This window comes from Cannabis sativa, chromosome X, assembly GCF_029168945.1.
Source record: "Cannabis sativa cultivar Pink pepper isolate KNU-18-1 chromosome X, ASM2916894v1, whole genome shotgun sequence".
NCBI classification, from domain to species: domain Eukaryota; kingdom Viridiplantae; phylum Streptophyta; class Magnoliopsida; order Rosales; family Cannabaceae; genus Cannabis; species Cannabis sativa.
This window is the reverse complement of record NC_083610.1, coordinates 17,466,844-17,520,437: the sequence shown is the minus strand read 5'-3', so window position 1 is coordinate 17,520,437 and position 53,594 is coordinate 17,466,844. Positions and strand designations below refer to the sequence as shown.

The 53,594-nt window shown below is 32.6% G+C and overlaps 8 protein-coding genes and 2 non-coding genes across 11 annotated transcripts; 3 read left to right on the top strand and 7 right to left on the bottom strand.

Annotated features, from left to right (window-relative positions):
* Positions 1-345: 345 nt before the first annotated feature.
* LOC115701431 (acetylserotonin O-methyltransferase) lies at positions 346-2,059 on the bottom strand. Its single transcript, XM_030629268.2, has 2 exons — positions 1,030-2,059; positions 346-941 (listed from the first exon to the last, which is right to left on the bottom strand). Exons 1-2 carry the CDS (start codon positions 1,831-1,833, stop codon positions 618-620), a joined length of 1,128 nt encoding a protein of 375 aa, XP_030485128.2. The 5' UTR covers positions 1,834-2,059; the 3' UTR covers positions 346-617.
* A 3,951-nt stretch (positions 2,060-6,010) lies between these two features.
* On the bottom strand, positions 6,011-6,117 carry LOC133032860 (small nucleolar RNA R71). Its single transcript, XR_009685447.1, has one exon. It is a non-coding gene; the product is annotated as a small nucleolar RNA R71 (small nucleolar RNA).
* A 718-nt stretch (positions 6,118-6,835) lies between these two features.
* LOC115703350 (U4 spliceosomal RNA) lies at positions 6,836-6,987 on the bottom strand. Its single transcript, XR_004009122.2, has one exon. It is a non-coding gene; the product is annotated as a U4 spliceosomal RNA (small nuclear RNA).
* A 624-nt stretch (positions 6,988-7,611) lies between these two features.
* On the bottom strand, positions 7,612-15,177 carry LOC115700305 (transcriptional elongation regulator MINIYO). Of its 2 annotated transcripts, none has more exons than XM_061107238.1 (10): positions 14,810-15,177; positions 13,718-14,663; positions 13,160-13,254; positions 12,596-12,783; positions 12,198-12,318; positions 11,851-12,108; positions 11,460-11,648; positions 9,042-11,327; positions 8,362-8,571; positions 7,612-8,044 (listed from the first exon to the last, which is right to left on the bottom strand). In XM_061107238.1, exons 1-10 carry the CDS (start codon positions 15,035-15,037, stop codon positions 7,859-7,861), a joined length of 4,707 nt encoding a protein of 1,568 aa, XP_060963221.1. In that variant the 5' UTR covers positions 15,038-15,177; the 3' UTR covers positions 7,612-7,858. The 2 variants fall into 2 exon arrangements, with proteins under 2 accessions (XP_060963221.1, XP_030483763.2); XM_030627903.2 differs by having other exon boundaries at positions 12,198-12,303; positions 14,810-15,176.
* A 3,466-nt stretch (positions 15,178-18,643) lies between these two features.
* LOC115700545 (F-box protein SKIP23) lies at positions 18,644-21,111 on the top strand. The gene is made up of 2 exons (XM_030628147.2): positions 18,644-20,057; positions 20,629-21,111. The coding sequence occupies exons 1-2, from the start codon at positions 18,885-18,887 to the stop codon at positions 20,689-20,691; spliced, it is 1,236 nt and encodes a 411-aa protein (XP_030484007.2). The 5' UTR covers positions 18,644-18,884; the 3' UTR covers positions 20,692-21,111.
* A 1,523-nt stretch (positions 21,112-22,634) lies between these two features.
* Positions 22,635-24,910, top strand: LOC115700621 (uncharacterized). The gene is made up of 3 exons (XM_030628267.2): positions 22,635-23,401; positions 24,195-24,314; positions 24,581-24,910. Exons 1-3 carry the CDS (start codon positions 22,844-22,846, stop codon positions 24,590-24,592), a joined length of 690 nt encoding a protein of 229 aa, XP_030484127.2. The 5' UTR covers positions 22,635-22,843; the 3' UTR covers positions 24,593-24,910.
* A 1,277-nt stretch (positions 24,911-26,187) lies between these two features.
* LOC115703665 (probable serine/threonine-protein kinase PBL7) lies at positions 26,188-30,218 on the top strand. Its single transcript, XM_030630906.2, has 6 exons — positions 26,188-26,950; positions 27,029-27,138; positions 27,246-28,068; positions 29,134-29,367; positions 29,470-29,619; positions 29,849-30,218. Exons 1-6 carry the CDS (start codon positions 26,708-26,710, stop codon positions 29,990-29,992), a joined length of 1,704 nt encoding a protein of 567 aa, XP_030486766.2. The 5' UTR covers positions 26,188-26,707; the 3' UTR covers positions 29,993-30,218.
* A 114-nt stretch (positions 30,219-30,332) lies between these two features.
* On the bottom strand, positions 30,333-31,961 carry LOC115703672 (GDSL esterase/lipase At5g33370-like). Its single transcript, XM_030630913.2, has 5 exons — positions 31,710-31,961; positions 31,450-31,583; positions 31,053-31,337; positions 30,708-30,960; positions 30,333-30,620 (listed from the first exon to the last, which is right to left on the bottom strand). The coding sequence occupies exons 1-5, from the start codon at positions 31,945-31,947 to the stop codon at positions 30,412-30,414; spliced, it is 1,119 nt and encodes a 372-aa protein (XP_030486773.2). The 5' UTR covers positions 31,948-31,961; the 3' UTR covers positions 30,333-30,411.
* Positions 31,962-32,500: 539 nt separating this feature from the next.
* LOC115702421 (L-ascorbate oxidase homolog) lies at positions 32,501-36,427 on the bottom strand. Its single transcript, XM_030629887.2, has 8 exons — positions 35,708-36,427; positions 35,473-35,582; positions 34,467-34,737; positions 34,235-34,334; positions 33,793-34,138; positions 33,324-33,689; positions 33,158-33,236; positions 32,501-33,067 (listed from the first exon to the last, which is right to left on the bottom strand). The coding sequence occupies exons 1-8, from the start codon at positions 35,855-35,857 to the stop codon at positions 32,864-32,866; spliced, it is 1,626 nt and encodes a 541-aa protein (XP_030485747.2). The 5' UTR covers positions 35,858-36,427; the 3' UTR covers positions 32,501-32,863.
* Positions 36,428-43,800: 7,373 nt separating this feature from the next.
* On the bottom strand, positions 43,801-50,447 carry LOC115700713 (L-ascorbate oxidase homolog). The gene is made up of 8 exons (XM_030628379.2): positions 50,103-50,447; positions 49,911-50,020; positions 48,283-48,553; positions 47,690-47,789; positions 47,252-47,597; positions 44,462-44,827; positions 44,282-44,360; positions 43,801-44,188 (listed from the first exon to the last, which is right to left on the bottom strand). The coding sequence occupies exons 1-8, from the start codon at positions 50,247-50,249 to the stop codon at positions 43,979-43,981; spliced, it is 1,629 nt and encodes a 542-aa protein (XP_030484239.2). The 5' UTR covers positions 50,250-50,447; the 3' UTR covers positions 43,801-43,978.
* Positions 50,448-53,594: the final 3,147 nt, after the last annotated feature.

The window sequence follows — 53,594 nt, the reverse complement described above, 5'->3', positions numbered from 1 at the left end:
GCACCAAACCACCTCTTGCGACCTAACACCTACAGGAGCGAACATCCATTCTGTCATTTGGGGGACCACTAGAGAATTATTTTGTAAACACAAGCCAATGAAGCTCACCTATAAATACCTCATTTCAGAATGAATGGGAGGTTGGAAACTCTTTGTAGCAAAAAGAAAATTCTGAAACTATCAATAGAACAACATATTAGCACTATAATTACTCTGTGATCTTTTCTTAAGTTTTAAGTTTTATCCTCATCTCTATTTTTATTATACAACCCGATTACATTCTTATATCGAGTTCTCGGCCACTGATTAATGAGTTTTTACCGTCAACAACAGAAATACTAAAATTCAATAAAAGGTCTTTAGAATATTCAATTATTCTCAAAGTTATCAAAACACAATTTTTTTTTCTTGACAAAAAAATAATAAAAATTTATTATTATTATTTTTTGTCAAAAGAAAATAAATAAACTAAGAAATTGAACAGATAGATTGATCAAACCAACTTACCATAAATCATAGATCAGTATCGTATCTTAACAAATAACGATACACGATCACTCCGATTATTATACTGCAAATAATAGCACACACACATCAATATATCTATATAGGCAACATTACATCGGAAATGCCTCAATGACACAGTACATAGCGTTAATGGTTCTGATATTGTATCGATTGAAACCGGCCTGGCCGAGAACATAGGCCCACTCCTCCAAGGTCCTCTCTTTGCCTTTGTTAGTATGAGCAATCATGACCATGTCAAGGAACAAACCCACATCTTTAAGCTCCAGCTCTTCATGCTTTTCTTCTACATTATTATTATTTTCTTCAATAACACATTCTACCATTATCACCTTCCCCTTATCCCCAGGAATAGCTTCCCTGCACTTCTTCAGTATTTGGATACACTCATCGTCCTCCCAATCATGAAGAACCGACTGTAATATTATGTTCAAAAAAAAAAAAGAAAAAGTAAGACCAACTAATTAAAGACTTTATCATAGATATAATTATAGTAATTATTACCATGAGGAAAGCAGCATCAGCTTTAGGAACAAACTTAAACATGTCACCACCAACATGCTCAACACCCTCAGATTTTAGCGCAACAGACACAACATGAGGAAGATCAAAGTTGATGCCTCGAATCCAAGGACAAGCCCTAACCAACATCCGCAAAGCTGTCCCATTACCGCCGCCAACGTCGACAATGCTGCTGATCCCATCAAAAACATCCGAACAACCTTCTAATATTGCTTCCACTGTGACCCTAGCATTACATGCCATTGATTCGTTAAAGAGCTGGCTGTGGTGAGGATTAGCTTCACAGTAGCTCCACAAATCCTTGCCGTTTGCCACCTCAAATGGCGATGGCGCCAAAGAAGTAACTTCGGTCTTAACTCGGGCGCTTAGGCCGTGCCATGGAGCCAGCATGGGAGGGCTGCTCTCCATCAACACGAACGTCGCCATGCTTTTCTCGCCAGACCTTAGGAGAAGGCGAGAAAGAGCAGTTTGCGCGTATAAACTAGGCTGCTCGGAGTCTTGAACATTTTCCTTTCTGATCTCTTTGAATAGTTTTCGGTTTACTAAAAACCTCATGATTCGATGAAGGGCTGGAGCAGCACAGCCTAAGGCTGATGATAACTCCAGGAGAGACATGGGGCGTCCATGGCTTTCGATGGCGTCAGCTATTCCGAGCTCAATGGCACATTTCACTACAGCCATTTCTACAAACCCGAATATGTATTTATAGATATCAACTCTTGCTCGCTCTTCTTCAACCTCTTTTGGTACCCATATTAGCTCATCTTTGTGTGTTTCTGCAGCCATGGTATATCTCTGTGGTATTGTAATTTTCCTAGTCCTTACTCCTTATAATATATAAAATAGAAAACTATCATGTGTCGTATGTAAGGATCATTGCTATTAAGTATCTTATTAAGGTGCCAAATACCATATTTACGTACAACATAATTAGCGATTTTTATATTATTTATTAAATCAAAAATAATATAAGACTAAATATTAAATTATGGTAATTTGGCACTTATTATAATATTTGTCACTTTAAAATATCTCCAAATATTTGTTATCATCATGTAAATCGTTGATTTTATTAATAATATTTTTTAGGCAGCAAAATAATAATTGTAGTGTTTTAGAATCACGGGAAATTATTGCTTGTACAATATAATTTTATTATTTGGTAGATTTACTTTTTAATATTTACATAGTATAATATTGATTGAAAATCTATCAAAATAATATTTATACTGTAGAAAGAATACAAGCATTGTTTTTTTTAGTCCAAAATACTACAACTAGATCAAAAATAATCTGCTGTCCCTGTCCGTTGCGCTCGGGCCAGCCCTGAAAATATAATGGGATTTGAACCTATTACCTTAGACATTATGCCATCCACTTCAACCAACTAAACTATGAATATTTGTTATTTATAATACACTTAAATTTTACTTAAATAAAAGCCTAATAAATTTTTTTATATTTTTATTTTGGACCCCGGAAAGTGTGGGTCTTAGGCACGGGCCTAGCCCACCTATGCTTAGAGCCGACCCTAGTTGCACTCTACAAATAACTTATAATTTTAGTGAACCTTCGTCAAAAATGTAATTAGTATAGTCAATCTTCTCGATATACCAAATAATATCTTATGTAATGACCATAAAATTTAATTTATAGTACTAATCTAAAAATGTTTTTAATCAAAAAAAAAAAAACTTATAATCTTTTTTATATTTAATTATTAAATTAAATTTGTGAATGGTATTAATAGTGCCAGTGATTACTGCATCATTTTACGGTGAAATGTAGTGCGAGCAGTTCACACCTATCATAAAATATTTTAATAAATAATAATGTTATTATAAAATTTTCAAACAACCAATGATAATACAATCACTAATAATAGATTTCAACTTGTAAAAAAATGTACACGTACGTTCACTTAAATATTTACTAAATATAATATTATGTCCTTTTCAAAAAAATATATTATGTAGTTAATATATATATATATCACCTGCTACTGTTGTATTACTAAATTATATAACCAATACATTTTTCAAACGAAATTTTAAATGTCCAGCTGAAGCAAATGAAAAAAGAAAAAGTAATTATTAGCTGAAAAGAATCATGTAATATTGTAATATACAGAGTAATTATATCATTGTGCTGTTCATACTAGTAAATCAACTTATCTGACCTCAAACCAAAATCGTGAATATGCCAATTAGTTTTTTGTCGGCTAAGAGTGACAGGAAACAGAAGAATAATTAAGGATATTGTTCTAAAATTAGTGGGATGGTTTTTTTTTTTAATATGTGCTACTGAAATATGATAAAATAAAAATTATATTTTAAAATTTGTATTTTTATAATAGCACAGTAAACCGCACTGCACCAGGATATTTAGAAAAATTACAAACTGCATTGTACTGCATCACAAATAGTTTAAAATTATATATATATTTTTTTATGAGCAGTTTGATGTAAATCATTGACTCTAGATATTGAATTGTATAATAGATATATGTGCCTTAAAAAAAATAAGATATGTTATTTTATTGGAGCTAGTGACATTTATAGCAATTATGCAAAGTACACATGCACATAACATGGTAGAAAGAAGATACTAATTAGATCATGATATTCCACTTCTAGTTTTTTCTTTTGCTTTTTTAGCTGGATGATCAAGATAATCCACTAACTTGCTTTAAGGGTGTCCAATTATTTGACCAATAATACTTATGATTTGAAATTCTTAATCGAGGATTGGAGTACAGTATACATGTTGGGTCTATTATTTGGATTTGTGTTTGGTATTTGTTTTTATGTGTGTTTTAGGTGAAAGATTGGGAGTTCTCTGTTTTTGTTTATTTTGGTGTTTTTCGAGTCCTTTTATGATGAAAAGGGTCAATTATTGAAAAAGAGAAGTTCGGGATTCAAAGTCATATTCAGTTGCAGTTCTCAACACTAAAATATATTCAAAGTTCATAATTTTAAGCTCCAAGAGTTGTGGTTCAAAGTGAGACTTCCCAGAAGAATGAAGGAATGGTAGAAATTAGAAAACTACAGTGAAAGTTGCGGCATAGCAGAGAATGCAGCGGCACTCCCTCATTCACCAAAAAAAATAAAAATAAGGAAATTAAATCACGATTTTGGGAAACAAAAGAAATGTCGCGACATTACACCTTATGTTGTAGCATTTGCGGTTTTTGGGAAACTTTACCGTTTTTGGTTTATAAAAAGGAGAAATGCTAAAAGGTACTAATGGTGTCAAACACCCTCCTGCGTGTCAATATCGCTATTGGTGTAATTTAGTATCGGGTCCCATATAGTTTAATATAATAGCTTTTAAGGAGTATTGCTAGCCAATCGTAAAGCGATGCATCTTAAGGGTGTTAGGTACCACTGGTGCCCAATATAGCAATGCTCTATAAAAAGGTGTGGAGCTCGGTTTTCAATTAATTCAAACTTGGAGACGAAATTGGAGCAGAGGAGAACGACTGGAAGCAGAAGATACTTTTGGAGTTTTCCAATTAGTGTTCTTTCTCATCTGTATCTATCTTTTATGTCTTTTAATTTAATCTTTGTTGTTTTAGAATGATTTTTATGAGCTAATTTTCTTTTAGGATTTTTATGTGAACCACTTGAATTACTTTTATGGAGTAATGTAGTTATTTAATTTTTTTTTTTTTTCTTGTTCTCCATGCAATTTGATTTAATTATGAAATTATTGACTGATCACCTATAATTGTTATCTATGAATTCGAATCAAAATTATGAAAAGTGAGATTTGATTATGTTTTCATTGTTATGGATGCAAATTAATTTAAGGTGAAAGTGTCTAGATTATTTGTATGATTTTATGTGTTGTCATGTTTGCTGCTTTATTTGTGATTAAACTTTACAAAAAGGAATATAAGCAGTTTTCACATATATTGGGTTTGTAAGTGTTAACGAGCTTATGAACTACTTAATATAACTTGTCAATAGAATAGGAAGAAGAGATATTGGGTAATTACATTAAGAAATAAAAGAAAGGATAGTTGGAGATTATAATAATCCTTGTTTTTCTCATTCTTTATTTCTCAAATTTTTAATTATTTGCTTTGCTTTATTTATTTTTCTAAACCTTTTTAATTGATCAAATAGAAATAAATTAATTCATTGGTAATTGATAATCAGTCCTCGTGAGAAAGATACTCTACTTTATCATTATATTACTTGATTTAAATGTGTATACTTGCGTATCAATTTTAAACGAACAAGTTTTTGACGTCGTTTCTAGGGACTGAAAAATCATCAATATTAGTCTAATTAATTTTTTTCTAATTTGATTTTATTTTCTCTAGTTTCTAACCTATTTAGTTATTATTTTTGCTATCTCAAGTGAACTTGCTATATGCGCAACATAAGAGGAGCAGATAGTCGTGTTTCTTTGAATATTGAGATTGAAAAATATTGTAAGCAAAACTGAAAGAACAAGAGGGAAGCCAAGAAATCTGTGGAGATGGCGCAGATTGATGGGAATGAGAAATGATCGTTAGATTATGGGAATGAGACAGAAATGACAGAATTCTAGACTTCTGCAAGGAGGCCACGCTCAGAATAATGGTGAAAGGAGCCTGAGAGATTATGTACTCCTTACTCTCACGGGGTTACAAAACTATATCAGACCACCATTATTGGAAGCCAACAATTTTGAGATCAAGCTAGCAATTTCGCAAATGGTACAGTCCACTCTTCAATTTAGTGGTTTGCCTTCTGAAGATCCTCACACTCACTTGTCTAATTTTCTGGAATTGTGTGGTACTTTCAAATACAATGGGGCGAGTAATGATGCAATTAAACTGAGGCTTTTCCCATTATCTCTAAGGAAAAGAGAAAAACATTGGCTTAACTCTCCACAACCAAACTCTATTGCTACTTGGCAAGATTTAGCTTAGAAATTCTTGTTTAAAATTTTCCCTCTATCTAAAGTTGCTAAGTTGAGAGGAGAAATTAATAACATTTGTCAGAATGATGGACAATCTTTGTATGAAGCTTGGCAGCATTTTAAAGATTTATTGAGTGAGTGCCCCCACCATTGTATTGAGTAGTGGATGTTGGTTCACAATTTTTATAATAGTTTATGTCCTAGTACTAGAATCATTGATGATGTTGCATCCGGAGGCACATTCATGAGCATAAGATCATATGACTTTTTTAAAGATATGGCTATGAACAACCATCAGTGGTTTGACGAAAGAGCATTTGGGAAGAAGAAAACAAATAGTATTCATGAAGTTGATGTCAGTACTGTTTTAACAGCTCAGGTAGCTACACTCACTAAACAGTTAAAGCAGACAACTATAGTTGTCAATGCTATACAAGCTTCAGGTGGATGTGAAATTTGTGGAGACCCTCACACTTTTGAGAAAGACGAGAAAAACAAGATAAAGAAAATAAAAAATAATAATATTTTTAATTTTTAATGATAATTTTTTATTTTTAAATTAATTATAACTAAAATTATGATTTAGACCGATAATATATCAACGGACTTAACTAAACGTGACCCTTTTACCTCAATTATCCCTATTATATAGATTTAACTAATACTATTAATAATATAAAATTAAAAATCTAAAAATAGATATGTAATTATATTTAATTATTTTATACACATTAAAAAAAAACATTATACTATTAAAATACTTTTAAAAATAAAAATACAGAAATAATGTGAAAAAAATACAACATAATATTTTCACTTATATAAAAATTAAAATTACTCTGAAACAATCCAAGATTTTGAACTAAAATTGTAGAGCTTTACCCCAAAGGGAGCCCTTCCAGAAATTCTCGAAGGCCTAAAGCATAACTCAGGCCTAAGAGGGGGTTTGGAAATAGTTTTCAACCAGCAATAGACGCGCCTCGGTTAGAACCTCACTAGCTGCGTCATTGCCCCAAGCGCAAAGATGCTTTAAGACGTCCTCTGTTCATTTGCTTTATATTACAACCCAACTTAACATAATATTGTCTGATCCATGTGGGACAAAACTCTATTACTAATTGGATATTCAATTCAGCCCCACTTTTTATTGGCTGCTCAGTATTTACTATTCTCAGTGTAACTAACAAATCTCTTAGCCAATATTAACAAATTCCTTTACAGCTAAACGATAGTGCTTGTGCTCTTACTGTATTCGAGATGGTTGGCCTATACTGTGGTGTTGGTTTCTAGTGAGCATGGTGACTTTGTGGAAGCTTTCTCAACCAAAGTGCATGTGAATATAATACAAAGTCAATTTAGTAGACGCTGGAAGGAAGTCAAATTATTTTCTTTCAGTTATTAAGAAGTGGCTTTGTCCGAATTGGTTTATCATTCACTTCCACTTAGGGGATTTGGTTAAAAGTGTGTTTCAAATTCCTAGAACTTTTAATCCTGCTGATCATGGGTTGGCAGCTTGGCCCTTTGTGGCTACTACAAACTAAACTTTGTTCTTTGTCTTCTTTTTGGTATATATTTTACCGGAGGTTAAAAAAATAAAAAAACATAATAAAAACTAAACTAATTTTGCCATCTCAAAAAATAATTTGATAATCACATCAAGTAGCCATGTATGTTATTTGAACCATGAAATTTAAAGGTTAGTTTTACATATTAAATAAATAGGAGTAATAATTGGATCCCAAAGATATAATTAACATATATATTCAAATATTTATGTAAGGTGTTCCCAACAGTGAAATCCACTTGAGCTCCTCTTCTCTGATCAAATTTATATTTACAAGGCAAAACTTTTTGACGACAGTAAACTTAAAACTCAAGGGAAACAATTCTGATAAGCTTACAAGAGATCGTTCTGTACAAGTGACTTCAGCTTCTTCACTTCATTTAAAAGGGAAGAATTTCTTTCGCAAGCTTCAGTTAAGACCTCAAACCTTTTCTCCATGTCTAATGGTAAACTAACTTTAACATTAGAATTCTGCAGCATTTCTGGTTTGGTATATCGGATAAGATTCAACATAATTACCTGCAATTATAGAATAGAGCAAGAAGTCAGATACCCTTTTAAGATGAAAATAAAAGGCAATTTTTCGTACAAGCAAAATCTGTGAGAAAATTCCAAAAGACCAAGAACACAGCTGGTAAAAATCATGTGGCAACGACAATAAGTATTATTAATTATCATCCCATTGAAGATATGAACAGTTTTGACAACTGAGAGTGGACACCATTTCAGCATAAAAAAAAAGGATTGGTGGCAGGTAATAATGCTCTAGTTTCAGCAACTGTGGGTAATTTCAAAAAGGAATTTTAAAGAATTATATAAAAACGAAAATCGCAAACCTCGTGGTGTTGCTTCAGAGAGAAGTCTCGTAGAAGAGACCTCACAAGCTTGTTCCGCAGCAATAACTTATCACCAGCACAGAAATGAAAGATGAAAAATGAAAGATGGTGAAGAACCAGTGTGTATGCAACTGTTCCTCGACTTGCAGCCTTGTCGAGGGCGCCAGAAGTCCAGGATTTCACATAAGCTGCTAAAATTTCATCATTATCCTGCAGATTAAGAAATACATTATATTTCCATCAATTTCTGCATCAATACATCATCTGTACTAATTTGTGTTCTAATAATTGGATTAATGTATAAAACCTTAACAAATTAAAGAATTCCTAAATAATTTTCGAACTCTCATTCAAGCAAGAACATGAGATTCAATCCATGCAGAAGCTTCTCAAGATTATTCAACAAATACATCTAATCCATAAAAACATTGAACCTTCCAGAAAGGTTGAAAACTAATCAAAAAAAAAAACAAGATACTTGAGTTCTACTTCTTACTTGTCAAAAAACATTATACACTTTTGCCATAACTTTCCTTAATAAATGCTCAAAGTTCCAGCAAGGTATAAGATATTTGCTGGGAAAGCAATACAAGAATAGCTTAAAAGGCAACTGTAAACAAAGGCAGGAAAAGATCATCCAGCAATTTAATTAGTATAGACATGTAAACTAGTTTGCCTACCTCTTCTGGATGAAGGTAGCCTTCTGCCTCTCCAAAGCAAGACTCCAAGGGTGGAAGAAGCTCAAGGACTCGAGCATTAGTCAATGTATTCCAAGTAGCAAGCCGAACACGAGTTTCAACACATCTGTGCAGATAAATTGCAACTTGTCGACCATAAATTAGATCACCATAAGATATAGCAGAAAATTGATCCACAAGAGTTTCGATGAATGTTGAGTAACTATCATGAATCTCTGAATGGAACCTTAAAAAGTCCAAAAAGTCAGTATTTCTAGACTCTGACAACAGGTTTACATCCTTCTCCCGAATCATTTCAGCATCTTTAAGCCTCTCCTTATCAAGTATGGAACCATAGATATCTTGCAAAGCTTCATAACAATCTCTACTCTTTTTCTCCTCGATCACACCCATCCCGACAAGCAAGATCACAGACAAACAATGTAATTTCCAAACTAGCGGTACACTCTGAACAGGAGAAGGAGCATCACTTGGAAGGAAACTTGACATGACTTCCATACCTAAGAGGAGAAAAAGTCCAGCTTTAGCAACTTCAAGCAAATCGCCCGCGTCCTGTATAAGATTTTCTAAATTGGAAGATTTTTGTTGGCCACAATGCCTGCTTTCACAAAGAGTTGAGATTGGACTTAGAAACCAATTAGTGGGTAGTGGAAGCCTCTGGTGAGCCCACTCTACAACTAAGGATGTACAATCTTCAATGTTATTTGATGTGTCCGAGTCCTCATATATGGTGCTCAAAGAACCACTGTTTTTAACTAAGTTCTTATTTGTTGAGCAACTCAAGCTTTTAATTTTTTTGCTCTTCTTTAGTGACAGCCATCTATTGCCAAAATGTGAAGATAATATTTTACTAAAGAGTAGGTAATCTTCTTCTTTATGTTCCCAGCCAAACAGCTTACTTCTACTATTGAGATGAACAAAATGCCGAATACAGCGATCAAGACACTTCAGAACAGAGACATGAACCAAAATTTTAAAAGCCTTGTCCACAACAGTTCTATCACTTGGCCCAGCAATTAATGATGCTGCTAAAGAAGAATTAACAATTTGCACAGCATAAGATATTTCTTCAGCATTGAGCATATCATTTATAGGCATAATCTGGAAACTTGCAAGCAGATCAATGATAAATCCTGCATCTGCTTGTGCCAATAAAACAATTCCTGACCAATATCCTCCTCCAGAGGCACCCCAGCCAACTCCCACCCCAGGAGCAGGCCCACCTCTGCCAAATGTCTCAACGGACTGCACAAATTGCCACTCTGAAGTAACTAACTTCATAAAAATATTTTGCACGCTTCTGAATTCAACAAAAGATCGATTTAACAACCCATCTTTGAGTACGTCCTCTTCTCTAGAAAGACTGTACTCTTGTGAATGTTGTTCCCCTTTATCGACTAACTGGATCAATTTATCAATGGTAGTGATAGTCTTGAAGATTCCATTAAGGCAGCTTACAGAAGCTAATGATGTTTCATATTCATTTTGTTGTCTTAAATGGCATAGTCTTTCAACAAAAGAGATCTCTCCAGCAAGACCTGACCCAAATTTTGTATCAACAGCATCCGAAAAACTCAAAATTTTATTTTTGATGATTTCAAGTCCAACTCTAGGAACGAACTCTGGAAGCCATGGGACAAGCCAACCACTTCCTGTCTGATTGGCGATATCATCTGGGACAATTTTTCTGAGCACTTCTGCAAGCAAGCTCATTACAGCTGAATACACCCACAACAAAGAAGTCACAGATGAATTATGTAAATTATGACTACCATGGTGTAGATTACCCATCAAAACTATCCACTTCACTGCTAAATCAATCATTGGACCAACATGACTCCAACGCCAGATCTCCATGTCATCATCAGCATGTTCATGGATCTTATTGCTTTGATTCATTTGTGAAACAAAATTTGGAAGCCTAGTAGCCAAAGCCTTTAGAACAAGGTACGCATTTGCTGCCACAGAAGCAAATTCACTAAGAAGGTCTAAATCTATAAGCTTTTCAACTGTAGGTGGATTCAACCACAAGCACAAGGAAGGAAAAATATCCGAGAAGTATGATACACAATAGCCATGCTGAATGCAAATCTTCCAAAAACGTAATTGCTCAACCATCAAAGCTGAAAGAAGTTTACAGTTCTCCTGCCCAGTTTTCACCCATTGGTCAAGCGACGGCATATATTGATACAAATGCCATGTCATGGTCTGGAAAAACCCATTCTTTATAAATTCAAAACAAATTCTTCTATCAGATTGAGCCAACACCTTACAGAAACAGAAACAATAATGATCATGTCAGCATTCCCTATCCTTATTGTACTTGAATAAGTGGCTGTAAAATGTACAATACCTACAAATCCAAAATGTTCACCAAAATAATGCATAAGAAATATTTACCTTTAAAAGAGTCACAGATTTTGTCTTAGAATGATATATTTCCATGTTTTCTTTTGCAGTAAATCTGTGTACAACTGCTTCAATAAGTCTTTCACATTTCATAATTGTGTTTGCACTTGTTGGGGAATGCCTTGCAATAGCAATAAGTATAGAAATAACACACTCTTCCAAAGCTGCTGTCGGAGTTGACTGAAACAATAAAATTAATACATTTAGCAAACAATAAAACTAGATACAATAAGTGCAGACATTGAAATATATTATTGCATTCGCAACAAGCAGGATATTTCAGTTCCAGAAAATTTCCAAGTAATGACTGGCAACTTGCATAATATGTTAATTTATTAATAGAACATAAACTAAATATTCAATTCAATAGAATGCTGGAGACCTCAAGAAGATAGCGTAGCCTTGGAAGGACTCCCATCCTAACCAAACCTGCTGCAAAATCCTGTCCAGCAAACACAATATCATCCTGAATTGTATGTTTCCCTTCAGTTTCATCGTCAATAATTTCCTCATCTAGAGTAACAATATTAGAAGGCTTAGCATTATACTTCCAAAATCCACCACGAAGGAAACCAACATCAATCTGGGGTTTACTTCGAAACACAGGGGCAGTACAGATGTCCTTGAGAGTAGTCAATTTCTGAAACCAAAAAAGTTACTTGAAATAAGTACATTTTTGTAGACTAAATTAGGATGGATAATGCATAAAAATATATGAAAATAAAAAACCTCTGAAAAACTGAAGTAGTTCTCATTTGCATCACATGTCAATATGCGCAGAATGACTTTAGCACAAGCTACAACTACCGAAGTATGGTTATCATCAAGACATATCCTACAAATCAATAAACTATTGAGTTAAATAGTATAACCATGATGTTAAAAAAATAAAACTAGAGAAAAAATTTACAAATTAGCTCAACGATATGTGTGTGTGTGTGTGTGATTTTTAAGATGTACAAAATTCAATTCAAATACACGTGACCAACCACTCAAACAGAAATACTGGTAAAAGTCAGTCAAGCTCAGATGCACCACTCTAACAGAAATAAGTGAGAGACATTCCACCCAAAGCAAGTATCCAGGACTAAGACTATGAAGAAACAAAGAATTTTGATGTAACTCACCTCATTGATAGAACAAGCTCAGGCTCCGGGCCAAGTACATAAGCCCAAATAGCTTCCCAGTCAGAAACTCTTTCATCTTTATCCTCCTTTCTCACGGAACATCCAATGTGAACTCGGTTAATATTGTGTATTGCATTATCAAGAACAGCTAAAAGCAAATGCAATGCAAGAGCCCGTTGCCCAGGAATCTGAAACCACAAAGCAGAAATTAAACAAAATAAATAAGAGAATATTACTTAAATCAGTATCAAAAGTCAAGGCTTGGAGTTTTTGTGTTGTTATTGTCAGACTGGAGTGATTTTTTTTTTTTACAGCAGTCTGGCGTGATTGTTTACACTATCCTTGTATTATTTTCATCAATACAAGTTTTGACTCTTTTCAAAAAAAGAAAACGATTTAAAAATAAAAATAAAAACAGTAGCCAAAAAAAAATGAACCATATGATCTACAAACATCTCTAATTAGTTTATGTTTATTCTAGCTCCAAAAAATCTTGAAAAATCAAACCAATAAGTATGTTGTTAGTACAATAAACTAATAAAGGAATACAATAAATTAACTGACCACACTTCGAGTGAGTGCCACTGCTTCTTTAATTGTATAACCAGCTCCCCCAGGATCCCCCTCAGTCCGCAGGAAGTCACGCTCAGTAACACAATCTGTAAAATGAAATATCCAGAAAAGTATATAAATAAATAAATAATCAGAACTGCACATAAACAAATATCTTCTTTTGAATTTTAAAACATTACTTTGAAAACTGTTACAGATGGTTAACAGCAATCTTACTAATTTACCATTAAGAACAAGATAATTGAGAGTAATCAATTTAAGTTTCTTACTAAGCAACTCTTAATTACCAAACCTTGGGCCCTAACTAGGTGATCCCCCAAAATTTAAAACAAATATAATTGGCCTACATTTTTAAGCAGCATATAATTTGAGCATGAACGACGGTAGAATAACTAGGCAAGTCCAAAAATTCAATGCAATAAACAAAAATTTGAAAGAGGTCGCCTAATCTTACTTCATTATCACAAAACAGAGACAACTGATGATAGAATTATATTTGTGACACCATAACCAAACCAAAAAAAAAAAAAAGAAGACATTTAGACTAACCAGTTTCTGCTGTATGGAAATTATCATTTTCAACAACAGTCCCCTCCAAGGAAAATTTTATTTCTCTAACATTCTCAACTCGCTGGCTCCAAGCATTCCACAAACCGCCACTGGTTGGGTTTGGATTTTGTGCCTCCCCATTGTCCACCCCACTATGTATTTCATTTGATGTTGTTTTCGTCATTTCATGAACCATAGAATTCACAGGGGCAGAAGAAGCTTTCATGTCGTTTTCATCCTGATTCTTCTGTTCATTAACTGATTCAACTTTGATGGCACTATCCAGACCTGGAGACCTCTGCTTCTTCGATTTCGAATCACCCCTCTTTTTCAGTAGTTTCAGTAATGCAGGGTCCATCTTCTCCATTATCTCAGCTTGGGCCTGAGCAATCTCATCAGGTGACATTTCTTGCAGGCGCTGACGGTTTTCGGCATCAATTTGACTCTCAAGTGACATGGATTCTTGTTCACTGCCGAGATTATTCCCAGAAGAAGCTATAGTTGAAGTTGAACACTTTTGCTCTCTTCTCTTTGGCCTCTCTAACAATACTTTACTATTGTCAAGACCCTTTGTCTCTGCATCAATTTGGCTATTTACCCGTATGGGTTTTGGTTCACTTTCGAAGGTAACAGCTATGCAATCCTTATTATTATCTTGAATATGAAGCTTATCTTCACTACTACAAGAAGTATCAATTGCTTCTCTATCTTTTTTTCGATTTTCAGTTTTACCTGAACCTAACGTGTTTAGTTCGGATTCAGCCATGTCAGACTTTTCACCCGGTAGAATCTCTCTCCACCTGCTAAAATCCATGTCTTTCTTTGTCTTCCTCTTCACAGGATCAGCAAAAGGTGCAATCGAATCAACCTTCATGGTAGTTTTATCCTCTTCACCACCTAAACCACCATAACCAACATTTACTTTACCACTAACTGGAGCCCAATGCTGCGAATTCAACACCAAAAATTATACTGGGAGTAAATACTCAAAGACCCGAAAAGAAATTTTCAATTTTTAATAACACTTTCACGGCAACCAAACACGGTCTCGTAGAAACCAATCCCGTGCCAAAAGAAAAGAAAGGGGCTTACCGGGCCATGGGAGCGGTGACGAGCAACAGGAAAGGGAAGAACGGTAGGGTTTAGGGGTGGAAAGGGTTTGGACCGTGGTTCATCAGAAATACCCTTCTCGACGATCCTACCAATCAAATGAGCGGCATCGTCTTCGCTTACCTTAAGACCACTGGTTCCAGTTTCGAAGGTTTTCGTTGTCTTGGAAGAGATTTTAGGGTTTCTTTGAGTGCTTTGCTTCTTCTCCATGATGTGAGCCGAGCTATGGCGTGGGGGCAGACTACTGTACTGCACTGGAAGCAACTTCACTTCCTCCTTCGCGGTTTTAGTGTGTTGAGTCTTTAATTATGAAATACAAGAAAACGACTGCGGAAAATTAAAACGACAACAAATGCGAAGTGGAAAATGGAAATGCAAGTGCACTGATGAAAATTTACAAACGGCCCAACTTGAATAAATTGTTAAAATTAAATGGAATAAATCGATCAAAAATACAACTTTGTTAATTAGTCATACCAACTAATTTGTTAGTTATGTCCAAGTTTAGTTTAATCTTTTGTTATAGTCCGTTTAAGTTTTTGTAACTAATTTCTATTATTTTCTTATATCAAAGAGTTGTATAAATGAAAGTTTAAGCTGTCAGTTTTTGACAAGCTTTTCTTGGCATTTTCTCTCTCTCTTTTTTTTTTTTTTTGGTTATGCTCTTTCTCTCTAGTTTGTACTCTTACTGGTGTGTACCGCTACTGCCATTGCTACCGCTTTTACATGGTATCAGAAGTCATTGACTAAGCATCTTCGATAGCCTCCATTGTTGACACCTCTAGTGTCCAAACCGATCCTACTCCACTTACTTCGATCACCGCTACTCTGCCTGCTCCTTCATCGAATTGGTCTTCTTTCTCTAGTTTTCTTACTAGTTCTCTCACTCTCAAATTGGATCGCACGAATTTTTTTACATGGAAATCTCAAGTTGTGCCCATTGTGATTGGACATGATCTTGATGACGTCTTGTTTACAGGTGTTCCTGCTCCCCAATTCTTAGTTACTGGTGCTGTTAATTCTGAATACACTCAATGAAAGTGACGTGATTATTCACTAGGTCAGTTATTGTTCATGTTGCAAAAGTAGCCAATTAATTTATTATCTAATTAAAATATATAGGTAGCCAATTAGTATATTTATTCATATTAATTTTCTGATTTATTACTCTATGTAGATGAAGTATCTTATTACCTAAATTTAATATTTGCATCATGTATAAAATTGATGGTATCTCACTATATGATTCTTGCAGGTAGCGACGAGCATCCACAATTGCTTTTTCTTTAGCTCTTCATGGTTTTTGGTAAGGTAATGAGACATTGTAGTCGTCTGCCATATCATCCACAGTTTCAGTTGGTGTGTAACCTCTTTTTGGATTTACAAACTTGTTTTTATTACATTTCCAACTAGGTTGCTTGTAGCTTGAGGATAGTCTCCAGAAGTAATGTCCAATGAACATGTATGTGTATGTTTTATTTTTCTTATGATAAACATCTCAGTCTTACTTTGATGCTAAAAAAGTCCAGTTGCAGTTATTATCAAGGCAGACTAGTTTATAGTCAAGTTTTGATGATTTCTTTACTTTGAAAGGTTGATTGTATATTATTGAGTGTAGGTTGATTGCTTGTTTTAGAGTATCCTTGTTTGCAAACACCTAGTCAACGTGTATTTCAGCAACATGAAGATTTAAAATTATTTAATTTGGTTCGGAGCTTTCTTCCATTAATTTTTGAGTTTGTTCAATGACATATTTTGCCATCTTTGTTGCATATTCTGTTCTTGTTGGTAGCAGTTGCCTTGTTTGTAACTAGATTCCCCAATATAGATATAGTTGATTCTAGCATTGTGTTCATTGGCTGTTGGTGATGTGAGATGTTAACCAAAATAGGATATTTGGTTTTATCATCATTTTTCTTTTGTATTTGTTCATAAAACTTGCATCCACCATCATCTTTGATTTTTATTGGAGGTATGCCTTCTCTAACTTGAAATTGGAGATCAATCTCATACTTGGTTTTGTCCAACTTCAAAGCATCATATATTATGTGAGAAAGTTTATAGTATGAAAAATTTGATGAAATTAGTATACCTTCAGCTTCATAGTCAACGTATCTTGTTCTGACAACTCAAGTTCTATTGTAAAAAAGAATCACTATTCTAGCATCCATATTCCTACGTGATTTTTTTTTGTAAATTTTAGTTTACTCATGTTATGTTTAGTATACAGTAAAAAAATTATTTATGGTATACAATCTGGAAAAATAAAATAATAAACATGTGCGTAGCATGAATAAATTAAGATTTATGTTATACTATAAAGAGGGACGATTACAATTATAATGGATTATAGTTTATTGTTAATGTAAAAGTACTTAGTACTGTAGATGTTAATTAGTTAAGTTGTTCAGTCGAAAATAATAATGATTAACAAAGTTTACATGATTGCACATAGTGATTTCATTTTAATATGATGCATTTTAACTGTTTTTAGTAATCGAAATGTATAATGTGTTATAGTATAATGTGATTTCATTTTAATATGATGTATTCATGATTATTTGTATATTTTACATTTTTCAGTAATTTTGAGATCCAATTTTTGATGTCGAACTTGCAATCGTAGTTCTCCTTCGTCGAAGCTACATGCTCTACTTTTTTTTGTGATTAGCTGATAGGTTTATTGATCGATTAAAGTATTGATCGATTTAGAGAGATGATGATTTGTTTGTTGTATACAACAACGAACCTGTGTTGTATCTTCTTCTCTAGTCTTCAAATCTATCGAGTTCTCCGTCAATGGAGTTCTCTCATTCAATCTCGTTTAGTTTGTGTTTTTTGAATTCTTTTACTAGATTTTTATGATATATATATATAACTTTCTAGCTAAGAAAAGTTCAGTTGTGGGCGCGTCACTTCTATTGGTGGAAGCTCTAAAATTATGCCGGCAACCACAGTATAGAATGTTGACATGACACGGTATGTAAACTCATTCTTTTTATATAACTTTTTTTTTTTTTATGGAATATTAATGTATATAATGTATATTTATAATTTTTTTTTTAAACGAGTTCATTAGGGGTGAGTAAAAAATCCAAGAAACCGACCAAACCGATTACACTAACCGTCCGAACACCGAAAAAATTGCCTTCGATTAAAACCGCCTTTGCACAGTCGGTTTTACTGTTAATGGCAGACCGACCGATTAAACCGAGAATCGACCGAACATATATATTATACACTATACATATATAATATATTTATTTTTGTACATATTTAATATACAATTCTTTATAACTAGTTTTACTTCTTATTTTTTCTATTTGAAATCTCAATTATTCATTACTTTATATTATTATAATTTGATATATATACGCATTATATACACATATTTATAAAATAATATGAGTTTTTAATATAACTCATTACCAATTAGTAGCACAAATAATTTGAGCAAATTTAAAAAAAATATATTTTACATTATTTATTTAACTAAAAAAATTTTATTTTTAAATTATATAATATTTGATACAATACTTTAATTTTTTTAGTTTCCAAATAATTATAGCAAATTTAAAAATTTATTTATTTTTTTTTAAAAAAAAAAGCTCCGTCCGTTGTGGACATTGTCCCACATAAAATAAATGGTAGAGAATTGAGCCATATATAAGAACATGGGCTACTCCACTCATTGTCAATTGGTTTTGAGATGGAACCCCTCAACATAGTATTAGAGCCTATCATTTCATTCATCTCTCTCGTTTTCTTACAAGATTAAAACAATCGATTTTTTTACATTTATATAATGGTCGGTGGGTTTTCAAATTATAACCATTAAAACCGAAAAATTAAATTTCCAATTTTTTTTTTTTTAAAAAAAAAAAAACGACCAAACCAACAATCCCTCACCTTTAGGTTCATGACAAAAATATGACACGTGTCTATATTTGTTGGTGATTGATACTCGTACAAATGTATTGATGACTGATGGCATTTAATTTTTTTGTGTTCTTTTTCTCATTTTCTAGCCAAAATTTTCCCTGGAAAAACTTTCTTCATGGCGAATTGGTCTCAACTTCCAGCTGATCTGCTTGTGGAAATCGCCAAACGCTTAGACAGCCCACTTTATCTGCTTCGTTTCCGATCCGTTTGTTCTTCATGGAGATCATCTGTCTCTTCCAGGCTTCGAAATTTACTGGGTCGATTCCCCCTCCCAAACGACGGCATGTCCAATACCATCCGGGGTTTCAACCTAGCCAAACGCCGGATTTTTCTCATTGGCTCGCCTGGAAATACTAATCAACCAAGCTCAGGTCACTGGCTTATCAAAATGGAAGAAAGCGTACCTGGTACCATACGTCTAATCAACCCTCTTTCAAGATTTGAAATCAGACCCTTGCCAGAAGATTTCCCGAAGGTATTGGACGTTTCCCGATTTAGGGTTTATGAATTGAGTCAAGAATACGTTCTCCATTATATGCATTATCCCACGTTAGCTAATTTCTCAGGCGATGTTGGTAATCTGTATATGGAGAAAGTTGTTTTCAAGTTCTTGGACTCTGAAAGTGATAAGTTTGTGTTGTTGACAATCCATGTTTCTGGAAAATTAGCTACATTCAAATCTGGGGATAAGCGTTGGACTATTATCCCTGATATGCCTTCTCCCTATGATGATGTGATATTGTACAAAGGAAATTTCTACGCTGTTGATAGCACTGGGCGTACCGTACTTGTTGGGTGTTCATTAAATGTGGTTTTGGTTGCAAATCCTGTGTTTGGTGGAGACAAGAAGTTTTTGGTTGAGTCACGTGGTGAACTCCTTATGGTTGATATGTATCTAAGTTTGTCTCCTCCAGAAGAGGATTTAGTTAGTGATGAAGATTTTGAGCAATTTGACGCATATTTAGGTGAGAAAACAGTTAGTTTCAGAGTTCATCAGCTGGATAAAAAGGAAAAGATGTGGAAAGTGGTGAAAAGCTTGGGGGATCAAGTGTTATTTTTGGGCGATGATTGCACGTTTTCTGCTTCTGCTTCTGAGTTATCTGGCTGCAACAATTGTATAATTTTTAATAATTATGTCTTTTACAATGGTGGTCAAGAAGATGGTGTGTTCGGGGGTCGTGATATAAGCGTTTATGATGTGGGAAGTGGTAATATTGTACCCTTAGCTAACTATCCAGAGTATTCAAAGCTGTTTTGGCCACCTCCACAATGGATTACCACAAATGAAGTGAGTTTGAGTCTATTTTATTGTGCTTTAAAGTTTTGATTTGATTCTAGTTTCTCTTAGTAATATTGCCGAGCTTGGTAGATATGCAGAATTGAAATGAATGGTTTAGTTATGTGATTGAAGATTATTCAGATTAGAAGAAATTCACATGTGTCTTGTCAACTATCGTTTGGTTTTAAGTACTAATGAACTTTTTTGTCCTAATCCTTGTCTGATTATTTCTTGTGTTTCTTGTAAATTGCCTATAACTCTGTCTAAAATTTAAATGTATGTTAGTCCATGGTTCTAATTCTTGCTGGCAAGCCAAAAATTTATTGTGAGTCTAGGACATCATAGATCTTTTGGCATGTTGCTGGAATATTCAGTGTTTCCTGTTTTAGTTCCTTGTTTGTTTGGTGTTTCTAATTAGCAACCACATTAAATTGGATTAAGGAAAACCATGACTAAATGTGGCTGACATGATATACTGTTTTTCCTACATGTGTCTGAGATTGGGACTGAGAATGTATATTCTGCCTTGTCCTATTATGTTTATGTTTCATAATTTTGTTTGTTTACTTTATAATTGAAGGTACCACCTACTGATTCAGCATTAGGCGATGTTCAAGCTCAACTTGAACAGATAACCTTGTGATTTCATGAATTGGGAATTGCCCTACAGCTGGTTTTATCAGTCGAAATGGTAAGTCAGATGGCCATTGAAGTCTTTATAGAGGGCTTAATTGCAGTATATACACAACTCAAGTGCAGGCAAAACTAATGCAATGGTTGGTTGAATGCTTAACGAAGTGCCGCAAGGATGATATGTGCTTGATTTTAGAGAAGTTGCTTTATCATTTTTGGCTAGGCATAACCGAGTTGCTAATGGACACCCATGACCAATTTTTTCACATAAAAGTATGATGGAGTATTGCCATTTTCATTTTTTCTTTTCTTTTCTAAATCTAAGTATATTGTAACTAGTATCTACTATTTCCTTGGCAGTTCTATTTTATCTTTTTTGTAAATACATAATTGTCTAATCAAATCATTCCAATGAACATATTCTGTTGCCGATCTTGATTGTTGCTGTAAATAGTTAAACAATGTTACTTCAAGCTCTGTTGCAAATTTCTTAAAGTTTTGCGTCACAAATATTTGTTTGTAATTGTCTTGTTGAGGGCAACAATAATGTTGGTGTTGATGAAGGCTGTTGTCTTGTTACCAAGATTTAAAACAAATAAAATGGAAAATGGATAAATGCTTATACTGAAGTCAGGAATACAAGAGGCTCCAAGGTCATTACTTCATAGGAGGGAATAATGTAGCAGAGATTGTACTTGTACTGTAATGGGGCTACAATTCCAAAGGTCTGCGACCACAGTACTCTGCTTAATAAATTTTATAATATAGAAATTTATACAGTAAACAAATTTTGCTTTTCTTTTTTTTTTTTTTTTTTTTTTTTATAATTGGGAATTTAACTTATTGTTATTATTATTTTTTTGTTAAAAAAAGATTATTTTCACCTTATTTTTATGTAACAAAACAATGTTATTTTAGAAACAACAAAAAAATAAAGCTGAAAAATTATAGATCCCTGAAAAATGTAAACATTTTGCAATTTTTAGATAATTATGAAATAATTCTTCTATAACATGAATATAATGCCACAAGTTTATTAAAATCTATAATTTTTTTTTGGATAAGTTGAAAACTACCCTTTTTATTATACATTAATCAAATATAACTCTAAAATAATTTTAATTGATAAATACCATTTTTTATAATCAAAGTACCAAATATAACCTCACAAAACTTATTAAAATTAGACTTCCTAATGCACATAATGGGAATATCTTATAAAAGTGGGTATAAATTAAAGAGTAGTAAAATGAAAGTAAAAATTAAAATATAAAACAAAAAGTGGGTATAAAGTGTAATTTCCTCTTTTTTTTTAATACATGACATATTTAATTGTTTAGATTTTTACAGGGTTTCTTATAAACAGAAGAAAAAGAATGTCATATTTATAAGTTTGTTTTTGGGTTAATACAATTTTAGACATTGTTTTGTAAAAGTTACTGATTGAACCTTCTGTTTCATAAAATGACAAACTAGACCCTGTAATAGTACAAAATAGTACCATGAGATCAATTTTTGATAATTTTTTTTAACATAACCAATTTGAAGATAATATCTAGCACAAACATATACAAAAACTGTACCCAAATTTGTCATAAAAACTCTAGATCAGATTATTATTAACTTTTATTTTGACAAAAAAATCAGTTTAGGTTACTATTTTAGAAAATACAAGGTATAATTTTTCGTTTAACAAAATAGAGCATCCAATTGGGAATTTAAAATGGTATTTACCTTTTACTTTTTTTTTTTAAAGATATCATAGTGTAATTCTCCCAACTTTTTTTTTATCTGAGTAATTCTCTCAACCCTTATTTGTGTAAATATTAAACTTCTCAAATTTGGTATTTGTGCGAAGAAAAAGAACATGGATTGTGGGAAACTGGCCCAAAATGTACGTCCCCACATGCCCATAAGGCCGTTCCATATTGGCCCAAAAGTAAGCCCGCAATAGGATGGGCCCAGTTACAGTCGGTCCATTTCGTTAATGAGAAACTGCCAGTTTTTCCCAGTAAATTTCTCGTTGGTGGTGAACTATCTCGATTCCGATATTCTCATCTAATCTGTCGGAACTTCCAACCTGAGTTTCCGATCGTGTAGAGAAGGCAAATAAACCGTGAACATCATCGTCCTCGTCGCTTTTAAATCGAAGGCGAGCGACGATGCCGAAGAAGATGGGTGTGAACAGTAAAGCCGAGGAGGCTAGGGCTCGCAAGACCGCTGCCGAAACGGACCGCAAGGAGCGAGAGGCTCGTTCCAAGGAGGACCAGCTCTGGCGCGAAGCCGAGGGCGCCAAGTCCCGCGCCTCCAAGAAGCGGGAGGAAGAAGCCGAGAAGAAAGCCGAGGCTGCCGCGCGTCGCGCAGAGGTTCGCCGCTTGGCCGAGCAGGAGGAGAAGGAGCTCGAGAAGTTGATGAAGAAGCCTGATAAGAAGGCCAACAGAGTCTCCATCCCTGTCCCTAAGGTCACCGAGGCGGAGCTCAGGCGCCGCCGTGAGGAGGAACAAGCGGCTCTGCACAAAAAAGACGAGGAAGTGAAGAAGCGCCATAGCCGGACTGCTGCTGAGGAGGAATACGAGAGGATGGTCCTTGTAACGAATACGAATCGTGACGATTCTATAATTGAGGCCAGGACGGTGGAGGATGCCATTGCTCACATGACCGTCGCTGATACCTTACCTCCTGATCGCCATCCGGAGAGGAGGCTCAAGGCTTCGTTTAAGGTGCGTGCGGCTTCCTGTTATCATTGCACTTCTATTGATTTTGATTTGTGGTTTTTTTGTTTACATTTTTTTGACATTAGAGCCTCATTAGAATTTTGTGGAGTGCTCTTGACTGAATTGTGTTCTTTTTGCATGGTTGTGATATTTTCTTAGAGATCACTACTCTTTGTTCGACGTTAACTTTTGTATTGAAATCGCATTGTGAAAGTACAGATTGTCATATTCGTCAATATCTGAATTAACATTTTGAATAAGAGAAGTGAAATTAGGTGTGAACAATGAAAAATCCATTATGTTAACTATTGCCACTTACTGAATTAAATGTTTCCTCCAGTGATTGTGGTATAGCATTGGAGATTTTATTGTTATGGACGTGAATGTTAAGTTATACTCTCTGCTTGATTTTGGCCATTTTATTGGTGCTAGCAAACCCGCCTCTTACTTGTATTGTGCGTCTAAGTTGTAATTTGTAATATAAGTAGACATTCTTTTTGAACTGAATGTATACTGAAGTCTGTAGCTCTAGCTCTAGTGGGTGATGCTGATATCACTTCAGTGTTGTAGTTACATACCCAAAAATTGTAGTTGTAATTGTTCTTGATACTTCTTGTGATGGATGTTTTACTATTTTCACACGTGAGTTGGTTACAAGTTGACTCTCCGATAGATTACAGTTCCTTTCCTTTGGATGATTGCTGATAAATTTGTGTTAGCAAGTTGTTGAGAAATTTATTTGTATGTAGTATGCTTCTTTAATGTCTCCACTAATGATGATTTCCTGCAATATTAATAGGCTTTTGAGGACGTTGAGCTCCCCAGGCTGAAGGAGGAAAAACCAGGCCTTACTCACAATCAATACAAAGATATGATATGGAAGCTATGGAAGAAATCTCCTGACAATCCCCTTAACCAGGTACATTAAGACTTATCCTTGTAGGCTTGTAAACTGTCGTGGTTTATAGTCGAACATTTCTTTTTCTTTTTTGTTTTGGCTGATCTCAAATTATATGTAGCCTTTACCCCTCTTGAAGCAAAGATTTTTTCTAAAGGAACATATTTTTTAAACAATCACCACCTTCGCATTGGCATGTTGATCTGTCAGGGTTATATGTGGTCTTTAATGTTGACTAACATAGTTTGGGATTAGCTTTTCTTACTAAAATTCTTTTACATTTGCAGGTTGCTGAGTGATGACAATTTCGTTTGTACTTTATGACGATTAAGGGTTCTTTCTCCTGGATTATGGTCAATCATGATTGCACTTCAATGAGGCACACACATTTGTTGTTTGAACACATGTATCGTTTCTCTCATAATGTATGTGGTTTATCCACTCAATAATATCTGAAATACAATAAGTAATAGTATCCTCTCCACTTTCGTTTGCTATATATCTTTAGCTTTCTTGTGTTAAGGTTTCAGAAACTGCCGAATTGTTTTTTCTTTTTCTTTTGGTCTTTGACTCTGTAGACACACTTTACTGAGGTATAAAATTGTATATGCGGTGAATAGTGTTGTTACCAAAACTAACAAGATAATGTTTCCCTCTTTTTTCTTTCTAATATTAGGGACAGATCGCTTTCATGGTGTTGCAAATTGCAGTAGAATCACCCTAGATTACAAAGAGATTGTTAAACCTTGGATTTATGATATTTTCAACTTAAAAATAAAATAACGTTTGTATCGTGTCAATCTCAAGATAGGCCGAGTTTTTGGAATTGAAGACATTAGTGGCTATCCTATTATTCGGCATAAATGTGCTTCATTTACTTAACTCGATGCTGTTGTAGTTTCATTTATGAAGAAATTTTTCCTTTCTAACTTCATTGGCTTGCAACTGTTTTACTTAGTGCAATCTACACGGTATAGCTTTGTGTGGGGTTTTAGAAATTTTTGAGCGTTTGCAGTTACTTTGGGAGCACTCAGACTCAATACGGGTATAATAAATGTCTATGTTAGTGGTAACTATGGCTATATATCCAAAATGATCTCCCTTGCTCTTCGAGCCATTAATTTGGTAGTGGCCAGTGGGGGAAGCTGAAATTTCTTCTCTATAGAATTTAATGCTGCTTATTAACAATATCGATCTTTCCACCTTGAATCCAAGACAAGTGGGTATTTGTTTTTATTGTCTACCAATGGTTGTTATTTTAGTATCTACCAATGAGAAATTTACTTAATTTTGTTATTTCTTTTCCCCATAAACTTTGCTTAAGAACATTTAGGTGAATTTTTTATTTTGTTATTTCTTTTTCATAGATACCTCTCGTCTTTCCTACGGTTTGTTAATGCTAATTAAGCTTATAATACAAATAGAATGAAAGTTGTTAATACAGTAGAACCTTTATTCAAGAATACTCTATTCAAGAATAACCTCTAATTTGTTATAAAAAAATGAAGCCCCAATTTGGGCCAGTTATAAATAAGAATAACCTCTATATTGTAATTAGTTATACATTTTTTAAGTCCCGTATTAATAAAATATACCTCTATATAAGAATACTTAGATCTTAAATAAATATATACATATATTTTATAAATTTACTTATGTAAAATTAATAATTTTATTTCAAATTATAGTACATGTATAAATATTATATGTACTCGAAAATAATTTTAATATAATATAGTATTAAGAATTGTTTATTGGTATTTTTGTTACAGTGATATTTTTTGATATTTTGATTTTTTTTCAAGTGTAACTCTATTTAGTTATAACCTCTCAATAAGAATATTATTTTCTTGGTCCCAAGTGTATTCTTGAATAGAGGTTCTACTGTACAAGGGAATCTCTAGACCATAATCATCAGCCTTTTGTTATTAGTTTTTTTTTTAAACTTTATTATACTATTGAATAATGACTAGTGAAGTCGTTAGATTACTGCTCGTTGCCGCTGAAGTAAATAAGTTAACGTGAGAAGGCGTTCTTACTTACCAGAAAATTTGTAGAGCAGTACTTAAAAAAAAAGTGAAAAGGTCACACATGAAGTACACGAAATATGGAAAAACTGTTACCAAACCACTCTTGTTATACAGCAAATTTATGTTAACAGGTTTTTGTATTAACTGCCCTTAACTATGCCATTATTTCCTACCAACTGCCAATAAATTCTCTAACCCAATTTCTACTTGGGTTAGCTCAACAATGTGCACAAATATGTTAAAAACACATAATAACATAAAAGTTAAAAGTCTCAAAAGTCAGGGAAGCAGATAGAATCCAACACTCGAAAGTTATCAGCAAGACATTATTCAGTGGTGCAATGAGAAGGTTTCTGAACACTAATACTAACCATTTTGTTGAGAATGGTGGGACGTTCAAGGATTAACCTCCAAAGGTTGTCTTTCAGATCCAAGCCAGATCACGAGAAGAGGAGTATCATCGTTGGCTTGAAGTCTGATAATTACAGTAGAGAGATATTACTTCGGTTACTAACTGTGGTTGTTAAGCCAGAGGATAGTGTTTTGGCCATTCATGTTCAAGACTCAGATGATTCTTTTGATCCAAACACTTTTCACATCCATGAAGATCTATGCAAGACCAAGCAGGTAGGTTGCTTTCAATCCTCTGATCAGTGAAAAAATAATATTGTTTCTGAGGTCTAAATCATTGGTGTATCATTGCAGGTTGACTTCCAAGTCAAGGTTTGCATAGGCGATTCATACATTTCTGTATTAACCCACCAAGTAAGGCTCACTTACGCCACAATTCTTGCCCTTGGATCCAGCATTTCAGGGTAATGAAGCTAGTTCTAACTCCTATTCTCTCTTAGTCTCTTTCTCAAGTTTATGTAATCTGTTTTTGATGGTGGTGTGAAACATTTATTTCATACTTGTCCTACAGGCCTAATGTTTCAGCTCTAAACTATTGCCTGAAAGCATTGCCACCAACATGTACTCTCTTGGTAATAAACAATGTAGGAAGAATCCTACTCCAGAGACCTGGAACATCCCAACAAGGCTCTCGAAGGGTGCAGCTCCGGCAATCCTTGTCATCACCTAGCCACACAGGTAGAACTCAGTCCTCAATGGTCTCTGACCGTCGCTTACAGAAGTCCTTGACGGCCCCATCTCCCTCCACAACGACACCATTTTTGTTACAACAAAGCAAAAGACTAGCTGGAGCACTATGCAATAGTGATGTCAAGACACCGGATCCTGTTCCCAACTTAATGGCTCAGAAGCTTTTTCAGAGACTATCCATACTCGAGGGAGAGGGTTGCAGCAAGCATTTCTCATTAAGCGATCTTCGTTGGGCTACCAACAATTTCAACCCCATAATGTTGATTGGAGAAGGTGGTCAAAGCAGAGTTTACAAAGCCATTTTTGAAGATGGTCAAACTGCTGCGGTTAAAGTCCTCAAAACGACGACATGGGCAGCTGAGGATCTTCTCCGAGAGATTGATTTGTTGTCGAGATTGAAGCATGAGAACATAGTTGAGATAATTGGGTACTGTGATTGTGGGGAGTTGCAGGCCCTTGTGTACCAACTCTTGAGAGGAAGCTTGAAACAGAATTTGAGAATGTTGGATTGGAGTCAGAGGATGAGTGTGGCAGTTGGTGTAGCTAAGGCTCTTAACTATCTTCATCATTCTTGTGACCCTCCCATCATTCATAGAGATGTTAAGTCTTCTAATATCCTCCTCACTGATGATTTTGAGCCTCAAGTAAGTTTTTTTCTGGTTTATAAAATGTTGTTTGTTTATACTTGTTAGTTGTTATTTTATAAGGCCAGACAGATAATGAGATCTCAGTAGTGATCATATTCATGGCCAGTGGTGATATGTTACATGTTTTTTGCATTTATATCTTTCAAAATATGTAGTGTTTTTAAGAGTGAGAGAAGTGGATTTGAAAGAAAAATGTTGGGAATGATTAGATGTATACTATCTGAGGTAGGATAGTTGTCTTAGAAGGGATTCTCATTTTTAACAAATTTCAGTCTTTATAAATCTGGAATGATTTTGAAAGAAAAATGTCTACTTTATTCCCTCCCATCAAAGGAGGCAGAGGGTTTTAGTTTTTTCTCTTTCGTTTCTTAAGTAATTACCTGTCTACCTTCCTATCTTACCTTTCTCCCACCAAACATAGACTAGGTCAATGTCTCTAATTCTATGGATACAGAAGAAATGTGGAAACTGGGCCTAAGATTGGTGTCAAGTATTCGAAAATAGAAGGCCCAAAGTAGCACATTCTTTTGATTTGAGCTATATGTTAGAGTTTGCGATAAGCTGAATGAGGTTTCATCTCAAAATTAATTGGCAACGGGAAGAGTAGCCCATTCATCTTATATATTCATTTATCTTTCCACACATTAATAATGCGAGACTCTCTAATATTCTCCTCAAGATGGTAGCTATTTTATTTACTATATTTTTTGGATCGTTATTTTTAAATTTTTTGTGGCTCTTTTTTTTAGCTCACTATCCTCAAATCACAAGTATTTTTTTTTCTTTGGCTCTTAGTCAGTTTTTTTTTTTGGAATTTTTAGTAGCTCTCTTTTATTTTAGCTCTACTTCCATCGGATTTTTGTTTTCTTTTTTGGATTGGATAATTGCTTTTTTTTTTTTTTTTTTTTTTTGTTTTTGCTAACATATTAGAATTTGGTTTGGTTCATTATAGAGTGTTAATACTATGATGATGTTTCACACTGGTTTTTAAGTATTCTAAAAAAATAATCTTGGGTAAAGCTTCCCCGACTTAAAAACATATTTGGTATTTGGTTTTCTTAGCTCTCAGATTTCGGATCCGCAATGATACTTCGTCATTCTCATCAAACTTCATCAAATGCAAAGCCAGTGTCCGTGGTTGGAACCTTTGGATACTTGGCCCCAGAGTACATGATGTATGGCAAGGTTGACGAAAAGATAGATGTGTACTCATATGGAGTTGTGCTCCTTGAACTCATCACTGGCAAAGAAGCTATTAAAACAGACAGGGCAACTCATGAAAGCTTAGTCCTTTGGGTACAACCTTTTTGTTTTTTTTGAAATATCTCTGCTCTCATATCATTCATTACATAGTTTCAATCCTTACGTGTGTATATGAATGCACCCATGAACTTGCAGGCAAGGTCCTTACTCAGCTATGGCCTTTGTGATCGTTTAATTGATCCTTATCTACATGATGACTACAACAAGGAAGAAATGAAACTAATGGTGGTCGCAGCACGCCTATGCCTTATGCATTCATCCTCTAGAAGGCCTACTATGAAAACAGTAAGCATGACTGTTATGATAATATTATTGAGTTTTTCAGATTCATTTCATCATTGTCCCACATTTCTCTCCACTTTTCAACTATCAACTTAATAAGAACGCTAAAAGTTAAAGTAAGATTAAGACTATGATCATATATTTTGGTGTATGTGACAGAGTAATAATCTTCATTTTTACTCACTTTGCTCAGTCTTCTTACATAGAACTCACTCTCATTCTATTTGGGCAGATACTACGATTATTTGAGGAGCCAGAGTACTGGATAAGTATGCAGAGGGAAAGGGACGAGTTCTTGAATGGTATTAGTTCCAAGTGTGAAATAGACCTTTGGAAAAGGGATGACTCTGTTACTAGTGATACCGAAGATGACTAGACATGTTTGAAATACTTTTTAGTCATCTATAGAAATGATTTGAAGAAAAAAGAAATAAAGTACTAACAGAAACATTAGACCATTAACCAATATTAGAAAAATGGTCTGAAACTAATTGTTTTTGCACTGGAATGGTATTAGAGTTAGTAAGCTCCTAAGAAGAAAGGACATTGTATGTACATGGAATCTAGACTTAGCTTAAGTAAAAAATCCCAAGTGTTTTTGTTATCTTAAATTTGAATAACTGATCCAAATAATAGTTATCTTGAGAATTCCAACCAGAAGTTTGACGGAGAATCAGTTTTTATTTACTCATATTTATTGACACAATCACAAATATTTTACTACTTTATAAAGTAGTTTACTAAATGGGAAGTAATTGATCCTTTTAATAAGGCAAAAGGTCTTTGCTTTGTCTTCTAAATCTCAGCCAATTGAGCAAAATTAATAGGATATACAAAGCTTGGGGGACCACTAAAAAGGGTTACAGCAGCTAATTCAGAAGCAGTTTCTGTGGGGTGAAACAAATCCCAGAACAGGTATTCGTGCCGATTCGGACAAAGCTTAGCATGTGGAATACAAAAGGATTCTCCATCTCCACAACATGGAGCTTTTACTTCCGTGAAATCTGAAATATCAAATTGTATATAGCTTCAAGTACTGTTATTGAATAAAGAAACAGGAAAATATAGAGGTTTAGAGGTGAAGTTCTTACTGAATGGAGTTGGGTTTTTTATTATGTTGATTGTCATCTCAAATGCATTTCCAAGTGAGTATTTCATGTCCTTACACTCTGAGCTAAGGTTGTTTAAAAGAGCCCCCAACATGACATGAAAATCTTCAGAATGTTGGTTCAATTCTTCCAAACAGCCCCCACCAGTTTCGTTAAAAGCTCTCTGAGAGGGACAACACCCAATTGGGGGGACACTAATAATGCCAAACTTCTTCGCCCCGAGGTTCAATAAACTCTGCCATGTTACATAGTACAAACTTGGGTCAAGTTCAAGTGCCAAACTTCTTTTATATGACAAGTACATGACGTTTTGTGAATAAAATTAACCTTTAAGTGCTTTTGATAAGCGAATATTAAACTGGACAAGAACTCAGACTTGGGTATGGAACTTTGTGAATGAAAATAACCAAAAATATCGTTGCTACCAATGCTGAGGAAGTACAGAGACTCGGAGATGTACTTCATAGCTGCTTTTCGACCTTTTATAGCGATAAGTTTGCGCCTAACAGAGGAAAATTGCCTTATCTGTTCTCCAAGTGGGATGACATTCTTATGATTCTTGTTTAAGTAATCTGATGGATTTTGACCTTTTCCAGGCTTTGTTATGCTTACCTAAAAACAAAATTAGAAGAAAACACCCATCAATCATGTATGTATATATAAATTAATCTAAAAGAGCTCGAAGACCTTTCCAAAAAAAGGGCTCCAAGAATGTTGTTCTTACGTTTGATTGGCCAGTTATGTCAAGAATGCCAGACCCACCAGAGGCAAAGTTAGCACCTGTGAAGTTCTTGAGAAGAGACTTAAAGTTGAGAGACAAAAAGGGTGGTGGACTTTTCTCATAACCGAGTAGCTTGGCTTAAAAAAAACAAACAGATAGAGAAATGTAAAAACAGAGTTAATGAGTTAGTATTTAACGACACAAAGCGTTTTCACATCTTAAATGAAAAAAATATATGGTAAGTTTCTATTACTAGCACTAACCAAGAAAATCAGCACTGTTAAGGCCATTACTAAACCTTCCAGTGGGGATTGATTGAGGAAAATCGATCCCATTGTAGGGAAAGTTTGCCCTGTTACCACTATGTGGCAAGAAATTGTTGGTCCCAACATCAGCAGTGGAGTCACCCAGTATGAAAATAGCTGGGACATTTGCTTGGGCCAATGGAAATATAAACATGACGCAAAAAATTACTAGAGGAACCCATATTGGTTTAGCCATGAGATATATTTTAAAAGAAAAATAATGTGTAATGTTACTTAGAAATCCCATTAAAGGTTTCTGGTATTTATATGCAAAGGATCTATCGTATAGTACAGAAAAGTGGGTGATTTAGGAGGTAATTTCAGAGAGAGAGAGCACACTATATTGATGTTAGACTATTATTATTATGTGGCCAGCTAATTTTCTAAGGCCGGATTGATTAGATTCTTGGGTTCATAGTCTCTTATATTGTTTCTCCTGTCTTTTTCTTTTTTACTTTTTCCCATTTATATATTATATCAATTAATTGGACGTGCTTGCTTGAATCTTGATTGTAGTACAGCTAGATGGAATTGAAGATGTAGAAAGCAAAGAAGTATCATCAAGGTAATAACTTAATAAGACTAAAGTTTGTCATCTTAGTACATAAAATATCTTTGAACTCAACGACGGATATTAGACTTGGTCAATGGTCAGTCACATCCTCTGTTATTGTGTATTTGTAAAATAATAAAATAATAATTAAAAACAATTAAGAGCAGAAAACTTGAAAGAATAATAAGCACGTAGATAACTAAGTAACAGAGCAGTACTGTAATTTTCATGCCAATATATATCTTAACAAATGAAACATGAGTTCAACAAATAAACATAGAACGAATGAATGACACCCTATATGTGACAACATACAAATTTTGTCACATTTGTGCCCTCCTCAACACACCCCAAAAAAGAATTAAGCAATGAATTATTTGAGAATGTAACGCCTCTACATCTCATACACCATTTTTCTCTCTCTCTTCTCTTGTGTTAGTTACGAATAATAATAATAATCTAGTCAACCAATTTTGAGAGATGTAGAGACGTGTTTAATTACTTAAAATCACACAAAAGTTTACCCCAGAACCAAAAGTAAATACAAATAAAAATGTCATCAAGGCTTGCGGCCAAAAACTCTGCCACACTTCAAAGCATTAGGAGGAATGAGGTACTCATCCCTAGTTGAGTTGGAATTGGTATATACTCTCATGTAAAACTGTTGTCCTAGATATTGCCTTGCCCAAAACTCGCTCCTCACATTCCACATACCCACATTATCCAGTGCTACAAGAGCAGCCGTCCAAGACTTTGGGTATACCTGTAAACACATAATACCAACTTATTAGTTTCATATAATTTGTATACAATTATTTAACTTTTTATTGGTCCAGATTAGCTAGAAACAGACCTGTGTAGTGTATCGTGAGACTGCGTCTACCATATTGTATTGCTTTCTACTATTCTTGCTCCACACTCCTTTATCCATTCTGAAATTTCAATAACTATACAAGTGAGAAGGTGTATTATATATATGATTATTATTGTTGAGTTACGAATTATATTTAAGCATTTACCCGACGATCCTGAAATAATATCCGTTAATGTGATAGCTCTGAATAATGTCTTCGTGATTCTGGAAAATAATCTCGATAAAAGCCCTGTAGTCAGCTCCTAGAACAGCCGTGTCAAGGGTTATGGGTTTTCGGGTCGGGTTGTCGGGCATGCTACCCACCCGGAAGACACCTGGGATCTTATAGTAATCTGCAAGCTTAAGAGGAGTGTCAGCAGGCTTGTACGAGATACTGTTAATGGCGTATCTTTGCTTTCCACCCACTTGCGCCGCTGAGCTCTCTAGCGTTATGGTCCTTGAAATGGGTATATTCCAGTACGGGTACGACCCTTGTGGGTTGGGCCTGGGTCCACTAGCTGTTCCATTGTTCCTGTTACCAATTCACATTTTGTTTCAACAACACAAACAATAGTTGTATTTATCTGTATGTGTAAGATAAGTGATATTTTCTACAAATGGTTTTTTGTGGTTACCTAATAGAACGGGCCTGATTGAGAGACCAATCGATGCCCGGATTGGGCCCGGCAGGAATTGGGCCAGACACTTTACGGGCCGAGTTTTTGTATTTAAGGATGGCAGTGGCGGTCATGGCCTTTTCGGAGAAGCGAGTTGAGACGGCAATGTAGTAGTCTTGTGGGGCCTTGTTGCCTGTGACTAGCACCGAATAGGATTGTCCCACGTGTATGTCAAGTGAGTCATAAGTTGTTTGGATGGTGTGGATTCCTTCAACTTCTATCAACTTCATAGTATGCCCTTGAATTCGGAAATTAAGCGAGTTTTGTAGCCCAACATTTGATACTCTCAGTCTAATCGTTTTACCTGTGAAATTGTTTAATAAGTAAGTAACAATTATATTAAAACGAATAAAAGACTGCTGAATAATTAGAATCATTAGGTGATGAAGTAATTAGTTACCTTGTTCAATTGTGAAAACTGCGTTTGATCCACGGCCATTTATCAAAATTCCATCTGGAGAAGTAAGTCTACGACCATTGTCGAGAATAGACTTCAATTTCTGAAATGTTTTCACAACAAGACATGTACAAACTTAGTTCAGTGAAAATGTGTAATAAAGAGCATTACTATATGGCAAATATAAAGGCCCATATTGATTATGGGCTTTGTAGAGTGAGCCCAAAGAATATACCTCATGGTCAGTCTTGTACCAATCTCCAATGAGGATGCTGTAGTCAGCAGCAGGTGGAGGAAATGGGACTGGGATTCTTGGCCTGCTAAGGATTTTAATGGCTCCAAAGCCACCAGCAGCCTTATGGAAAGCAGTCGATGGAAAATAGTAGAAGCTTCCAATTTGATCTTTGGCCTGTAATTTGTAGGTATAGTTCTTCCCTGGTGGGATGGCACATGTTGTGCCAGAAACTCCATCTTGATAAGAATTTTTCCTATTTTGTAGACCACTCCTGTTTTTTTTTTTTTTTGAAAATAATAATAATGATTATCAGTATTTATACAATTGAATAGTAAATGATAAATTAAGTAGTGTTAGGAATAAAATTATTCATATGAGTTAGTCATCAATATAGCTTAGCCAATGATCCAATACACGTTTTCTAGAGCAATTTATAAAAAATAATAACAAAAAAAATACACTATTTCTACATCAAGCCTGATAATATAACAAATCATAATTAGAGGATATACAGTCTGTAATCATTGAAAGTTGACCAATTAACGCTTTTCTAGAACAAGCTCGACTACAAAAATATTGTTCCAGCTATATTCTACCAAAAAAAAAAAGTCAACGAAAGTCTTTTTCGCATAATTTTATTAAACACGATCCTCTTAACTAGGTTCCATTAACTTCGTTTACACCTAAGGTGGCAATCTCGTAACAAGTATATATAGGCTTGTCTTTTACTTCTAATTTGTTGGTTTATTAATGGCTAGATTAGTTTATTACTCATGGTCTGGTGTGGTGAGGTGAGGTGATCGTGATATAATAATATACATTACAATTTATAATCACATAACATTTACATTTGCCAAAATGTACATATAAACTAAATTATAATGTAGGGGGTATTACACACTATATCATAAATATATATATATATAACATTAATTATTAGGGGCCAAAATAAGAAGCCATGTAGCCTATAAGCAAAGAAAGATATCTCTTTATCGAGTTGGCTTACCATGAAAGGAGGAAAGGTTCTGGCAAGTTGTTCTTAACATTTATAATCAGATTATCGTTGGTAACAGCATAAATGTTAGGCCCCGGAAATAAGCCATTGATAAGAATTCCCTGCATTAATATTATTTAACAAATAAGTTAACACAAACTGACATAATGCAAAAACTATAACGACTAGAATATATATGTGTTGACTGTTGTATATGTACATATATAAGATAATTATGTATACGAACCCTTTGTTTAACTCCAAGAGGGTAGATATCACCATAGGTAACAGTCCAGTCAAAAAATCTGTACGGATCCTCAGCACAAACAAGGCCCAATACCAGAATAACGAGGGCAAAGCGCCTTACGGCACCTTTTGCCAGATTGAGCACCACCATAATTTGGATATAGTGTTATATGTGTTCGTACAGTTCTGATTTAGAGAACAGTACTATAAAAGAAAAGAAAAGAAAAGAAAAGGTGTGGTGGAAGTACTCTTCTGAGGGAGAAATAGACAATGAGTAAGTACTTATGAGAATGAGAGAATGGGGTTTCATATATAGTTACCATAATTAAGAGGTAGCTGATTCATTTAGCAAAGTCAAATCAGACAACACGTAGATGTGAGAAAAATAATAATAAAAACATATAACATAAATCAATATTAATAAAATAATAAAGATGAATAATGAACTGGCTTGGTATGTAATATAACTATAATATGAGGATTATAAATTTATAATTAGTGGCGTACAAATATATAGTCTAAAAAGAAGTACGTGGGTCCAACAATGGAAATCAATCATAATTTATAAGTAGATGAAAATTAATCATAATATTCTCTCCAGTTTTTTGGCCAAAAAAACTAATAATAATAGTATTTGATGAATTGAAACGCGTTACTTTCCCTATACTTAATTAAATTTCACTTCAATCATACGAATGCCGGCTCTTCTTTTTAGTTTTTGCTATAGAACCGCGTTTGTATTAATTCCCTATTCACACATACATGTAAACTAAATACCTGGCAGCACCTATATATGATGTGATATATTCCTCATTTCGTGTAATTTATCTTCTGAAATTTGGGCTTTACCCTTAGTTTCCTTACAACTAAACAAGCCTTTATCTAAACAAATTAAAAACGAACCGTCATTCAATCAGCCTCATTTTTGTACCAAACTTGATATTCAACGAACCAATTATGTGAGCTTACCAAACAAATAAAGTATTTATAAATTTAAGAATCAATATTATTACGAAATCTATTATACTAATTTCCAATTTTAGGTAAATGCTTTATATTAATTACACACAAATTAAGATTATGCTGTTGAAGAATAATTTTTTTTTATATATATAAAATAACCATGTACTTTTGTGGCCGAATTAAATTATTTATTAAAACAAAACAAATTAAGAGAATATATGCATGTAATATCCTATAATAAATTCCTTTTTCACTCTCTGGTTTTAGTATTATATATACGTATGTGTAAGAACTTTATAATCACTTATTATTCTTTATCAGGACTCAATATATAATTTAAATGACAACATAATGTTACAGATGATGTATACTTTTAGAAAATTCGCATCTTTAATCAACGTTTTTTTTCCAACATATATGCATTTTTTTTTTCAATGTGCACACATATGTTTTATGCCGAATTCTCGACAAAGATCTTAATAAAATTCAAATAATTGTATGTCTATTAATTAGTGTTTTGTTCTTTGCAATTATATAATTAGGATAATTTATAATGGACAGTGCGTTCTAAACTTCTAATAAATCTGGACTAAATTATTGGATACATCACATATTCAAAAGCCCGAATTTTAAATTTATTGATTATTATGAAAACTAACTAATAAAATATATTTTGAAATATTAAATAATTTAAAAATCCATAAAAATGGAAAAAAAAAAGTAAGAAAAAAAATCATATTTTCTAAAAATATTTCAATAATTCTTAATGTAAAATAAAGAAAAGTTACTCCAAATATGATTTCTAATTCATTTCATTTCTATTTTTAAGATAAAAAAAAAATCTGATGTTTTTGATATTAAGATTTTTTTTTGAAGAAAAATGAAATTTCCATTAATAGAGTATAAATTAATAGAGTATATATTAAGATAATAAGATTAGGATTAAAAAAATGGAATAGATCGAGTATACATTAAGATAATTTCATTATATATTTAAAATAGAATTTCCATTAATTAATAGAGCATATATCATGAGTAGTCTTAATATATTAACATATAGAGTATAAATATATATATTTTTACTAATTTTCATTATTTCAATATTAAAATTTTTAGAGTACAAATCGATATATATTTTAACTAACTTATGTATTCATTATTGAATTAAAATTATTTTATTGTCAATATAATGTTTACATGTCTCATTTTAGTCAAACTTAATATTCAAGAGCAGTCTCAAAAACTGCTCTAAAGTAAAGAATCTGTAAAAAAAACAAAAAAAATTGAAGAAGTAACTATAAAGATTAAAGATGTTTTCATCAGCTACTTTATTCAACTCAGGGCTCGTTTGGTACGCTGTATAAATGTCGTATTGTATTAAATAATAAATAATACTATGTATTATAATATTTACAAAAGATTTAGGATCAACACCAATCGGACCCGGACCCGGGATCTGAACCCGAACCCGAACTCAAACCCGGATTCGGATTCGGACCCAGACCCGGACCCGGACTCCGGACCCGGACTGGGACCCGAACTCGGGACTCAAACCCGAAGCGGGACCCGGACCGGGACCCGGACCCGTAGTTGGTGTTGGGATCGAGTGTATTAAAAATATATTATAACTTTACACAATCAATTAATACAAGTTAATATCAAACATTGTATATTATATTAAATAGAACTAATACAATACAATACATTATAATACCACGTACCAAACGAGCCTTTAAAGAATTGAGTTTGTACTCTAATAAATTGGCTTCGCATGTAGTGAAGGAATTAAACAGATTCTTCAAAACCTTTTTGATTAATATTTTGTTGTCTACATTGTATTTTTTCTCTCTTTTCAAGGGTTTTAATGATTATTTATTGTTTATTTTTTATAACTATTTAAATAGATAAATGATAATTAAAAATATAATATTTTGATATTATAAAAAAAAAATATAAAAAAACTATTACATAATGTAATGTAAAATAAAAAACGTGAAATTTTAATGATGTACATATTTTGAAAGTTAAAGTAGAAATTCTATTGGTATTGTTCACAACAAAAAAATGAACGGTAAAAAAATCATTTTAACATTCTAAATTATTCAGAATTTTTTGAAATTTTATAAAAAACTCTTCATAAGTACATTATAGGTAACTGTCATATAAAAAAAATAGAATTAAAATTTATATACTATGGTTGTAAAATATATTGAATTGTGTGCAATATTATATATATAAAAAATATTAAAAATACATACAAATAATAATTAAAAATGATCAGTAACAACAATTTTTCTATATATTTTATGCCATGAGTACTTAATTATTGGGAGCCGTTGACTATTTAATTTTTATGCATTGAAAGTCGGTGTTGATTAACTATAATAATGACATGTAGTATTTGGAATTGGAAAGTGCCTCTAATCAAATTTCTTGTTTGTGTAAATATATGCTAAAAAGTTATGGATCACATGTTGTCTCTTGATAATGAATTGAATTTGATGTATGCTGCTCACGTTAGTTGTTTGTTTATGAATATTATTTTCTATAATTATATATAGTAGATATGCCTTTATAAGTTCAGTCTTCTTCTTCTCCTTCTCCTTCTCTTTTTTAGGAAAGTGTAGGTACTCTTATTATCTATATATATATATATATATATATATATGAGTAATTATTTAATGATTACATTTTTAGGGATACGATTTTGTCCCGTGATGTACTTTCACGGAATGTATTCCGTGGTACATTAAATGGGTCTCAGGGTACATTAAATGAGTGTTAGAGTACGTTTTTACTTTTTAACCCTAATTACCCCTAGATCAATCTCAGCCGTCAGATCAAATAACTCTCTCATCTGACGGCTGTTGTACATCACGGATTACAATCCGTGAAAGTACAATAATGGGACAAAATCATATCCCTACATTTTTATTGTAACTATTATAGTTACATTTTTCTTGACCTATAATTACAGGTTACTAATAGGTAAACATTTTTTTTAGAATTAATTAATTATAATTAATTATTTTCTTAAAATAATTAATTAAATATTTAACAAGACATCTTTTAGTAATTAATATTTATAAATAATTTTTTTATTTATATTTAAATCATTACTTTAATTATTTTAACAATTAAGCCATTTAATTATAATATTTACAATAAAATTTATTTTTTTTACAAAAATTAAACTTCTGTTTAAACAAATTAAAATTCTTTTCTTATAATAAATTTTTAAATAATTAATTATTTTCAAATAATATTTAATTATTTTATTACAATTAGATGAACTAAGTATGAGCCTCAAGTTAGTCAATCGATAACAAGTGTAGGCATTTTTTTTCTAAAAAATCCTTCAACTTATTTAACTTTTTAAATATTTAAATAAAAAAATTAAATAATTAAGTGTAATAATTTATAATTAAGATTACAGGTATAATAAAATTTAAATTATGAAATTATACGTGTATAATTTTAAATTATAAAAAGTTTTGCTATAAAATTTTAAATAATTTAAGTGCAAAAAAATAAATTGATAAAAGATTCTTATATAGTAATAAATTAAAAAAATTAATTAATAATTATAATTAATTTAATTTTAAAATATAATTAATCTTAATTAAAGTTTTATAAGGAAATAAATCATTAAGTTACTTTCAATTTACAAGTTATTTATTATTTATTTTTATTTACTTTCCAAATTAATCACAACCATTTAATAGTAATCTAATGGCTTAAAAAATGTATCCATGATGTTACAATAAAAATGTAACCATTGAAACCTCTTCCATATATATATATATCTATATATATATATCTAGGCATGTCAAAAAGATCCATTTAGTTAGAGCAGGTTAGAGCTTCGATCCGACGGATCACCTCTATTCCAAAACATTCAGATACTTATTGAATCTTGGATCAGATCCACTCCGGTCTGTCTAATTTTTTTTGGATCGGATTTGATCCGACCCGATTTTAATTTATTTAAGAAAAAACTTAATTCAAGACTCGCACCCCAGACTCGGATCCCTTGGGACCTCGACCCGGACCCAGACCCAAACCCGGACCCAAACCCGGACCCGAGACCCAAACCTAGACCCGGACCCAAACTTGGGACCCAAACTCGGGACCTGGACCCGGACCCGGATCCCTTGGGACCTGCACCTGGACCCGGACCCAGACCCAGACCCAGACTCGGACCCGAACCCGAGACCCAAACCCGAACCCAGACCCGGACCCGGACTCGGGACCCGGACCTGGGACTCGAACCCGGATCCGAACCTGGACCCGAACCCGGGACCCGGAACTCGGGACCCGGGACTTGTATCGGATCTGGTTCTGACCCCAACCCTGGACTTGGACCCGAGACCCGAATCTATAGCTTCTATAACTATTACGATGATTTTTTTCGAGCTTAGCTTAATGCGATAAATGATTGAGGCCTCATTTCAGTAATTATGTTAGTTTATTAAAATATCATTTACAATTAGCTAAGCGTTTTAAGGATAAAATACATTGAAGGAAAAAACGGTAAATTTTTCCCTTCTCGATGTAGATCATCTATAGAGGATCTTTGACTATTTAAATTAAAATAATGGGTAATTCAAATCACATCTATTTTTGATAATAGAGCGTTCTATGTAATTAAGAGGGTAATTTTAAATCTATAATAGAGTCAAGAGGAATTAATAAGTTAGGAAATTTACTTAGTAAATTTTAGATTTACTTATTGCAAGCTTGATTACATAGGGTCATGGTCCTCACAGTAACTAGGATAATATTATTTTGTAGTATCAATTAATTGGTTTTAATTAATCAATTAGAATTTTAAATAAGACTGTGTCTTGTTTGTGAATTTTTTCACTAAGCAAGGGCTTATTTGAGAAGAAAAGAGTTTTTAGGGTTTATTTGTTAATTAAAATTTTTTGTAAGGTCTAATTAATATATAAGTTAAATGATAATTTTATTTGATAATTAATTATAATTATTAAATAGATACAATTGGCATTTGTAGAATTAGAATTAAAATATGACATTTGTGAAAAGAAAGATGAGCTAAATAAATAGCAAAATTGAAACTTGTGGGGCCCATAATATGGTCGACCACTTAAGTCCAATAAAGCTATTATTTTATATTTTTTTAATTCTATTTAAAATCTAAACTAACCCTAGAAAGAATCCTATAGATAAAATATGATGACTCTTATTTTCAGAACATACACCAGACTCCTTTGTCAGACAACTAGAAAATAAAGAGAGAACTTCTTCTTCTTCTTCTTATTCTATTTTTCGAAATTATTCTTCTTCTATACTAAATAATTCGAAGTCCATAGTGAATTGAGATTATGGCCACTCATGTCAAAACAATACCTAGCATAGTGTAGAAGACCGTGTCCAACCAAACTGAAGGAGAGAAGATTTAGGTTTAGATCTTGATAATGCTCTGCTACAGAAAGGATTTAAGGGCTAGAGATCTGAATGGAACGAGTCATTATTATTCCACCGCCATTAGTATTTCTTAATCTCTTATGTGTTTTTTTTTTTGAGATAAAATGGTGACATTTTATTAGCAAACTGAATCAACCAATACAATGTTTAAAAGATCATCCGGAGCATTACTCTCGGTGAACATACGAACTGAGTGAAAACAAGAACTACGAGCCATATAATGGGCAGCCTTGTTAGCAGAACGTTTAACAAATTGAATCTGAACAGATTTTAAAGAAGCTAGCAGCTCTTTACACTCTTGAATCACCACACCAAAGGGAGAACGCAGTAGAACCGAAGAATGTAAAGCTTGAACAGCCACAAGACAATCGGTTTCCAGTTGTACATCATTCCACTGCTTGTCTTTGATCCAACTAAGAGCCTCCTTAATGCCAATCGCCTCCACCACTGCAGCCTCTAAACAGCCCGGTTTGCTACAAGATAGAGCTTCAATAAGTTGGCCATGACAATTGCGAGCCACCAAACCAGTCCCATACCATCCTTCTGCCTCAAAGATAGCTCCGTCTACATTGACCTTAATCTTATCAGTAACCGGTTTAGACCAATGCTCACTTCCTTCATTTTCACCCGAAGCCAAAAACAAAGGACCCTTCTTTTTCAATTGAGCATTTTTTCATTGATTAAGGTTGACTCTAGCAGACAAAATTACATCCGAAGCCGAAGTGCTCTTACCTTTCCATGTGAACGCATTACGGGCATTCCAAATGGCCCAACAAATCATGATTGCTTCCTCTCTTACATCGGTACTAGAAGGCAAGACAAACAACTCAAACCAGTTTGAGAACTTACCACCTAACAAGACAGCCGCACTTAAGGATGATCTATTCCAACAACTTTGAGCAAAAGAGCATTCTATCAACAAGTGCACAATCGATTCTATCAATAATCTCTTGTGTTTATTTCATTGTTTTAGAAAATTCATATTTAAGATGTTAGATTATATAGATTATAATTAAATATACATGTTAGCAAATCTAGTTTTTAATAAAATATGTTCTAATATATAATTGGTCCATTAAATTATAGTCCACTATTAATAATGTGTATTAGCCTAATAAGTCCAATAACCCATTAGGATTAGATTGGTGTGATGTATATTAAGATGAAACGGGTGTTTAATTGATGGTATAGTAATAGAAAGAGGGGTTGCTCATTGGTTTCTCTTTTGTAATGGCTCCTAAAATTTGTTCTTCCATTGATCACATTAGAAATTCATAGTGTTATATGACACAAATAGAAAAAATTGCTATGGGAGTCATGTCTTATTATCATTAATGCTCTAAATAAATATTTTGATCTTAAATTATTTTTCATGAGCATTATTGTGATTAGTTTAATCGTTGTGATTAGTGGGTAATTAGTTTTGGTAATTAAATGTTCCATTTGATTTTTGTTGTAATGAAAAACTTTATTAAAACTAACACTGTTGTTTATTGTCTTACAAGAATGCCCTGTTACTGCAGGACGCTATTTAGGGATGATTGATGTACCTCCTTGTTTTTTTCTATTATTTAGAGAGAATAATTAAATTAATAAAATTCCATTTAAAAAAAAAACTATCATTTGTTATTTGCCCTTTTTCCCTTTTAGATTTGTTCAAAAATCTACACATATATTTGATTTTAATGAAAGGATACATATACTTTATTATGTTAAAATATAGGTGTATACATACAACTTAAAAAAATGCAAAGGTATTCAAAGAATGAAATTTGAATTATGATAATTAATAAAATTAAAATTACTAAATACGTAAAGATTTAACATTATGTATCAATCATTGAAGCAGCTTTTTTGTTTATGGGGTTGTGCTTTTGCCTTCGGCTCTTCCACAAAGAAGGGCATTTTGGGGAATCAAATATTCGTCACGTGTAGACTTGACAGGTGTGTAAACTCGAAGATAGAATTGTTGTCCAAGGTATTGCCTTGCCCAAAACTCTGTCCTCAAATTCCACATACCCACATTATCCAACGCCACATATATTGCAGTCCAAGACTTTGGGTATACCTGTAACAAAATCCAAATGATTTTCAACTTTATTTCCAAAACTAAAATAAAACATTATTAGTAAGTAGAAAAGTAAAAGTCAAAGTTACAAACCTGAGTGGTGCATCGTGAAACTGCATCAGCAAGGTTATATTGTTTTCTACTTTCTGGACTCCATTGCCCTCCATCCATTCTAAAATTCCAAGTTAACAAAAATATCAATAATAAATTAAAACAATAACATATAAATCAAAATAATGTGAGCATACATTTATGTATTAATATTGGACTTACCCCACGACCCAAAAGTTGTACCCATCAAGGTGATAGCTTTGTACAATATTTTCACGATTTTGAAAAACAATCTCAATAAAAGCTCTATAATCAGCACCCATGACCGATGTGTCAAGGTACATTTTTTCGGAAGAAGGGTTATCTGAGATGCTTCCAACTTTGAAAACACCATCAATATTGAAGTAATCTGCCAACTTAAGGGGAGTATCAGCTGGGATAAAGGACACACTATTTAGTGCATATCTTTGCTTCCCACCAACTTGAGCTGCCGAGCTCTCTAACCTTATGGTTCTTGAAATGTTAATTTGACCATAATGGTACGAGCCCTGTGGGTTTGGTCTTGGCCCACTAGCTGTTAGGTTGGTCCTGAAAGAAAATTATAACAAGGGCTATTTACAAAAATATGGGAAAATAAAGATAAGTTTTGATATATATGGCATAAAAACTTAATTACGCTAAATATGGCATTTTTTTAAAAAACTTACAAATATGGGAAAAAGTCTTGAGTAATGCCATAAAAAACTTAAAATTTGTGTTTCTTTTTATTTATTTTTTCTTTTTTAAAAAAATAAAATACTAAAATAAATAAAAAATGATCTCAACTATAGATATTATTTTTTTTTTACAGAAATTAAACTTGTTTTTTTTTTATTTAAACTACTATTTTTTTTCTTTGTTTTTTTGTTAAGAACTAATTATTTCATTAAAAGCAACAGGAAAAAAAAAACAGTTTCATCAACATCATCCTGAAGAAAAAACAATATAAAAAATTATAATCTAAAGATAATATAAACTTTAAAAATCAATTTCATCAACATTGAAAGAAACTATTAATTTCATTAAAAGAATAAAAAAAATAATTTCATTATGTTATTAGAATTTTTTTTCAAGTTACTTTTTTATTATTTTGTTTCTAGGTTGGAAACTTACACTTATATTTTGTTATTAAATTATTGGTAGGCATTATGTGTTGTTTTGATTATATTTGTGATTAGTATTTTTTTTTTTTTTATATTTGTGTGTGTGTATGTTTTTATTTAATTGTCTGATGAAACTGGTTTCAATTAACTTTATTATTAACATTTGTATTTTGTTATGATTTTTTATAACGTCAAAACTGGTTTCACATGTCGAAACTGGTTTCACATGTTTTAACTATTCTGTAATGGGGTTGCTCAATTTTTATGATATTATTATATATTTTTTCGTTTGTATAAAACCAGTTTTATTATTGTATGATATTTGAACAACAATTTTTATTTTATTTTAATTAATCAGTTTCTGACATACATATTATTTTATTATTTTCATAACTGGTTTTTTTAAGTAATTAATTTTTTTTTATTGTTGTTCATAATTGAGTTTTATTCAATTTTTTATTAATTTATCTCAAGAAACTGGTTTTTATTTGTTTGTTTTTATTTTGGTTGTTTTACTAACTGGTTTCTCACATTCCACTGTTTTTTTTTTGTTATTCTTTTATGGTTTTTATTGCACTTTTGTCTCTTTAATTTTCTTTGTTTCTTTTTTTTCTCTTTGATTTTAATTTGTGATTCTCTTTGTTATATTTGCTGCATATTGTATGTTTAAATTAACTCTAATTTTTGAGCAAGCAAATAAAAAATTAAATGCCAAAATAAAGAATGAAGTTAGAAGTTTGATTATTAGGTATTGATATAAATTTTATATGTTCGAAACTGGTTTTTAAATTTAGTATCGTTAATTTGTAAAAGTTTAGTTATTAGGCATTGTGTATTTTTTATTATGTTATTGTTGAAACTATTTTTTTTTTTTTTGCCTCTTTTAATGAAATAATTCGTTTATTTTAATATTGATGAAACTATTTTTTTTTTTTTGCCTCTTGTAATTTTTTTCATTATCTTGTTGATGAAACTATTTTTTGTATTCTTTAAATGAAATTATTAGTTTCTTTCAATGTTGATGAAACTAGTTTTTAAAGTTTGGATTTTTTTTAGATTATGATTTTTTATATTTTTTTTTTCAGGATGATACTGATGAAACTGGTTTTTTTTTTTTCTGCTGTTTTTAATGGAATAATTAGTTTTTAACAAAAAAAAAACGAATAGTAGTTTAAATAAAAAAACAAGTTTAATTTTTGTAAAAAAAAAAATGAAATATAAAAATGTACACTTATTACATATATTAAGAGAAAAAAATTAGGTTGAGAAAAAAATTGAAAAAAAAAGAGAGACACAAAGAGAAATTAGAAAAAAAAAATAGAGAGAGATAAGCGAAAGAAAGAAAAAAAAAAAGTAGCAACTGACTTAAAAGTTGAAAAGAAAAAAGAGAGCCAAAATTGACTAAAAAATATATAAAAAAGACAAAAAAAAATTTTTTTTGAAGTTTCAATAAGTAAAAAAGAAAAAAAAAATTAATAAAAGTATAAAAGTAAAATGTTCTTGTCAAATTAAAAATGTAATGTTTGAAAAAAAATGTAGTATTTGGTGTAAATTTTTCAAATAAAAAGAAACCCTAAAATGTAAGTGTAAAATAAATTAAAAAAATAAATAAAACTAACTAAGCTAAAAACAAAAACATAAAATATGGGATTGGATAATAAGTTTATAAAAATATGGCATATCAAATACCATAAAAAACTTAAATGTGAAAAAATGCCATAGAAAAGTGGCAAACCTAAAAATGCCATATTTTTCTAACTTTGTTATGAAATCCCATATTTCATGTAATTTTCACTTATAACAAAGACTGTTAGAAAAAGGCTACAACTATATATCAAAGGAGAGGAGATGTTGTGACTTGTGAGGTTACCTAATGGATCGGGCCTGGTTGAGGGACCAATCAATTTCGATAGTTGGCCCACCAGGAATTGGGCCTGAAACTGCACTGGCCGAGTTGCTGTAGTGAAGGATAGCAGTGGAAGTAATAATATTACGAGTGAACCGAGTTGAGACCGCAATGTAATAGTCTTGAGGTGTCTGATCTGCTGTGACAAGCACAGAATAAGATTGGCCTACGTGGACGTCAAGGGACGAATACGTGGTTTGGACAGTGTGGGTCCCTTCGACTTCGACTAATTTCATCTTGTGGCCTTGAATTCGGAAATTGAGAGAGTTTTGTATACCAACATTGGATATCCTAAGTCTGTAGGTTTTACCTGTACATGCATGCAAAACCTAATCTTTAGCATTTTTTTTTAATTTTAAAAAAATAGATGTTTTTAAAGTTCGTACATTGTCTAAAACTTACCTGGTTCAAATGTTAATGTGGTACCGTTTGGTCTGCCATTGATTAGAATATTATCTGGGTTAGGAAGTCTGTGACCGCCATCAAGAATTTTCTGCAATGCCTGAAATTTATAGTTTTGAAAAATACATTAAAATCGGTGAAATGAAAGGGTAACTCTACCAGTTATGGGATAAGTTTTGATATTTTAGATTAGAGTAATATTGTTGGTCCGATTGGTCAAAGACTTTTGCCATATAATTGGTCGAGACCTATAAGTTGTATAGGGATCAAAAAGTTTAGAAAAAGTATACAATGCAGCCATTAAGAGAGTCCATATATCTTTATTTATTTCAGTATTTAGAAAATAAAAAGTAATTCAATTTTTTTATAATGTTTAAGTTGTAGTAATTTAAGACATCATTTAGAAAAATTTAGTTCTAACAGATTATTTCGTGTCAATTTTTTTTTAATTTTTAAAAATTTTATAAAATATCTTAAATAATTATAACATAAAAAATAGACTTGAAGGACACTTTAAAGAAAAATTTATTGTTTTTGCAATAAAAAAATATTGTTAAAATTATTTATGTTTAAAGTAATTAGGTTATAAATACCTGGTGGCCAAACTTGTACCAATCTCCAATGAGGAGAGAGTAATCTCCAGCTGGTTCAGGAAATGGGACTGGGATTCTGGGCCTGCTGAGCACTTTAATGGCCCCAAATCCACCAGCAGCCTTCTGAAAGCCCAAAGAAGGGAAATAGTAGTAACTTCCAATTTGATCTTTCACTTGTAGTTTGTAAGTGAAGTTCTTGCCTGGAGGAATTGGGCAATTTGTTCCGTACACACCATCTTGAAACGAATTTCTCCTGTTTTGTACTCCATTCCTTTTGTTTTTTTTTCAAGGTAAAAACAAAAATAGTTAATTTCATATAGAATTTTTTCTGTAACTATTATTCTTATTGTATAACTAATTCAACATGAAGTTTGTTCCTAACGATTGGAATGTAGGGAACACTTACATTAGGCTGCGTGGGCCAAGAGTTGACCCACATGTTTAAAGTTAAAAATATTAATTTATTAGCTTTGATTTTTCCCACAGTGGAAATCCATTTTTTTTTCCACACACACAAAAATTAAAAAAAATTAAAAAAATCAAAGAACTAAAGAATTAAAATTGAGAATCCAGCCAATTGAGGGCTGTCCACGGAGAAGTTTGACATAAACTAATTAATAATTAAAGTCCCACAATAGGTAAGAATGTTATGAAATTAATAACTTCACATGAATTTATGCAAGAATATGAGTGATTGAAAAGAAAATGATAAATGTAAAAAGTCAATATGCTACAACTTTCCCTTAAAACAGAAGAAAGAAAGCAATAGTTTATTCTTCACACAACTTTTGTCTTCCAACTGTTACATTAACGAAAACGGCGTGTGACATATGAAACCTTTTATGACACCACCAAATCCAATTGGCCTTCTAAAGAATATAATTCAAGATCAATCATCTTTTCATGTCAACTAACACCATTTATGGTAGAAATTATAAAAACAGTTTAATTTCAATGGGTGTTTACATATAGTTGTTTTTTTTTTCAATTTTATTTTCTGGCTCATGGTCATTATTGGTCACTATTAAGTTGGCATTACGTACACGATATTAAAATTTAACACTAATAACATGTGGTAAGTCATTGATTAATAACCTAAAGCTTGTTTACTCTTAACTAACATTCCACCTCGAAATCAATATATTAACTAATTTATCATTTTTTGACAAAAGAACAATTACAGTGTATACATCACATCAAAATATACCCCATGAAAACGAGAACGTATTAGTGTTTATAATCAGGTGTGTAATTTAGCATATATATTATATGTATTTTTAAATTATTAGAATACGAGTATGCTATTAGATATTCTAAAGTGTTCAACAATACATTAATATGATGTGTTACATTGTAATTGGTTAGTACGGTTCCTTACATATTCATTAAATTAAAATAGCGTGGATATCTTAGCATTTTCCTAATTAAATACATTGGATATCTGAGCTATGAGGTGGAAAATTAATTTATACTATCAAACAATATAGGTGTAATCATTCTAAGGCTATAATAATTAAAGAAAGAACACGCTTTCATTAATTTGTATTTCCTTAAATAAAAAAGAATATATAAGAGAGTTATGTACATATCTATATATCAATGTATATATTGTCGTACATATGACGTACCATGAAATAAGAAAAGGTTCCGGTAAGCTGTTGTGAACATTGATAATGAGATTATCGTTGGTGACCGAGTAAATGTCAGGTCCCGGAAATTGACCATTTATCAGAATTCCCTGCACCAAAAAATTTATTAGACCAAATGCTTAATTAAGAGAATGTTTATATTAATATATATTATATATGCAATGTACTAACCTGTTGGCGAAAGCCAAGAGGATATATATCACCATAGGTGATATTCCAATCAAAGAATCTGTACGGATCTTCAGCACAAACAAGACCCAATACCAAAACAATCAAACAAAAGTTCCTTACAGTAGCTTTGGCTAAGCTTAGAACCATACTTACTTAGATATAATGAATAAACTCTATCAAATAATGTGGCGAGAATAAGAGGTAAAAGAATAATAGTTCGATATATATAGATACCAAGTACTTAGTTTGGAAAGAATGGTTAGAGAGAAAGAGACATATTTTGTTTATGTTTAGTTGGTTGTAAGAGCTGATTTGCTGTGGCTTATATAAAGGCTATAGCTACACAGTATAGGAGGGAAGTCAAGCTTGCAAAACAATACAGTGTCAAAATAATGCCCCACAAAGAAAATATTAGAAAAATAATAATAAGATAATGATTTTTTTTTTTTTTTTGCTAGAAAAGGAAAATGAAGTGTGGGTTGGTTGGACAATGCCATATGAGTGTGTTCATGCTGGGGCCTTAAATGCGGTGATGAGGGTCCAATTCACCAGAACATTGTTGGAATTCATAGTTTCAACCAATGAATTTATGCCACGTCGATAAAACTATTACGTAAATGACCTGAATGCCCTTGCTTCAGTAGGTACACAAGTAGGGGAATAAAACTTGGTTGAACCGCGTTTGATGTTCAGATGCTTGGCTGGATGGGTTGTATAATGTCCGTGATTAGGGACGCGACACACGGTATTTTCATGTTACTAATAAGTTATCATAGCCAAACACGGCACTCCTTTCCCTATATTTGACCTATAATCAATCCAACGGTTCACCTTGCCTCTCATGTGGGGTCCATACCAAGTAACGGTGAAGATACATTAAGTGAGACGAATACACCAAGAAATGGATGTCGTTTACGATCTCTTTAATCTTTTTTATTTTTCTTCTTCTGTAATAATAAACTTAAAAGATAAAAATATGTGAACGCGGAAACTATGACATTCTTATGCTCTTTCCTTTCTATATAGACAAAAAGCTAATATTTTTTTTTAAAAGAAAATTAGTCAAAGGATAGTAAATTAGTAATATAGTATGTGATTATGAGTGCGATTGGGGCTTTATTATTTTTAAAAGAGCATAATCTAACATTTTCTCAAGTTGGGTTTTGTTATTTATATATATATAAGTGCTGCAGCAGCATGCATTCACATGCCTGGAAAATATAATTACAGTAGAACTATTTTAAAAATAGGGGAAATTGGAAATTTTTAATTAGGTATTTCAGTTGACTATGGGATTAAATTAAAGTTCATATGTAAGCAAAAAATAATGCATGGACAGTCACGGTCTATTAAAATTATAGTGTGGAATTGTTCTACATATTGACTGGTACGATAAATTTAATATTTTTAATTGCTGCCTCAGAGTTATTTCTCACATGTGAAGCTTGATGTATTGCACATGTTTGTTATCATGCTTTATTTTTTTTTTTCTTTTAATAATAATAATAATGTACATTATATTTTTATTTTTTATTTTCTCCATATAACAAAATAAAAAATTGATAATATATTATAAATTTTAAGATAAATAGTTGCATAATACTTAAAATTTTAAATTTGTAAGTTGCATAAATCTAATGTTTATTTTCAGCGTCATAAGTATCTAATGTTTGTAAAACTGTAATTTTTTCCTTTTTTTTATTAGTACAGACTCTGTTTTGAATTTATTAAAAGAACATTTAGAAGTAATTAGTACTACATATTTCTGTCTAGACCTAATGATTTAGAATTTGAGATTTATATATGCCTGTTTAAGATAATAATAGAGTCTATAGAAATTAAAGAAAAATTACAAACATAGGGTATTTATGCCACTAAAAATAAACATTGAGTTTATACACTTACAAACTTAAAACTTTGGGTACTTATGCCGCAATTTACCCTAAATTTTAATTAGGTTAATTATGATTTTTTCCTCTCGAACTTTGACATGTACCAAATCATGCCCCCTGAACTTTTTTGGCCGTTAAAAATTCCCCTTGAACTATTGAGATTGTTAGATTTAAGGACTTTTGTCTAATGTCATTCAATTTTACTGTTTCAGTTTTTGTTTATGTACTAAACCATGCTCCCCAAACTTTGATATTTACCAAATTATGCCCCTCAAACTTTGATATGTACTAAATCATACCCCCTGAACTTTCATCTATGTTAGAATTTTTTTACTAAAATTAAACAAAAATCTTTAAATCTAACAATCTCAATAGTTTAGGGAAATTTTTAACAGTCAAAAAAAATCATGAGGCATGATCTGGTACATGTCAAAGTTCGGGGGAAAAAAATCCTAATTAGCCTTTTAATTATCACATATTATCACAGTACAATTCCTACACATTGTCAAATATGCAGAACAAAACTCACAAGTGTTAAGTCCAAAGGTGCACAAACGCATCATATAACAAATACAGGCCCGCCTAGCCCATATTTACAAAAACTCATTTTTATAAGGGATATTTGCGGCAAAAGTCCCCAAATAGTTCACGTTGTTACAGATTAATCCCCAAGCTCGATAAATAGCGGCAATAGTCCTCAAGGTCGCACCCTTGTAAGGTCCGTTAGTCCTAAATTTAACTGCTCCGTTAATTCATTCAAGAGTGCCACGTGTTGAAGCCTTATTGGTCCAAATAATAATTTTAATTAAAAATAATTAAAATAAAATAAAAATATTTTAAAATTATAATTTATTTTATTTTATTTTATATTTTCTTTTTTTTATTCATCTTCTCCAACCTCTTCTTCACGCATCCAACCCCTGCCATGACCTTCTTCTTCTTCTCCATTTCAAAAGACCCTCTCCACCATTAGCAGCAAGCTAGCGACGCACCAAACAACCACCAGCAGCAGCCCAACGACCCTCTCAACTCCCCTTCGCCCAAACCACCACCACCAGCCCGACGAGTCGGTGATCCAACCACGATAGTGCCTCCTCGACTTCATTGGTGCTGTTGTTGATGTTAGATTTGGTGAAGGATTGCCTCCGATCTTGACCGCTTGAGGTTCGTGGCTTCTCTCTCTCTCTCTCTCTCTCTCTCTCTCTCTCTCTCTCTCTTCTTCCTTAGCATCAAAGCCCTAATATATTTTTTCAGACTTTTTCATCTCTTTCTCGTCCTTGGAAGGAGCTTCGGATCTCGACGGCAGTGGGCAGTGGACGACTGGGAAGGAGGTTCGGATCTCGACGGCGGGCGGGCTGGAGCTATGGGCAGAGTGTGGCTGAAAGAAAAAGACGAGTGGGGAGGGGGTCGGAGTGCGGCTAGAGGAAGAAGACGAAGAAGAATAAGAAGAAAAAAGAAAAAAAGAAAAAAAAAACAAATAAAATAAAATAAATTATAATTTTAAAATATTTTTATTTTATTTTAATTATTTTTAATTAAAATTATTATTTGGACCAATAAGGCTTCAACACGTGGCACTCTTGAATGAATTAACGGAGCA

What these genes read in the sequence shown, in the direction of transcription:
- LOC115701431 (XM_030629268.2), bottom strand. Translation starts at nt 1,833, where the DNA reads ATGGCTGCAGAAACACACAAAGATGAGCTAATATGGGTACCAAAAGAG. An exon ending in CTGATGCTGCTTTCCTCATG is followed by an intron (nt 942 to 1,029) that starts GTAATAATTACT and finishes ATAATATTACAG; the next exon opens with TCGGTTCTTCATGATTGGGA.
- LOC115700545 (XM_030628147.2), top strand. Translation starts at nt 18,885, where the DNA reads ATGGCGAATTGGTCTCAACTTCCAGCTGATCTGCTTGTGGAAATCGCC. An exon ending in AATGGATTACCACAAATGAA is followed by an intron (nt 20,058 to 20,628) that starts GTGAGTTTGAGT and finishes TTATAATTGAAG; the next exon opens with GTACCACCTACTGATTCAGC.
- LOC115700621 (XM_030628267.2), top strand. Translation starts at nt 22,844, where the DNA reads ATGCCGAAGAAGATGGGTGTGAACAGTAAAGCCGAGGAGGCTAGGGCT. An exon ending in GGCTCAAGGCTTCGTTTAAG is followed by an intron (nt 23,402 to 24,194) that starts GTGCGTGCGGCT and finishes CAATATTAATAG; the next exon opens with GCTTTTGAGGACGTTGAGCT.
- LOC115700305 (XM_061107238.1), bottom strand. Translation starts at nt 15,037, where the DNA reads ATGGAGAAGAAGCAAAGCACTCAAAGAAACCCTAAAATCTCTTCCAAG. An exon ending in TTTCCATACAGCAGAAACTG is followed by an intron (nt 13,255 to 13,717) that starts GTTAGTCTAAAT and finishes TTCATTTTACAG; the next exon opens with ATTGTGTTACTGAGCGTGAC. An exon ending in GCTACCTTCATCCAGAAGAG is followed by an intron (nt 8,572 to 9,041) that starts GTAGGCAAACTA and finishes CTTAATCTGCAG; the next exon opens with GATAATGATGAAATTTTAGC.
- LOC115703672 (XM_030630913.2), bottom strand. Translation starts at nt 31,947, where the DNA reads ATGGCTAAACCAATATGGGTTCCTCTAGTAATTTTTTGCGTCATGTTT. An exon ending in TAACAGTGCTGATTTTCTTG is followed by an intron (nt 31,584 to 31,709) that starts GTTAGTGCTAGT and finishes GTTTTTTTTAAG; the next exon opens with CCAAGCTACTCGGTTATGAG. An exon ending in AAAAAACCCAACTCCATTCA is followed by an intron (nt 30,621 to 30,707) that starts GTAAGAACTTCA and finishes TTGATATTTCAG; the next exon opens with ATTTCACGGAAGTAAAAGCT.
- LOC115700713 (XM_030628379.2), bottom strand. Translation starts at nt 50,249, where the DNA reads ATGGTTCTAAGCTTAGCCAAAGCTACTGTAAGGAACTTTTGTTTGATT. An exon ending in CTCTTGGCTTTCGCCAACAG is followed by an intron (nt 50,021 to 50,102) that starts GTTAGTACATTG and finishes TTTTTGGTGCAG; the next exon opens with GGAATTCTGATAAATGGTCA. An exon ending in TTTCACGATGCACCACTCAG is followed by an intron (nt 44,189 to 44,281) that starts GTTTGTAACTTT and finishes ATTTTGTTACAG; the next exon opens with GTATACCCAAAGTCTTGGAC.
- LOC115702421 (XM_030629887.2), bottom strand. Translation starts at nt 35,857, where the DNA reads ATGGTGGTGCTCAATCTGGCAAAAGGTGCCGTAAGGCGCTTTGCCCTC. An exon ending in AATCAGGCCCGTTCTATTAG is followed by an intron (nt 33,690 to 33,792) that starts GTAACCACAAAA and finishes AATTGGTAACAG; the next exon opens with GAACAATGGAACAGCTAGTG. An exon ending in TATTATTTCAGGATCGTCGG is followed by an intron (nt 33,237 to 33,323) that starts GTAAATGCTTAA and finishes TTGAAATTTCAG; the next exon opens with AATGGATAAAGGAGTGTGGA.
- LOC115703665 (XM_030630906.2), top strand. Translation starts at nt 26,708, where the DNA reads ATGGTGGGACGTTCAAGGATTAACCTCCAAAGGTTGTCTTTCAGATCC. An exon ending in ATCTATGCAAGACCAAGCAG is followed by an intron (nt 26,951 to 27,028) that starts GTAGGTTGCTTT and finishes GTATCATTGCAG; the next exon opens with GTTGACTTCCAAGTCAAGGT. An exon ending in GAAGGCCTACTATGAAAACA is followed by an intron (nt 29,620 to 29,848) that starts GTAAGCATGACT and finishes CTATTTGGGCAG; the next exon opens with ATACTACGATTATTTGAGGA.